The 70262-nt window shown below is 48.6% G+C and overlaps 1 protein-coding gene across 1 annotated transcript; it reads left to right on the top strand.

Annotated features, from left to right (window-relative positions):
* The first annotated feature begins 15116 nt into the window (after nucleotides 1-15116).
* Cdc14b (cell division cycle 14B) lies at nucleotides 15117-67602 on the top strand. The gene is made up of 14 exons (XM_076837277.2): nucleotides 15117-15278; nucleotides 16608-16698; nucleotides 17441-17516; nucleotides 19983-20075; nucleotides 31992-32068; nucleotides 36499-36565; nucleotides 39738-39800; nucleotides 42508-42595; nucleotides 42901-43131; nucleotides 48576-48714; nucleotides 48849-49014; nucleotides 49703-49800; nucleotides 54714-54857; nucleotides 64140-67602. The coding sequence occupies exons 1-13, from the start codon at nucleotides 15230-15232 to the stop codon at nucleotides 54826-54828; spliced, it is 1353 nt and encodes a 450-aa protein (XP_076693392.2). The 5' UTR covers nucleotides 15117-15229; the 3' UTR covers nucleotides 54829-54857; nucleotides 64140-67602.
* Nucleotides 67603-70262: the final 2660 nt, after the last annotated feature.

The raw sequence follows: 70262 nt of genomic DNA, 5'->3' as shown, positions 1-70262 counted from the left end.
GCACCCCCAGCCCTTCCTATTTTTTATTTGGAGGCAGGGTCTCTCTCAGTTGCTGAGGCTGGCCTCACATGCAGTCCTTCTGCCCGGGCCTCCTGCACCAGGGCCCCAACTGTGGCAGTCCCGTTCTGTGGGAATGTTCTGTTCTCTTTAGTCGCCAGCTCCTGCCTGGGGATTTAAGATTCTCAAGCGTGAATTACGTGTGGTGTAGTTATGTATGGGATCCCAGTTGTAGCAGGTGTGTGCACTGTGAAGCAGGGCTCAGAGTCCCTGCTGTGCCCCTTTCCAGGCCCCCCTCCCCCTCCGCAGCGGTGACTCATTTGCATCCCTAAAGACCAGCCTTTCCTGCCCTCGGCTCCTCTGTGTGGGCACCACCGCTCAGCAGTGTTGAGAGATGCCCCGTGTTGTCCTGCGCATCAGCCCCTTGTCCTCTTGGTACTGCTGGGTGGTGTCCCCTTCTCTTCCAGGTGGTCTTTGGAGTTGCGTCCAGTTTTGGGCTACAGATGTCTGTGTACCAGTCGTTTTACAGACATGTTTTACTTTCCCTTGGCTCCACCTGGGAGGCAGGGTGGCTGGTCACAGGAACGGGTGTGTAATGGGAAGAGACCTCCGAAGGCTCCTCTGTCTTTGATTTTTTGTTTGTTTATTCATTCACGGTGCTGGGGTTGACCCCCTGGGCAGCGAGGCCAGAGCTCTACCAGCTGAGCCCCAGCCCTCCTGCCTTTCTTTTGAAGTCGCATTTCTAGTTCCCGCACACACAGGGCTCTCCCTCTGCTCCCAGGCTGGTCTTGAAGCCTGGACCCAGCGATCCCCCCCAGGAGCTGGGGCTGCAGGCACATGCCACCCCCGTGACTCCACTTCTGTTTTTTAATAATATCTTTTTAATTGTAAGTGGATGGAACCCAGGGTCTCTCCAGGTGAACTGGCTGCTCGAAGTAACCACACAGAGACAGAGAATACCTTTTTCTTGGGGTCCTGAGACAGCTCCCCTGACCCAGCTCCCACAGGAGTCAAGGCAGGCAAGAAAGAGAGCCAGGGGCACCTCGAATAGGCAGGAGGTCTTGGTGTCAGGGGTTGAGTCCAGCTCCTGATGTCTGCTGTCAGCAGATTGATCGACACCTAGGGAGGCCACGCTGTGAGATGGTCAAAGGCCGAGCCAGCCACAGGGACACCTGTGCACAGCCCGACAACTGCTCAGTCCACTCTGTGCTCAAGGTGCTCACAGCTCCCTCGCGGCCCACGGCCCATGGCCCACGTCTCCACGGTCCCCTCGCTCACAGCTCAGGGCACTCAGCTCCTTCATGGCCACTCCCGACACACAATCTTTATTTATATATATATATTATTTTTACGTGGTGCTAAGGATGGAACCCAGGGCCTCACATGTACGAGGCGAGCGCTCTAGCAACTGAGCCACAACCCCAGGCTCCATTTCTGTCTTTAATCTACACCATGTGCATATTTGTGCGCACAGTGTGACATTCCAGTTCAGGTGGGTGTCGTGTAGTGAGTGGATGGGGTCACTGTGATAGCAGTTGTCACGGCAGACATCATTTTTGCGTGTTGGCTTCCACTAGCTCCTCTGCAGTTTCGATGGGTTGCTGTCCACCATGCCCACCCCTGCGCTGCTGGGCGGCCTAGCTGCTCTTTCTATGGAGCCGCACCTGTGCTTGCTAAGCCTCCTCTCCATGATCCCCTCTCCAGCACCGTTCCTTTCTGTGCCTGATCAGTTTCACTTCTCATGTTTTCACCAGTTCCATCTATGTTGCTGTAGGGGACAGAATCTCCCTCTTTTTTTTATGGCTGAGTAATACTCCGTGGTGTGCAGGTACCACCTTTTCTTCAGTGGACACCTAGGTTGCTTCTGTATCTTGGCTGCTGGGTCACACAGTAGTTCTGTTTCCCATTTTTTTTTTTGAGGCACTTCCCTGCTGTTTCTTGTCATGGCTTTGCTAGTTGACACCCCACAGTGGTACAGGAGGGCTCCCCTCCCATCTCAGTACCGTTTTAGGTCTCCCCTTAGCAGTGCAGGGAGATTCTCATGGCTCTGCGACCTCCCCAGCGCTTGGTGTGTGTTCTGATTCTAGCCATTCTGGTGGGTGGGGAGGGCCCCTTCATGACTTTTAGTTTGCCGTTTCCTGATGGGGAAGTTTTTTCATGAGCTCCTAGGCTGTTCTGCATCATCTTTCATGAAACACCTTCACATCCTTTTCCCTGGTTTCCAGTTAAGAATATTTAATATAAACATGTTGATCCACTCTTTGCCCATTAAAAAAAAGTCGTCATGATCACGCTTTTTAAGTATCCTTTAGTTTTTCTCAAGAAAAATCATTTGTTAATCGACTAGTGGCCTAGAATTGGGACGTGTCCTGAGTACCTTAGGAGAGGCTGCAGATCCCGCTGCAGGCGAGTTACCTGAAGGCCCGTCTCGCTGTCTTCGCTGCCGAGAAGGCTGAGGCTGCGGGCAACGCCACCCACCTTTGCAACGCTTTCATAGAAAAACTGGAATCTATCAAAGTTCTGGGCTGACGAGGTGGGAAGAGCATCTTGCTGAAGCGGCTGCTGCATTTCTCACGTGACTGCTGAGTCAGGAGCCTGTCTGCACACCGTGATGGTGGCCACCTGATGCTCCTGGTTGAGTGAGTGAAGCCGGGTCTGATCTCACTGTTCCCTGTATGTGAACGCACACCTCTTACTCGAGTCCCTCGGTCACGCTCTGCTCCTAAGGACTTTGTTTTTGGTACCAGGGATTGAACCCAGGGTGCCCTACCACTCAGCCCCATCCCCAGCCCTTTGTATTTTTATTTTGAGGCACAGTCTTGCTACGTTGCTGAGGCTGGCCTTGAGCTTGCATCCTCCCGCCTCAGTTTCCTGAGTGGATGGGATCACAGTGTGCCACCACACCCAGCGGATTTGTTTGATGGGTAACAGCAAAGCCAGTCTCGGGTCACATGGCTGTCACTTACTGTTCATCAGCAAGTAGGTACAAAATAGCTAATTGTCTAGCTTAGCTCGCCTCCTGTCCAGGCCTCGAGGCCACTCCTCTTGAGAAAGCTGACCCTGAAGTTCAGGTCCAGGTCCTGGGACTGCAGTGGGTGGAGCAGTCACAGAGCTCTCAACCAGTCGCTGGAGGGGGACAACTAGACTTGGGTCTTAGGTCTGCCCCCTGAGTGAGTCTCAGCAGATGTGTGTGCGCTCCTGTGCGCTGCTGGGGGCGGAGCACTGCTGGGGGCGGAGCACAGGACCCGGGCACACTGGGCCAGCGCCCTGCCATGAGCGCTCACTGCACTGCCCGGGCTGGACTCAGTCTTGCCTGAGACATGCTCCTGCCTCAGCCTCCCAAGCAGCTGGGACTCTGGGCTGCACCCAGCCTGAGCCCCTTTCTGACAGCCATTGTGTGCACTGTCAGGCTGCTGATTTTACCAAGGAAGCAATAAGGCTTGGCATTCAGGGTTTCAGCTATAAATTCTCTAGAGGTCTGAGTGACAGGAAAGCTGCTGTTCCGCCCCTGGTGGCTTCCTGCCTAAATAATGGCTGTGGTCCCTGGAGTGGGAGCTTCTCATGGGAGCAGCTGCCCCCAGATGCACAACTGGATCCAGGGTGTGGCTCAGACCAGCTGCGCACTTGGTCTCTGTCTCTGCAGTTGGAAGTAAGTCCCCGTAACCGGGACGTCACCTGAGATGGTGGAGGAGGCATCTGGAGAGGCCAGTCGGCCTCTGTCAGTGAGCAGATGCCTTAAGGGCTCCAGAGGAAAGCAGTGGTGTCCCCTCCCCCAGGCCTGGATGTGTCAGGGACCCGTGGTTTGCTTTTAAAGGAGGAGAGCAGAGAGCAGATAGAGTGTCCCTCAGTGGCTGGGCCTGAGGGCCACTGGAGTCACCGCTGAGCATCTCCAGCCCTGGCTGAAGGGAGGGTGAGCCCAGGAGAGACAAGGCGCCGCTGGAGTGCGAGCTTCCAAGCCGGACTTAACCCCAGGACTTAACCCCAGGCCTGTGCTGGGACAGTAGATCCTGTCCTGGCTGGAAATAGCTGCGGTGGCACCACCCGGAGGAGGAGGAGGAGGAGGAGGAGGAGGAGGAGGAGGAGCAGCAGCCGGCACACAGGCTGAGGGGGAGGCTGGGGGAGAGGCCCCTCCCTCTCCCTACAGAGTAGGCTCTGTTGGACTGCCCAGGCTGGCCTTGAACTCCTGGGCTCAAGTGGTCCTCCTGCCTCCGCCTGTCCCCAGAAGCCGGGATTATAGGTGTGCACCACTGTACCCCATTCACTGTGTTCATTGTAAACCCTGGTCACGTGGTTTGTGTCATTGTCCCTTGGTGATGACAGCTGTGCTTTGTAGTTGTGTTACAGACGTCCATCGTGTTACAGACGTCCATCGTAAACACCAGGTCAGAGGTCACAGGCATGACCCTGGGACTGCCCTCCAGAGCACCCAGCAACTTATGGTCTCACCTTCTTTATGGAAGAGAAGCGCGTTCCTTGTGGCATTTGCCTGTCGATATCAGCATGTAATTTATTCATTTTTAATGCTGAAGGTTGGATGCAGGACCTCCTGCATGCTGAGCCTACTTCTGCCCTTGAACTATACCTCCCACCCCTGCTACCAGTATTATAATTTTTTTCCAGTTTCTTACTATGAAATAAAATTTTATTGCTTTATGATTTTCTAATTATTTGGTCAAACATCTTGTTTGGGGGTCATTGTATTTTTCTTTCTTTCTTCTTTTTTTTTTTTTTACATATGACTTAGTTTTGTATTGGACTGTTTGTAATTTTGAGATATTTTATAGTATTTTTATTTATGCTTATGCTTTGTTATATAAGCTACAGATATGTTCTTCCAATTGTTTTTAAAACTTTTTATTCATTTTTAATGTTTTAGGTGCTGGGATAGAACCCAGGAATGCTTTACCACCGGGCTACATCCCCAGCTCATTTAATTTTTGTTTATTTTGAGACAGGGTCTTGCTAAGTTGTTGAGGGCCTCACTAAGTTGCTGAGGCTGACCTCAAACTTGTGATCCTCCTGCCTCAGCCTCCTGAGTCACTGGGATTACAGGTGTGTGCCAGCGTGCCAGGCTTGGTTGCTTAAAAAAAAAAAAAAAAAAAAAAAAGTCTGATTTCTAGAAAGTTGCAAAGACGGCATAGACTCCTGTGTGTTCCTCACCCTGTTTCAGTTTTCTCTAGTGACGTCCCCTTGGTCCACGTCATGACTCCATGATCGTGGACTGGATGGTTGGTTGTGGACACTGGACGTCCACGGTCAAGGGGCAGCAGGGCCAGCCACTCCTAGGCCGCTCGCCTTGGCTGGCAGACGCTGCCCTCTCACTGTCCCCAGGTGACCTTTCCCCTGGGCCTGCGAGGAGGAGCTCCCGGTGTCTTTCTCTTCTTTCAAGGCCAGCCGTCCCCTGGGGTCCGCGCCCAGCCCCGTGACCTCATTTAACCTTGGTCCCCTCCTAGAAGGCCCTGACACCCCACACAGAGCCTGCCGGGGTGTGCTCCGCCCTGTGTCACCGTGCTGGCCCATCACTCTTAAGTGACTCCGGACCCCATTCCTCCGACCTCTTTCTCCATTTCCAGATTCGGTCCAGGATGCCCCATGGTGTGTGGTCGTCATCGCCTTTGTCACTGTGGGCCTTTCCTTTCCCCCTCCTTGGACAGTTCTGAGAGCGTGGCCAGGTGTCCTGGAGAGGGTCCTTGGCACTGGGGTTGCCTGTCGTTTCCTCGTGGGGCGGGAGCACCGCGGGGTGAGTGCGGCCCACCACATGGCTGTGGGGTGCAGGACCCGGCGGCCTCTCTGGCCCGTGGCCACCCGCGGTCGGAGCTCCTTGTGAAGTTCTTTGGCAGCGGTCTCTGCCCATCTGCTCTGAGGCTGGAGGGTGTCCTGGGCAGCGCCCCTGGATTGCAGCACTTCGTTGTTCAAACTGTCCTAGTTGGAGCCATCTGGCAGTTTTTCCAGGCTGGTCCGTCTATCCTACCGCTCCCCTCTTCTTCTAAAAGAAGTTCTATGGTGGTTTTTGTAAATTTACCTTTTTTTTGAGATGTTCGCCAAGCTGGGCTCAAGTGATCCTCCCGCCTCAGCTGCCCACGTCATTGGGCTGCAGGTGCAGCCCTACCTGCTTCTTTAGTCCCTTCTCTTCCTGGGTTTGTGTGTCCATGTTGTTTTGTGTGTGTGTGTGTGTGTGTGTGTGTGTTGCCTGTGTGTGCGCATCTGTAAGCTCGCACACACTGGATATGAGTCCCGGGCCTCGGGCATGCTGAAGCACGCACATGCCCTAGCAACAGCTCCAGTCCTGCTGTCCAGGTCTTCAACTTGGCGTCTGTCAGGACAGGCAGATTATGCTCTGATGCCACCTCAGAAAAATCTTGGTGGAATGGAATAAGCAGAGGTTTATTTTTTGCTTCTGACACCTGACCATCACTGGCTAGGTAGAAACAGTTACTTTTGGAACTGGAGGTGGGGGAACACAGCATGCTTATGTTCTGCATGCCCACGCGCGCACACACACACACACACACACTGTTCTAGTTGAGTGTAACTAAAACAACTCACTAAGTACCTTGAGTACGTCTCGTGTGGCCAGCTGACATGGACAGAGAACCAGCACCCTGCTCGCCTGCTGTGGTTGGCCAGGGCTCGAGGGTGTCCCTGAAGGTTCAAAGTCTAGAGACTTGGTCCTGGTGCAGCAGTGCGCAGAAGCAGTGGAACCTTCAAACCGTGGGGCCCAGTGGAAGGTGATGGGGTCATTGCAGTGACACTCATGGAAGGGATTAGTGCACTTCTGCTGGCTGGTTCTTGTGGGACTCAGTTGTCGGGAAACAAGGCTTCCCCATGCATTTGGCCCCTTGTGCATGCAGCCAGTTTCCTTTGTTTTTCTATAATAACGTGATGCCGCCAGGGAGTCCCACACCAGAGGCAGAATAGATCCTCTCAACCTGCATCTTAGACTTAAGCCTCTGAAACTTTGAACTAGATAAACCTTTTTTTTTTTTGGTAAAGCATCCTGCCTCAAGCATTTTGTCATAGTAACAGAAAATGGACTAATATAACCCCCAGAAGTCATCCTTGGGTGCCTTTTCCTGATCACCACCCCCTCCAAGGATAAACATCACTCTGGTTTTTATTGCCATACACTTGTTTTGTCCAGTTTCAGAAACTGTGTGAATGGAGGCATCTAAGCACTCTCTTGTTTTGGGCTTCCTTTGTGAATTGACCCACCATGTGTGAGTCACAGTTCATCCATTCTCATTGTTGAATAATATCCCACTGTGGGAAAGCATGTTTTCACTCTGTTTGTGGAAATGTGGATTGTTTTTAGTTTTTGGCTGCTACAAATAATGATTCCGTGAACTTGTTTATACCTTTCTTGGTGAAAATGTGTATAATTTTCTGTTGTCTGTATTCTTTCTTTTAACAAATATTGTCTGTTTTCTAAAACGAGGTATCGGCTATAATCTTGGTTGCTACTGGCTGGGCAGGGGAAGAGTTTTGGGTTTTGCATCATCTATTAATGGTGGCCCTTCTCACTGCTGTATGCCCACATCTGTCCTTGGGCTGGAATGTGGAATGGGGCTGGTACTTGTGTTCAGCTTTTTAATCCAGGTGGAATTTACTCTTTTGTGAGTAGTGTGATAGAGATGGCAAATCATGATTTTTAGGCAAATCACTTTCTTCAGATTTTTTTTTTTTTTGGTACCAGAGATTGAACCCAGGAACACTTAACCACTGAGCCACATCCTTTTTGTATTTTATTCACAGACAGTGAGTTGCTTAGGGCTTTGTTAAGTTGTTGAGGCTGGCTCTGAATTTGGGATCCTCCTGCCTCAGCCTTGTGAGCTGCTGGGATTACGGCATGTGCCACCGCACCTGGCTTTTCTTTAGATTTTTGTTTAAGTGTATTCTACAGATTTAAAGAAGAATTCTTATTGATATTAATTTTTAAAGTAGTTTGTATTGAATTTTCTTTTAATATCCCTTTGTTAACATTTCAGGTTGTTGGATTTCATTATCTTTGCATCAAGTGGTACTCTCTCGTGGTCATTGAACGTGGTCGATTTCTGCTTCCTGGAATCTGTTCTGGTTTCGTCATCACTTGACCCATGATGGCCTCAGTGAACGTCCTGGTGTTGGAGAAGTTTGTGTGTTTTCTGTTGAAGGCAGTTTATATCCACCAGTTAGGCTTCTAATAGTTTTTCTTTTTCTTTTTTTTAATTGTTTGGGATGTTTTTGCCTTTCATGATGATAGACTTATTAATTTCTCCTATTTTCACTAAATTTTGTTTTGTAGATTTAAAATCTGTTGTTAAAAGATGTAGTCAGCCAGCGCAGTGCACACCTGTGATCTCAGCGGCTCCGGAGGCCGAGGCAGGAGGGCCAGCGAGACCCTGTCTCTAAATATACAGTAGGGCTGGGCTGGGGCTCCGCGGTGGAGCACTTGCTTAGATGTGTGAGACACTAGGTTCTATCCTCAGCACCACATAAAATAAATAAGCATATTGTGTTCAACTGTAACTAAAAAAAGAAAACATTTAATAAAAAAGATGTGATCATTATCTTTTGGTAGCTTGTATCTTTAATTGTGCATCGTCTTGGTCTTTTGTTGAATGTTACTTTCTGCTTGGAATTCTATTTGAGCTGAAGTTACTATCACACTTGCTTTCTCTTTTCTGGCAACTGATTAGCATACTGTTTTGTATTCGTGCATTTAAATTTTCCCAGTATGGTTTTGTTTCAGTGACTTTATTAAACAACATACAGCTTGAGTTTTTAAACCTCAGTTTGAAAATCTTGTCTTAGCAGTTGAGTTGACATGTTTTGCATTTTCTGTTATGAGTAACCTGTTTGAATTTATTCCTACTGTCTTACTCTGTTTGTCAGGATATTTCTTCTTGCTTTTAAGTGGCTCGGTCACATTTTTTTTAGTTCCATTTTTTTTTTTTTTTAATCTTGCTCTAACAATTTGGACAGTATGAGAACTTACAGTTCTTGTAGTTCAATCTCCTGTTTAAAAATCATTTCTAGAGTATTTCAGAAGTGTGGCTAAGTAGACCAACGTCTTGGGAGGATGTTTCGATTCCTCTTTTCCTTCCCTTAGTTCTAGGCCAGTGGATTGAGGAGCACAGGTAAACAGACAAACACGTGGATATGGTTTGTATCTGTGCATTCAGATCTGCAGGCACCTGGAATTACTTATGCAAACTGTCCCTGGCATATTGGAGGAGTGCAGGACACGTTCCAGATGATGCCCTCCTCGGATCCCTCTGCCTTCTTGTTCGTAGTGGACACGTGGCACCAGCTAGCAGCGGCCTGTATTGCCAGCCAAACCACCAAGATTGGAGGGTCGCTTCTTGCACTCTTTACGTACTTACTTACTTATTTATTTTTTAAAAAAAACATGTCTTTTTTTAAACCTTTATTTCATTGATTTATTTTTATGTGGTGCTGAGGATTGAACCCAGTGCCTCACACATACAAGACAAGCACTGTATCGCCGAGCCACAGTCCCAGCCCCTTATTTATTTTTCAATTAAAACAACAACAACAAAAATGTTTTGTAGCTGTAGATGGACAGCATGCTTTATTTTATTTGTTTAATGTTTTGTTGTGCTGAGGGCTGAACCCAGTGCCCCACACATGCCAGGCAAGCGCTCTGCCCGAGCCCCAGCCCAGCCCAGCCCAGCCCAGCCCTGCACTCTTTATTTTGACTCATAAGCTTATTTCATCCAGGGGCACAGAGCAGGCAGAACCACGCTCACCAGCGCAAGCAGCAGGTCCAGCGAGGAGCCAGGACGGTTGAACGAGGCTGCTTCTCCCGTGTGTTTCTTACCCCGTCCTCTGCCCGTTCCCGGGGTGCTGCCGGCCGTTTCTCTCTCCCTTCCTATTCTCTGTTATTTCTAAATACCGATCCTTGGTTGGTTTACACACAAATGTTGCTATCTTCTTTTTAGTCTGGGAGTTACCTTTTAAAACCGATTTTTTCTCCTAAAAACTTTAAAGCTGTCTTCTTGTATCCAGGTTTTTAACCTGAGATTTTTTTTTTTCTTCCTGGGGGGCATGAGGGTATGGCACGAGACCTGGATTGGACGTCCCCCCTCCCCCACCCTGCAGTATGGGCAGGGGACTGTCCATACCAGATGTCCAGTACTCTTACCTAGTGGTGGGGGGACGTGTCAGCCCCCTGGGCGATTCCAGGTGTGTGGCTCTGGTTCTGAGCTCCCGTACCACGGCGGCCAGAGCTGCCCAAGTTGTTCTACATTTCAATATTTCAGCAGGACAAGGTCCTGCTTCTGTTGTTTTTCTTCTAGAACAATTTTAGGATGTGTTTGACAGGTTGCATGGAGAGGCCTGTGGAAGACTGAACTTGCTCCCGGATCAGATCCTGATTTTGATCAGAATCGGTTTGAAGAAAGATCATCAGCTTTGAGCTATTGAATCTTCCCATTGATATACTTGCTTTATGTTTTTCTCCACTTAGCCATAAAGAATAGGCACATCTTTTATTTTTTTCTTGCATTTCATGATTGGTTAATACAGGGATGTTGAAAAGCTCCTGGTTTTCTGAGTTACTCTTTGTTATCTAGAAGCTTTGTAAAACTTTCAGTTTATTTGTCCTTAATAGTTTGCCTACAGAATCTCTTGCATTTTCTAGGTACATAATCACTGTCTGAAAACAAGGTTTGTTTCTTCCTTTCTAATTATCCCTTTTGCTTATGCTGGCATCAGAAAGCACTTCCAGAAATCATGTTATTAACTAGAAGTCAAGAGAGGGATTTTTGTCTTGTTGTTTCTTCTTGTGGCTTCTCCACTTATTTGGGAGGCGTGGTGCTTGCTGTGGTTGGAAGATGGTCTTCACCAGGTGAAGGAGTTGTCTTTTTGCCCCATTGGTGCTGAATTTCACCCTGACACACTGGATTGTGAGTGAGCATTGGTTTTCTCCTCTTGGCAGGTGTTCACCTGGCGGGTGAACAGCATCTCTCCTGTGCTAGACCAGCACTCTACCACTGAGCCTTGTCCCCGGTGCTGACTTTAGGCACTCCCTTTTTTGTGTGTATTCAGTGATAATCCTGTGACTTTCTCCTGGAATCTCTCCGTGTGAATAGACTTTTTGCTTTTTATGACAAGCCACTGGTGAGATCCATTTTCTTTCCAAATGCTGTTGGTCATTTGTCTATCTTTTCTGAGTTGACAGTTAATAGCTTTTGTGGAGTTTCTTCCCATTGGGTTGCTGTATTGTAGGCAATTTTATCTGTTGTGATAATTAGCCACTTGCCCCTTATGAGAGAAGACCGCCTTTGTCACAGCTGAAATACCAGCTTTCTCACATGCTGAGCACCCCTGTGCTCTGAGGACTGAACCCAGGGGTGCTGAGCCATGAGCCACGTGCCCAGCCCTATTTTGTATTTTATTTAGAGACAGGGTCTTGCTAAGTTGCTGAGGCTGGCTTTGAACTTGTGATCCTCCTGCCTCAGCCTCCCGAGCCACTGGGATTATAGGTGTGCACCTCCGTGCCCGGCAGGAGCCAGGTCTCATGAAGTTGTTTGGATTACTCTTCGAATGAGGGCATGTCTGAGACCTGAGCACCAGACACTGCGGACTCCAGTCAGCAGCCTGTATGCAGACCCGTCCAGCTGCTTCCCAGCAAGCTGCGTGGCCTGGTACGGGCTGGCGCTTGCCTCGGGAAAATGTCAGTGGTCTCTACAGCTCCTGGCTCCACACTCTGAGTAGTTGCCTGCTGTCATTGTTTTAATGGGTAACCTCTTTATTTAGTCAGTACCTTTGTGCCATTTCTTCCTTTCTGCCCCCTGGCCGCTTCTCAAGGACAGCCAAAGCCATGCCCAGTGCCTGCTCCTGAGTGTTCAGATGCCTCCTGCGGTGGGGCCTCTTTTTTTGGCACTGGGTATTGAGCCCAGGGGCACTTGACCACTGAGCCACATCCCCAGCCCTATTTTGTATTTTATTTGGAGACAGGGTCTCACTGAGTTGCTCTTGCTGAAGCTGGCTTTGAACTCGAGGTCCTCCTGCCTCAGCCTCCCAGGCTGCTGGGATTACAGGCGTGCAGTACTGCCCTGCACGCTGGGCCGTGGTTTTCTTTGCCTGCAGTGTGGAATCTCCTTTGTGCCTGCCTTGCCTGCCTACCAAGCCAGCTGTCCCACTGTCTAGGGAAGCTGGGCTCCCCCCAGGTGCTCCGCCAGGGCCTGAGCAGTCAGCCCAGATCCAGGGGACTATGGAGTGTGGCAAGCCAGCGTCTCTTGATCCAGGCAGAGTTCTTTCTGTTCACATGCAAATAAAGTAGTCCCCCCTGACCTGTGTGGTATGTTTTTGGACCACCCACCTGCCCCAGGGTCACCTGAAACAGCAGTGGTACTGAGTCCTATATCCACTATGCCCCACCATTTAAGGGGGACACAGGGTTTACACCAGGATAATAGTGTCAGCTGTGGATCTTTAAGCACAGCTTTGTACAGAGCCCTGTGTCTTAGCTCCAGGTTCCTAACAAATGCCCCTTCACCAGCACGCTAGTCGCTAGTCTCTGGGGTGGGTTAGTGCAGTGCTCGTAACCAGAGAACACTGGCATGAGGTAGAGAAGAAGGAACCAAACTTCAGTACTGGACTCTCAGGGAAAACCTCAACCTCACCAAGAATGTTTTCTGGGTTCCTTCATGCCATGCTTTGTATCTTTTTTTTTTTTTTTTTTAATTGGGTACTGGGGATTGAACTCAGGGGCACTCAACCACTGAGCCACATGCCCAGCCTATTTTGTATCTTATTTAGAGACAAGTTCTCTCTGAGTTGCTTAGGACTTCCCTTAAGTGGCTGAGGCTGGCTTTTGAATTTGCCACCACACCCGCCAATGTTTTTATCCTGATGAAGAGTCAGCTTCGGAAAAACGTTGTTGGCTTGCACGTTTAACTTTTCAGAATGTGGTCATTTTCATTAGGTAATAATATATGTCACAAAATTCAAAAGCTGTTAAAAGGATGCTATTTCAGACACCAGCTTCCTGCAAAAAGGCATCCTCAAGTACCAGTTTCTTGTGTTTCCTGGAAAGGTTTCACATACAGTTCTCTACATGCTGAAACGTGTGTAAATGGTAATTAACAGTCTATTTTGGCAATCTTTCCAGTTTTCATAAACATTTCTGCCAAACTGCCCTTTTGTGGTCCTTCAAGGAGGCTGGCCAGATTTCTATTCCTGCCCACAGGCAGTGTGTGTGGATGCCTGTTTACCCACAACCTTCCTAGCACAGAACACTGTTCAAGTTTTTTTGAGGGAAAATATAGTACTTCATAGTTTAAATGTGCACTTCCGTCATATTTGCAATCACATAAAATTGGGCATCTTTGAGGTGAATTTAAAAATTTTTTCCAGTTCTTCTCTTAAGGTTTACATATTGAATGCCGTGAATACCATTTAAGATTGTGTGTCAAAGTGTGCATTAATTTAGCAGTTGATCTCCTGTGGCTTTGTAGGTATTCTATTACTTAGAAAAGTCTTAGAACAGCCAGGATCACATGCATACTGTGTGGTTTTTTTCCTCCTTTTAAGATTAAAATGTGGACATAGGTTTAGAGAGTATCTTGAATGGCTGCTGGGAAGGATATCAGAGTTTTTGTTTTTAAATCTTGGTAACAGGTAATTCCTAAGGGCAGGCTTATCTTTAGATCTTGCACAATTTTGAGGCAGTGCCTCCATCCTGCTGGACGCGGGGGGGGGGGGGGGCTGTCGTGGCTGCCGTGGCTGCGCAGTGGGGCCTTGGCCTGAGCAGGGGGCGTTGCGCAGGGGCCGTCGTGGCAGTGGGGCCTTGGCCTGAGCAGGGGGCGTTGCGCAGGGGGCGTCGTGCCTGCGCAGTGGGGCCTTGGCTGCTGCAGGGGCATCTTCATGGCTGCGCAGCGGGTGTCGTCCTGGCTGCGCAGTGGGTCCTTGGCCACCCAGTGGGGGCTTGGCCGCACAGGGGGCATCGTCATAGCCGTGCAGTGGGGACTTGGCCAGCGAAGGGGGCGTCGTCGTGGCCGCACGGGGGGCGTCGTGGTCTTGCAGTGGGGCCTTGGCCGTCGCAGGGGGCGTGCTGGCCGCTCAGGGAGAGTCATCCTGGCTGCGCAGCGGGCGTTGTCCAGGCTTCGCAGTGGGGCCTTGGATGCACCATTTGGTCGCACAGGGGGTGCAGTCGCGACCGCTCAGTGTAGGCTTAGTCGCACTGGGGGCGCAGTCGCGACCGCTCAGTGTAGGCTTAGTCGCACTGGGGGCGCAGTCGCGACCGCTCAGTGTAGGCTTAGTCGCACTGGGGGTGCAGTCGCGACCGCTCAGTGTAGGCTTAGTCGCACTGGGGGTGCAGTCGCGACCGCTCAATGTAGGCTTAGTCGCGCAGGGGGCGCAGTCGCAACCATGCAGTGTGGACTTGGTGGCGCTGGGGGCGCAGTCGTGGCCGTGCAGGGGGACCTTGGTAGCACAGGGGGCGCAGTCGTGGCCGTGCAGGGGGACCTTGGCCGCACAGGGGGTGTCGTCCTGGCCGCGCAGGGGGACCTTGGCCCGCGCAGGGGGAGGCGTCGTGGCCGCGCAGGGGGACCTGGGGCGCGCAGGAGGCATCGTGGCCGTGCAGGAGGGCCTTGGCCACTCAGGGGGCATCGTGGCCCTGCAGGGGGACCTTGGTCCTGTCAGGGGGCCTCGTGGCCACGCAGTGGGGCCTTGCGGCTGCGCTTGGGGTCATAGGTGCGCAGGGGCGTCATGGCTGCGCAAGGGTGTTAAGCCTGCCCGGGGCAGCGGGGGGTGTCTTGGCTGCCCACGGGGGCTCTCCGCGTGCACGCCGGGACCCTCCCCGCCTGGGCGCCTGCGGCTGCAGCGCCCCCTGGCTGCAGGGCGGGCGGCCGAGGGTGGCGGACAGGCCCGGTCTGGAGCCCCGCAGTCCCCGCGCCGCGCCCTGGTGCCCTCCGAGTCCTCCTGGGCCTGCCCGCTCCGGCCCGCGGCCTCTGACGCCGCTGCGCGCCGCAGGTACCCGCTGTCTGTCCCGCGCCTCGCCGCCCGCCCTCGGGGACCTCGGGGACCTGGGGACCCAGTTCTGCACTTCCGGGTTGGCCCGCGCCTGTCTGTCATCCTGGGGCACAGCTCAGTGCTGTGCTGGGCGCGGCCCTTTAAACTTTCTGTTTTTAAACTTGGGGGTGTGGTCGCAGCTCCACCTCTCCTCTCTGCTGGCTGTCCTGACCCTCGGGTCCCTCTGTCCCCGCCCTCCAGATGCCCCAGCGTTATGAGTCGCCCGGGCGCGGGGTCTGCTCTGGTGGCCGAGGTGATCCAAGGTGAGGCGGGGGTGGGGGTCCCCCGCTCTGGGACTGAGGTGACACTAGGGTAGGCATCTGGGCGCAGGGCTCGCTGGTGGCCGAGGTGACAGTGGGCCGGCGGGAGGGTGCCCCTACTTCGGAGGTACGGGCCGTGCCCACGAGCCCTGCACTCCCTGGCACCCTTGAGCTTCGGGAGGTGGGCGTCCGGGGCAGACCCCAGGGTCCGGCTTGGCGAAGCCTCCCAGGTGGACAGGCCCGTGTCCTCCCTGCCCCGCAGCCACCTCCATGTCCTGAGCGTGGTTCTGGGTGCTGTGCGGGATCAGAGGTCGCTGGTGGTTGGAAAGCAGTGAGCCTGTCACCCGCTGCAGTGTCCGCGGCTGCCAGGAATGTGGAGTTGAGTTTATGAGGAAATAAATGTAGCAGTTGGCGTGAGTTGAATCGCAGACCAGGAAAAAAAAAAAAAGTTTACCACTGGGGAAAGGATGCCAGCTGGCGCCCTGTTTCTTGTCTGAAAGTAACACACGCTTTGAAGGCTGCCTTCATTTTTGCCACGTTTTGAGTGTAAGTATCCCCTAGCACGACTGGAGTTACTACCGTGTGCAGAGGACTTTGAGGACTTAGGCCACCTCTTTTTGGGTTGGGGGGAGAAGGGTGAAGCTTCTGAACATGAACATTGGTGCCCCATACCCGCTTATCTGCAGTTAGGAAGCACAAGTTCATCTGTCTCATTATGCAGAAACCTCTCATTTCTTGTGTTTTAATGAATATTAATTTGTCTTATTGTTTAAAAAACACAAAGTAGTGATTCCAAATTAAAACAAAACAAAACAAAACAAAAAAACAGCAATCCCTGCCAACAGTTGGGTAAACATATGGTTTGTTTGGTTGTTTTCTGCTAGCTGCGAACAGTAATTTTGAAAGCATTCTTACAAAATAGTTTCTTACCGAAATGACTTTCCAGATGGCTGGAAGCTTGAGCTGAAGCTAGTAGTAAAGCACCAAATGTATGCTGTGCAGTCTTTGTTGAAATGTCTTAGTCCAGGGGAACTAAAGTTTCAGTGTGAGAGGTTCCTTCAGAAGTCACACCTTATCACTAGATGTGATGTCACTACTGATGAAACTTAGGTTTAAAGGCAATTTTTCCTTTAAAAATTTTGCTTATTCTTATCCATCCACAGTCAGAATATTTTGAAATTATCTTTTGCCACCACTACCATCTGAAACATGCATGGAAAAAAATAAGACTCTGACTTCATCCGAGGAACAGTTGCACCATGCTATAGGAAACTTTTAAAATTTTATTTTAAATAACTTGAAGGAAGGAACATTGCAATTTTTCCATTTCAGATCGCCTTTGTTTTGCCATTCTCTACAGCAGACCAAAGAGTGCATCAAATGAACATTATTTCAGCATAGATAATGAACTTGAATATGAGAAGTAAGTATTGCTTTTAAAAAGATCGTAACTTTTTTTTTTTTTTTTAAACAATCTAAAGGTATGTTTATTAAGAGCAAAGCCCTGGAAACTCACAAAACTGTTGGTTGCTCATTGCAAGATGCTTTAAAAAAAAAAAACCAGTAATGAAATAGACCTTTAAGGAGGGAAATGAAAGGCCTTTCCTATATTTAAACCTGTAGATTCAGTATTTAATAGTTTGCACTGCAATGAAACATAGTGTATACTAAGTTAAACACGGGTTTCTCCAGTAGAAAATAGGAATAGAAGAACAACTTGCTTATTTTGGAAGGCATTTTCATGTTAATTGAGGTTTCAGGGAGGTTGTGACACCTGTTGCTTGTGTGTGTGTGTGTGTGTGTGTGTGTGTGTGTGTGTGTGTTTTTACTTTGTTGGGGATGGAGCACCAGGGCCTCAAGTGTGCCAGGCAGGTGCTCAATCCAGCACTGAGTCACCCCCCCCCCCCCACAGCCCCCTGGTTGCTTATTTTCAGTAGGCATCGCTTACCGGAACTTTCCTACCACTAGTAGGGGTGCTTTGAATTGTGTGACCTGATCAGTTGGTTTGGTGGATGTGCTCTGGTCCTTAATGTGATCTTATACACACACACACACACACAAAAAAAAAAAAAAAAAAAAAAGAAAAGAAAAAAAGAAAGAAAAAAGGCACTTGTATTCAGAGTATTTAGAATATACATACATGTTTTTATTTTTTATTTTTAAAGCTTCTACGCAGATTTCGGACCACTCAATCTGGCAATGGTTTACAGATATTGTTCCAAGATAAATAAGAAACTCAAGGTAAAGTCTTTTTTGTTTAAGATTGACCTGAGTAATCATTGTTAATTTAATCTTGGGAAAGAAAAGTAAGGACAGATTTTTTTTTTTTTTAAGGTTTTAAAAAAATTCGTAGAGGTTTGAAAGCATTCTTTCCCTTTAAGAATACCATTTCTTACTGAAATGACTTTTTTTTTAGGATGTCACTGTAGTGGTGTTTAGGACAAACATTTGTTTGTCTTGTAAAGTCATAGTCCTTATATTTATTTTCTAGAGTTTTGTTGCAACAGTTAAAATTTGGGCCAGCTGATTCTGACTTGGGTTGCTGATGCTCAAATACTTGAAAAGTCAAAGTGGAGGTTGGTTAATTCAGTAAGACTCTACTGTCTGACTTAATGGCATGAGAAATTCTTTCCGGGCTTTAAGGTCATTGTTCTTTCTTTATTGTGAAGAGGGATTGCTAGCAAACTAACAGGAAAAACGGGCTCTGCTATCTCTCCTGTCTTAGAATCCCCATTATATAGTACTAGTTATGACTCTTCTCTTTGACCTTGTATACTTTATGATTGAGGGGGGCAAAGACAAACAGCTTATCACTGAAGATTATTTCTCTTGGCTTAAACTTTGACCTCATTCATTTAGAAACTTTGAATTATTGGTCAGGCACAATTGGAAAGGTTTATGGTACCACTTGCAAGCAGTAACGCATTAGTTTACTGAATATTGTCAAATAGAAAATTCTGCATTTGGGAAGCAGGTCCTTTTTAAAGAGTTGTTCAGTGGATTGTCTACCAGGCAACTTTACAAATTTTTTCACTTTCAAATTTTAATTTGCCTTAATTAAAAATTTTTGAGTAAGGAACCCCCCCTCCCCCCAAGCATCACCTTGTATTCCTCCTGGGCTCCTGTAAATAGGAATGTGAACATGAATGGCTTTGTGTACACGTGTCCCCTCCCTTCTTTTCACTTGCCAGTGGCAGATATTTTGTTTCCCACAGGGCTGGGAAGCTAAAAATAATTCCTTTTATTTGCCCCTTCTTGTATTTCTTTGCTTTAATTTTGAAAGAGTCGCTACTATGCTTAGCTGTCTCTGGACTCTTATCCTTTGGTTTGGGTCAACCAAAACCAATCTCAATTTTTTTAAAAAGTAATTTAATTTAATGTGAAGATTGTCCTGTTGTGCTACTAGATGGCTGATGGTTGGTTGGGTTGGTTGGGGATTGAACCCTGGGCTGCTCTGCTACTGAGCTACCTCCCCAGCACTTATTTTAAATTTTGAGACAGAGTCTTGCTAAGTTGCTGAGGCTGGTCTTGAACTTTTGATCCTCTTGTCTTTGCCTCCCAAATGGTTGGGATTGCAGGCATGTGCCACAGCCAGGGCTTTGTTTTTTTAATTATTATATATATATAATTTTTTTAAATCAACTTGTGTGTCCTACTCTATGTAAACTGTAAAGGAAACTGTGTATGCATTCATCAAGAAAGCGCAGAATATGGAAACACTGGAAAATGGACGTAGAGAAGCTGGGCCAGACACACTCAGCTGAATGTGTCCCTTTCCCTGCTTCCCCCGTGTCTTTTCCTCGCAGCAGTGAGGTGCAGCTAGGAAGTGCTCCTTTCACCTCTGGCTTCCGTTTCTCTCTGTATTAGACTCTGTGTTAGAGTAGGATGTGCATGCTGGGGTGCAGTGCATGCAGACTGCGGGTGTGCAGCTCTGCACATTTGCAGACTGAATTCTTTGGGCAAGTATCTTGAGCAGCAGATCCAGGACAAAGTTAGCAGCCCCAGAAGAGCCCACCGGAGCCCCCTCCACGGCCCCTCCCAGGATTCCACTCTTTGGATTCTAGGCGGCGTGGAGTATTTTTGCATTGTTTTGTAAACTCTTGTATTTTTTTTGTGTGTGTGGTGCTGGGGATTGAACCCAGGGCCTTGTGCATGGGAGGCAAGCACTCTGCCAGCGGAGCTACAGCCCCAGCCTCTACCCTTGTGTTTTAACATAGTGGTGCTTGGATAACTTGAAATAGTGAACAGGAAAGAGAAGTTGTGTTGCAGAGGTGCCGTCTCCTTTGTTGTTGCTTTTTATTCTTTGAGATGTTTGCTTACACACTCACACACATGACCAGTTGTGGACAATGTGGAGACCAGTGGCTGAACATTACAGCTTGGGAACGCCCAGCACTGTGAGTGGCAGTGGCATTCAGCATTGAGCACAGTCCTGACGGCCCTGCAGGTCCTCTTAGAAATGAGCTAGCGGTGGTCTGTCAGCCTGTATCAGGACGGTCTCTGTCCCTTTAGCCTCATGTTCATCCATGCTTCAGAACATGCTCTTCGTGGGAAGGTACCTGGTATCTTTGGGTATCAGTGTTGGTCTTTCCCACGGCCTTGCTAAAGTGTGTGCTTCTCTGGTGAGATTGTGAATTTGTGTTATCATGAAGTGAAGTTTTAGAAAACTCAAAAAGGAAATGCTAACAACTATTTATTTTCACGCAGTCCATTACAATGATAAGGAAGAAAATTATTCATTTTACTGGCTCTGATCAGAGAAAACAAGCTAATGCTGCTTTCCTTGTTGGATGTTATATGGTAAGTACTTCACTAGTTTCCTGACCTATTCGTAAAAACGTATACTTTGGTGGTTCTTTAAATCTCGGGGTGGAATTTCGAAGTAAGTGTTCTGTCTTGGTTTGTTTCTAAAGGGAACATATTTTGCTTTTTATAAACCAACCAGCTGGGCCAGGGTTGTGGCTCAGTGGTAGAGCGCTTGCCTGTTCAATCACCAGCACCACATTAAAAACAAACAAAAAAAACCCAAAATAAACAAAACAGAGGTATTAAAAAAAAACAAAAAACAACTGACCAGCTGAAGGAGACGGTGCTTAGGTGGGGGTGGGGAGCCTATGGAGAGTTTTCTTAAAAATAAAACAGAATAATGGATAAATGTTGGAAACGAGTAACTGCTTTTCGAATCTTACTGCTCTTCTCCTTGCCTCCGGGGTGCTAGGAACTGAGCCCAGGCCCCAGGCATCCCAAGCAGGCACCCACCAATCCATCCACCACTCAGCAGCGCTTCCAGCCCTCTGCTGTAGCTTTTTTTAAACTACTAGTGGGGAGAAAAATAACCTCTTGGCATAGTTATGGACAATTTCTTGTCATGTTTGTTCCCAGCTTGGTGTGACTTTGACTGTTCATGGTTGTGTCTTGGCACACAAAAGCTTTTTTTTTTAATGATTAATGTGTTCGTATTTAGAAATCCTTCAGGATTTTGCACTTTCGGTTGGTTCTGGATGATGGTTAGGACAGCGCCAGGGTGAGCTGGTTAGGAATGCACTCCAGTTTGCTCACCCCAGCTCTGCTCAGAGCCCAGCCAGAGGATCACAAGCCTTTGAAGCCCTCCCCTGGAGAAAGGAGGAGGTTGGAGCAGCCATGATGGTCTCCTAGGAGCAGGAGAGAAGCTCCCGAGAAAAGGAGACTTCTTATGGTGGAGGAGGAGTGTCAGGTGTGAGGTGGCTGGCCTGGAAGGTAGAGCACCCGAGCCATCAGTGAAGCTTTGACTGGTCAAAGTCCATGAGTCCTCTATTGAAGCCTGGTAGAGTCAGTGATGATCCCTATGAATTCGCCTGCAGCTCCGCTGACCTTTGCTGCCGTCGTGGAGGAATTTTACAGATGGTAAAGATTTTTCACAGTCAGCTTGCCTGGTGTCATTGAGACCAAAAACCCAGAGGAAGAATCATTAGGAAGAAAATACTCCAAATGGACTGTCCACTTCATCCTTCTCTAAACTCCGGGCTTCTGTAGGGATCATGGTTTGTTCATCTTTTTATATGTAAAAAGACTTGACAGGGAGTGGGGAGAGGATGTCCTGTGTGTCCTTTTGGGCATAAAGCATTCATACTTTATTATTTATCTTAAAACAAAAGAGGTTGGGCTTCATGAAGCTTTAAATATGGACAGTCATGCCCGGCCTCCGTTAGCCCTTCTGTCGGTCGGAGGGTCGGGTGCGCTGTGTGTTAGATTCCTTTGTCTTAAGTGCCTTTCAAAGTTTTGCCCTTTTCGTGGCCTGGTAAGTGGCTTTCCTAGTTCACCCATCTGGCGGGGGAATCTTTGGTAATTGAAAGCAGAATGAAGCCAAAATTCTTCTGCACCTCTGTGAAAAGAGTAGGAACTCAAAGAGGTTTTTTTCCTCTACAAAAGAATAAGTGTGCCCTATTGTTTTGTGAAATGGGGAACTTGCCTCTATTCTATGGATATGCCACTGACTGCTTCCTAGCTAGATTTTGGGGTCCCAGTGCTTAGCCTTCTCATGCCAAACTAAAGGTGAGATTGTAAGTGGAAATGGAAATGCTTTGTAAAGCAAATTCATGATTAAAATACAGTTTGTAAATTTTGAAATTCTGTTTTTGTAAAAAGTAATATCATGCCCAAAAACCTATATTTGCACCCTTGAGAATTTTAGGAACAGCCTTTATATTTTATAGAAGCAGGACATATGTATGCAGTCATGTACATGCATGTTATAGGTTTTGTGTTTATAAGCAGTTTATTGCCTGCTTCTTTTTTTAGTCAGTGATCTGTTCTTTTGTATTAGTTCATATTTTATCATCTTTATGCCCAGATTGTATTGGTGTTTTCCATGTTGGCCTCAAACGTCCAAATGATCTAATCTGCAACCACAAGCATGAGGCTCAGTGCCTTTGCCGTCTCTTCTTGATAGGATCCTTTTATTTTTTTCTTTTTTAAATACCAGGGATTGAATCTAGGGGCATTTAAGCCACATGCCGAGCCCCTTTCATTTTAATTTTTAAAAGAATTTAAACTTTACTTTTTCTTCATTTGTTTTTATGTGGTGCTGAGGATGGAACCCAGGGCCTCACCCGTGCCAGTCAAGCACTCCACCACTGAGCTACAACCCAGCCCTGCCCCCTTTATTTTTTATGTTGAGACAGGGTCTTGCTAGGTTCCTTAGAGTCCTGCTAAGTTGCTGAGGCTCACCTTGATTTTGAGATCCTCCTGCCTCAGCCTCCTGAGCTGCTGCTGTTACAGACGTGTGCCACCACGCCTGGCACAATCACTTCTTGATGGCACTGACTTATCGACGGGGCCAGCCCTGGCATCTGGTAGAATGGTCTCTTTGCTTTTTGAGTTTCACTGTTTTTTTCCATGTGGTTTCTTTTAACTCCACAAAGCTACTCCGTTCTGTGTATTTCTTGTGTACTGGAAGTTAAAACAGAGGCTTATCCATTAATAGTAAAAGTTGCACAACATCAGAAAACATGAAATACTTGCATCACTATTCACAACGCTGAAAATGACCACTGCGTTGTGGGTAACCATCCAGCCCCTCAGTGAGTGCCTTTCTCCTGTGACTCACAGCCCCCTACAGGTGGGTTTGGGCATCGTCATATCAGCTCTCAGTCTAGTGTTTTAAACAGCAGTTTATAAAACAATGATGCTTTGGCCAGCGACGGGCCGTGGCCGCAGGTTGCAGGGCTCAGTGATGTCTTGGACGAGTGTGTCGGCACACCCTGTGATGTTTGCACAGTGGTGCAATCACCTGAAGGTGACCCTCAGACCTCATCCCGGGGGTGAGCTGTGCCCCCTGCGCAAGCTGTGCCCCCTGCGCTTGCCCACACCAGGCTCCCCCGGGGCTCGGTGTGTGTTCCTCTCGTCCTTTGTTGACTCCCTGGCTTTCTTTTAAGGGAGTCAAGCTTTCCTTCCTCCAGTTGGACTGTTGGTCCCCTACCAAGTGTCCAAATGAACAGGCCGAGTGAACGGTCATTCCCCTCTAATTGCCAGTTTTCAAAGGAAGGAGTTTTGATTGCTGCAGAACAAGAATTTTATGACCTGTTTTAAAATAATCTAAACAAAGGCTCGATGGGTTTTGAACACATCTGCTAAACATTTTTTAAAATGCACAAGAAGGGGCTGGGGCTGTGGCTCAGCGGTAGCGCACTTGCCTGGCATGCATGAGGCACTGGGTTTGATTCTCAGCACCGCATATAAACAAACAAACAAACAAATAAATAAATAAAGGTCGATCAACAACATATATATATATATATATATATATATATATATATATTTTTTTTTTTAAGATGTGCAAGGAAACATCTCATTAGCTTTTGGGGATTTGGGAATTTTCTAAATGAATGTGCATCTTTGCTGGGTGGGATTAAACAGTGAGTTTCATGTCCATGAGTTCAGCCAACTGCACATCAGAAAATACCTATTTTAAAATTGCATCTGAAAGGGCTAAGGATGTGGCTCAGTGGGAGAGTGCATGCCTGGCCAGAAGGAGTCCCTGGGTTCTAGCCCATTGAGACGTGTGCTCCGCACACAGAAGCTCTTCTTTTCACTATTCCCTGGATCATAGACTGCAGTAACTATTTAGGTAGCATTTGTGTTGTTTTAGGTGCTGAAAGAAGAGGATGTGCATGGGCTGTATGCAAATACCATGCCTTTTGATATAAGGTTATTTATTTATTTTTTTAATTGAGGGAAGTTCTGGGACCAGTCCTAAGGATCAAGGGAGAGTTGCATGATCTTTTGGTTGGCTAAGCTAATGATAGATATACTTAACCACATTTGTATTTAGGAATCAAAATTTTGTTGTTGTTGTTTCGGCAGCCATTCAAGAACTGAAGTGATTTAAAAATCACTTCAAGAATTTTTTAAAAAATGAAGCATATATCAGTTACATTAACTTTAAATTGGTACATCATAGATAATTGTCACTTTATCACAAAGTTTTAGATGTGTATTTTTTAATGGAGGTGGTGTGCTGGGTCTAGTAGTAGGTAGAAACAACGATTTCTAGTTGCAAAAAAACATTTGAGGGGCTGGTGGTGTCGCTCAGTGGTAGATCATGTGCTACCTGCCATGCCTAGGGCCCTGGGTTCAGTCCCCAGCACTGGGAAGAAAGAGTGTGTGTGTGTGTGTGTGTGTGTGTGTGTGTGTGTGTGTGAGAGGGGGGGGGGAGGGGTTGGTTGATTTGAAAAGACTGAGTATTGGTAGATGGCATTTAGTGATTTAGGTTCAGACTGAACTGACTTCAGAGAATTCATGTTTTCCTGCTGTGCATCATTACTGAGCTCTTCTACAGATTAATTGTGCATTTGAGGGCTAGTCTGAAAAATTAACCACCATTTCTAACATTTTTCTGTGTGTAAAGTAAATGCAGAGCATTCTGAGTAAAAAATATATGACATAAGCAAACTATTGGCATATAGCTTGCCAATTTGTTGTTGTCTAGTATTTGAGAGATAACTTTGGCAGAGGAATTATGGTAGTAACATGTACGTTTCCCTGGTCAAGTTTTATCACTATATATATTTTTTTAAAGTTTTCAGTAGTTTTTATAGCTTTGGAATGACTTGCCGTGTAAACATTTATAGGGATAATGATGATACTAATTAAATTGTAAGAGGATGTTAACTCCGCAGTCTGCAAGTGGAATCCCAGATGGCATTGACTTTGAGATCACCTCAGCAGACAGGCGCTCAGGGACCTCATCATTATTCATTGATCATTGTTTGAACCTATGGTCCAATTTTTAAGCGATTTAATTACTTTGGACTTAAAATTGTGGGTGCTGGGGTTAAGGTGGCTGCAGGGGGCGTGGGGAGCCCAGGGGAAGGAGGGGAGCTCAGGAAGCCTGAGGTCAAAATTCAGTTCAGCAGATAGGTCCCCCACACCCATCGGGGGCAGCTGAGACCAGAGGGTTAACCGGGTGGGGCACCCAGGGCTTGGCAGATGTCATCTCTGCAGACCTCCTTCCTGGTGACGGTGAAAGGCAGGCAGGGAAGGTCGCCACCGGGCCACTGGACCCAGCTGCCACTGAGAAGCAGAGGCTGCCCCGGAAGAGGCCCGGGTGTAGGCAGCGGCAGCCGCACTGTTACCTTACTGTCCCTTCTCACCTCCAGCTGCCCTGTGCGTGCTGGGCGCTCGGAGAGGTGGCTCTAGGCATTTTGATCCTTGGCTGCAGGTGTGACAAGGCTCAGGACTTCAGGATTCCTGCTTGTTTCAGTGGGATTTCTTGTCTGTAATAAGGCAGCGGCAAAATGCCCGTGAGGAACAGCCCTGAGCAGCCCTTGACGGGAAGGCCACAGCCTGCCCTCTGCGCCTGACTCATGGGGATTCCCACCCGCCCAAGTTTCAAAATCCGGAGAGCTCATAAAAAAGAAAATCAAGATCTTTACTTTGTTTCAAAAAAATGTCCCCATTCCTCAAAACAGTGTATCCCATGTGCTCTTGTACCCGGGGCAGTGCACACACTTTATTAGCTGTGTCCTGCCTCTGTGGACCTGCGCCTGCCACTTCAGACTCGCAGTTTCCTTTTTCGTACTTTGAGGATCATTCCACCAACCCACCAACCCATAGTATGCCTGTATAAATAAAAGTAGTTTGAGGGCTGGGGTTGGGGCTTGGTGGTAGAGCGCTTGCCCAGCATGTGGGAGGCACTAGGTTTGATTCTCAGCACCACATATAAATAAACAAGTAAAATAAAGATCCAGCAACAACTAATAAAAAATTTTTAAAAAGTAATTTGAAAAGTTAAAAAAATTTGAAAGGTAAGGTCATCTGATTAACTTTGGGGGGGGTGGTGGCTAGAAATTCTTGAACCTAGGGGCGCTTAACCACTGAGTCACATCCCCAGCCCTTTTTATTTTGGGACAAGGTCTTACTAAGTTCAAGGCTAGCCTTGAACTTTCTAGCCTCCTGCCTCCTTAGGATTACAGATGTGCCTCACCACGCCCAGCTCCATCTGATTTTTTTAAATGTAGATGGACACAATTCCTTCCTTCCTTCCTTCATGGTGCTGAGGATTGAAACCAGTGCCTCAGTGTGTGAGGCAAACGCCCTCCACTGAGCTGCAACCCCAGCCCCTCCATCTGAGTACTTTAAACTGTGGTTTAGGGTGTTTCCCTTGCCCCTATTTGTGCAGGAGCTGTGGGAGTGTTTTACTTTTATCGTGTGGTTTCTCAAGTGCTCTTCCCCCCCCCCCTCACTTTTTTTCTTCCAGCCGTTCAGTGTAGACTTCCACTGACTCACCAACCTTCTGTGATGACGTGGAAAGTGGTTTTTTTTTTGGGGTTTTTTTTTTTTTGTTTTTTTAAGATCAATCAAATTCTTGGCATGGGAAAGACTGTGTCATTTGGCTGATGTGAAAATAGTTTTAAGGATTTTAAATGCTGCAAACATTGTGACATTTATCCACAGAGATATTTGGAAGTAGCCCACTGGCTTCTCAGGCTGTGTTTGGTGTTGGGGTTTCATATCTTTTGTCTTTAACTCTGGGTGTGACGAGCTGTGTGATGTTTTGGTTTTAAGCTGTACCAGAGGAACTCTGGGAATGTAGATAGAGCTTTAAATGTCATCTACAGGAATAGAGATAAGAAGCCCAGGCCCAACTGGGTTTTTATTACTCGGGGCCTTGCTCTTCCAGGGTGAACTGATGAAGGGTGGAGTTGTGGTCCTTGTCCTCAACCAGTGATTGCATCTGTCCAATGTCAAGTGAGCAGAGCTTTGAAACACGGGCCAGAGGTTCTCTCAGGAGCTCTGGGGCTTGCAAACCATGGTTTTAAAAAGGGAGGTGATGGAAAGTTCTAGAAATGCTTCCCCCACTTTTTGGGTGAAGAGTTGGAGTCTCATTCTGTGGCCCAGGCTGGCCTTGAACTCCTGGACTCAACCTCTGAGCAGCTGGGGCTCTAGGCGTGTGCCACCACAACCAGCTAGCTGTGGTTTTATTCAGCAAAAAAGAACCTTGTTCCATGACTTGGAAGAACACTGCTGGCTTCTATCTTAAGTACTTTCTGCACAGCATTTGGTTCTTCCTGTAGGACTGCTGTTTGCACCTCATTGTAGGCCCATGTAGCCGCGTCTCTGTGCCTGTCACTTCTGCAGGCTGACAGGGGCGCTTCTCGCTCCTCGTGGGGTGAGCTGCTCTGTCACCTGCCGCCAGCAGACTCCCCACACACAGGGCACACAGCAGGGTCAGACAGCAGTACAGTTCCCTTGTGCTTCCTCTGGTCAAGCTTCCCAGGAATGGCTTCGCCTGCCTGGGTCTGATTCTGGATCTCTCCCCGGCTGCAGTTACCTAAAGGGTCCACTTCTAAGGTGGCTCATTCACAAGCCTGGCAAGGTAGTGCCAAGTGTTGGGCACAGGAGTGTCCTCCCAGAGTGACATTCCTGCCCAGTGAGGGATCCAAGTGAGCGAAAGGCATACGTCAGACTGTGGTTCTGCAGGAGGCTGCGTCTTGCCCCCGTCCACCCAGGGCCCACTGGGGGAGGGGACTGCACGAGGTAGAAGCACTGGGGTCTTCCTGGCTGTCCTGGAAGCCGCTGCCACAGCTGTCACTCTCTTGGTCACCCTTTGTTGCTCTGTGGTGCCCAGCAGTGCTGTGGGATTGGGGTGTGCACTCTGCATACTTAACTTCTGATGAGACGCCAAAAGAATTTGAAAAAGGCCTGGTGTCCAAACTGCTAGGACAGTTTCCTAATCTGAGATTTTGTGTTACCCTAGGAAGCATTTAGTAGGGTTCTTTTAACATATGCATTTAGAATAATTTCACTTGGGAAAGCCTTTTGAATCAGGAAGATGAGTAGGCAAGCAGAAAAGCAGAAATTTTGTTAACAGATACTCCTTTGCTAGTTCTGTAAGTGGATTTAGTCTAAATCTGCAGGTTTCGTTTAGTTTATCTCATTGTACCTTATGGGTGTCATTCCCCAACACGGGTTTTATTTTGGGGGGAGGTGTTTACTGGTGTTTGACTCAGGTGTGCTCTGCCTACCTGCTGAGCTACATCCCTGACCCTTTTTCTTCTTTTATTTTGAGATGGGATCTTGCTAAGTTGCTTAAGAGTGGCCTTGAAGACTTATGATTCTCTTGCCTCTGCCTCCCACGTGGTTGGGATTACAGACATGCACCACCATGCCCAACCCCAAGTGGATTTGAAAATTATAGTTTTTCAAAGTTCATCAGTAAGAATTTAGGTTCCCATCATGGGAAAAAATATTACATTGTCCTTGTGTTCTTTGAATTTGTGTTCTAAGACTAGCTCACAGTTAGTTAATATATGAGAGATGATTTTTGTTTTGAAAGTTACAAGGAGATTGTATCCCATTGCAGTTTTGGTAATTAAAGCCAAGAACCACAGTTTTGAGTAGGAAGGATTATGTTAAATTGGTGCTTAATGTAAACTTACATAATTTGAGAGAAGGTCTTAGAAACATAGGAAAATTCTGAAGGGTTTCTCTGGATCCCATTGGGTATATTTAGGTATGTATACATCATGTACCTAACCCTGTTTTCACCGTGATTGGCTTTAAGGTGTGTGTGTGTTTTCTAGAGTTTTATATATTTGTTTGGGTAATTCCACTGTAGAATGAAAAGCGTTTTTAGCACGATAGAACCCAGTGTTTTGATTTCTTTCCTGTGATTGTTTATCACCAGTTTTATGACCCTCCATTCAGGCGTTTGCATGTTGGTGTGATCGCGGTGATGAGTAGCTGTGAACAGCACTCTCCTGTATCCAGAAACAGGGGGAGGGTTTCTTTTCTGTCCAGGCAGCTGTGAAGTTATCAGAGAATAACTCTCCATCGTTGATTAATTGTCCAGCTAAGGACCTGGGTGGGGCTTCCCAAGATGCTGCTGGCGTCAGAAGCCTCCCCGACACTCACATCTGCTCCCACATATCCAGTGAGGGTCATTTTGCACCAAGGACAAGAATACTGGGTCGCTACTATAGTTTGGACCTGGAGTGTCCCCCAGAGGCCATGTGTTGAAGTCTTGGTCCCAGCCTGTGCTGTTAGGAGGCAGGGTAGACTAGGAGAAAGTTAAGTCTCAGGGGGCACATCCTTGAAATCCCTGTGGTGCCTGATGGGACCAGTCCTTCCTTTCCTCTCATTTTGCTTCCTGGCCACCATGAGGTGAACAGGCTTCTTGTACTAGTTGCTTCCCCGTGACATCTGCCTGCTACAGGCTAGAGCAACAGGGACAAGCAGCCATGGACTGAAACCTCTCAGACTCTGAGCCAAAGAAAACCTTCCTGATTTATAAGTTGATTAGCTCCTGCGTTTTCTCACAGTGATAGAAAGCTGACTAACACAGTTAACACAGTTGGAACAAACGCTGACAGGTTTATTTTCCAGGAACAAGTGAGAGCTCCATGGCCTCTCCTGCGATGGCCCAAAATAGACATCCCTGGGGGTCCACAGGAAGTTGGCATTTGTGAAGAGCCCCTCCATCACATGAGAGCACATTCTGTAGTTTCCTAAGGATCACCGGTGACATTCACGTAAAACCCAGCACTATTATTGAAGTGCCAGCTCTCATCTCCTTCAGTATCGCCACCTCGAGGGCAGGTACTGGGGCAGTGACAACTGCTGTGTTTGGCGGCAGCTTGATGATAACCAGACTTTAATGTAAAGTCCTTTTTGTGCAAGTTCACTGAGGAGGGCATGTCCCGGGTTCTGTCCTTTGGTGTTGAGTGGACAGTGCAGTTTGGCACTGTGTGTTTAGAACCCTCTGCCATTAGCCAAAGCTCTCTGTCTCTGGAGACCTGCTTTAGTGACTTTCCTCTGTCCAGCTGCCACTGCCTTTTTTTGGGTGTGTTTTTGGAGGAGATTTAATTTAGATCGTTTTCAAGAAATAATTGTAGGCCATTTTTCTGAATGAATAATGATAAAATAGTCAGTCCATGGATTGCTGAAAAGTGGAGAGTAAGTAACGGATGTACAGATAGGTTCATAGGATCATGGGTGATGTCCTTGAGGTTGGTTCATGATAAATGACACTCTGCTGAGTCAGTGTTGTAACTTGGAAATTTGTTTGATATTACATAAGATTGAACAAAGCACTCCTTTATTCTTGGAATTGATCTCCTGTTAGTCATTTTGTGGGTTCGTATGCTGCTCTAGATAGATATTAGACTATCCTGTCCATTTGCTAATGATTGGGAGAACGTTTCTTTTATGAGTGTGTGAGTATGGGTATGTGTGTGAGTGTGTGAGTGTGTGGCAGGCATTGGGGCGGCAAACCCAGGGCCTCGTGCATGTGGGCCAGTGCTCCACCGAGTCTGTAGCCACAGCCCCACTGATAAAATGCCGTCTGTAATCTGTCAACTCTTGTGAGTAGTTTTAAGATATCCCTAGATCTTGCCAGCTCTTAGATTTCTAAAATAATAATTCTTCTAATCAAACAGTATTTTCGTATTTTATTTCAACATTTTATGAAGTAGTTTAGACTTTCTACCTATTATAAGTGAATTTCAGTTTACCTATGTGAACAGTACATCAGAGTTTGTATATAATGCCTAAATTGGAAGCTAAAAAGAAACCAGCAGATACGGAATGCTTATAATTTGTAGAAACAGTTGACATGTGTAGGGTAAGCAGGAGATATAAAAAAGGTTTAAATTGGCTTTTTTAGTGGTTTCTTTTTCACTTTTTTTTTTTTGGTGCTGGTGATGAACACCAGGGCCTGGGAATGCCAAGCACAAACTCTGTGAGTCACAGCCCCAACCTGGTGACCTTTTTTTGTTTTGATGAGTGAAATGTAAACTGCATCTTCCAAGTCATCTGGAATTTAATCTAATTTTGATAATGATATAGTGCCAAATCTAATGCATATGTGTCTTTGTCCCCCACATGTGACTTGAAATGCCTTCAGTAAGGGTGTGATGTCCCAGGAAGGCTCAGTGGGGTCCTGGAGATGACATTCAGATGGCGGGGTTTCTAGAACAAACCTATAACTTGTAAGAAGGAGCAGTAGGAGAGAATTAGAATAGTAAAATCCTTTAGCAACACTGGAAACAAAAAGACATTGGAACAATGTAAAATACTGAGAGAAAAGCACTACAGACCAGAAATCCTGTACGTTGTCCAGCAATAAATGTCAAAGCCGAAAAATTGGAGTTATAGGAAATGCAAGGAACGCCACAAAGGTCAAATGCTAAGGCATACACTGGAGTGCTCTGTCACATGAAAACCGACCCGTGACATAGTTCCAAAGACAAAAGAGGCAAATGGGAGTTTGTATAATACTGGATCAGCATCTAAATGGAAAGGGCCCATCAAAAATCTTTGTCCTGGGCCGAGGTTCAGTGGTAGAGCCTTGCCTGCTCAGTCCCCAGCTTAAGTCCCCAGCCCTGCAAAACTAAGTAAAGGCGTGGTCTGCTTTGGTGGCTCCTCCTTTGACACCTGCCCCTCCCCTCTCTCCATGGGTCCCTTCTGTGGATGGGGGTGCAGTGAAACCCTCATTCTGTCATTAAAATGGCGCACTCACTGGCACCCAAGGTCCATATGAAGAGTTCTCAAAGTCCCAAGCCCTCTAGGGCGCAGATTGAAACAGATGAGGAATTCCCAGACGGGCACCGGTGGCTCAGGTTCCCCAGGAAGTCTGAGAACGCAGCTCAGCCTGTGGCCAGGATTTGTGCACAGCTTTGCCGCTGTGTGTCTTCGCTGAGAAGTAAATTGCCTTTTTCTTCTCTTTTTCAAATGTAGGTTATATATTTGGGGAGAACTCCGGAAGATGCCTATAGAATATTAATCTTTGGCGATACATCCTATATCCCTTTCAGGTAAATATAAGAATGATGGGTGGATTTGGTCACTCAGACCCTTTAGGAATCTCTGGGTGGTGGTTTCTGAAAGCAGAAGACCTGGTGGGTAGCATCATAGGGTGGGTGCAGGAGACACAGCCGACCCAGGGTCTCTGCAGTGACACTGTTGATATTTTGTACATTATCTCAGTGACATCCCCACCCAGTGATCAAAACCCAAAGAGTTCAAGGTTCCCGTCACTGCAGGGTGTGCCTGGAAGTGCTTGGGTGGAGGAGGAGCCAGGTCTCCTCTTGCCTTGATGGAAAGAGGCTTTGTGATCAGCTGAGGCCCTGAGGTGACAGTGCTCAGCCTTAACCCTGGCAGGTGGCTCCTGAGGAGTTGAGCAAGGCGATGAGACTCCCCGTGACCAGGAGTCGACTCTGTGGGGCTCAGGCGGACGATGGCAGGGTCTTTTCATAAACCACTGACATCCTCACCTCAAACTTACCATGAGCTTGTCCTAAAGGTATTTTAAAGAAAAGTTGTTCTTTTTCTTTAATAAAATTGAATTGTATAAATTTCTCTACTCATTTATCAAGTTGCTTGATTTAGCTAGAAAATCTAGAGCCCTGTATGTGCTTAACGAGTAGTCAGTGTGTGAAATAACTTTGCTTGTTGCACACTTGATTGAGCCCATGGTTGCCTTGTTCTTCCATCCACAGATTAGTCGGTTGTTGTGGAGTATTATGCAACCTTGAAGGCCTTTAAACAAAAATCTAAAGTTATGAATCTGATGTTCTTGGGGCTGAGCCTTGGATTGGGTCTCTCTAGCGACAGGCAGTTTCCTCCAGGAACTCTGTGGATGGCCCATGGACTTGACTCCGTGAGGGAGACTTTAGGGACAGTCTTCAGAATCCAGTAGTGCATTGGATGGAAGACTGTATTAGTAATTGAGCAAATTAGAAGACATGGTTTGAACCCTCTGTCCCCAGAGTGTGCCATTCATCTTCTCAGCCCATAATAAATCAGCAGCCATGTGTTTCAAAAAAAAAAAAAAAAAAGAAAAGAAAGAAAGAAATGCTGTATTTGTGGTTCCCGAGTCACAGGGCTTGGGTCACCCTGTTGATAGTTTTCCCCAGTTTACAGCATGAGGACATTTGAATAAACACAGGTTTACATAATCTTAAGCAAGGAATTGTGACACACTGTTGATGTGAGGAGGGGTCTGTGTTCATACACCCCTGAGAACAATAAATGTTGTCCACTGCTATTTCTGTGTGTAAAATCATTGAAATTTGGCACTGAGAAATGAAACCAGTCGTTTCTGGTGTAGGATCACCAGCCAGAAATTCTCAAAACAACCAGACTTAGCTGGAAGCCATTCAGCTTTGTGAAATTGGAATCTCTTTAGACAAAGATAGCCAGAAAACTTGATTCACTTTCTCAAAGTGTGGTCTGTGTAGTGACCCCAATCTGTGAGCTTTCTGTCACCACCCTGTGCTGAGATAAATAAATTGAGAGTTAGATTTTAGAGACATTTATAGTAATTTAGTAATTTTAGATCTGTGAAAATAAGTAATGGAAGTTTATACATATATATAAATTAGTTTTTTTAAACCCTTCCATTTTTCTAATAATTCATGTTTATACATATATATGTATATATATTTAGTTGTTGATGGACCTTTATTTTATTTTCTATGTCGTGCTGGGAATCGAACCCAGTGCCTCACACATGCTAGGCAAGTGCTCTACCACTGAGCCACAACCCTAGTAATTCATTTTGATAAACTAAGATCACTACATCATTGTGGGTATGTAATAGGTTATTTATATTTTACATTTATTATACTTTGCAAAAGGAGCAGCCTATAATGGACTTAAAATATTAAAATGTGGTGCTTCACCCCATTTTACTGTTCTGTAGGCCAGTTTGGATTAAGCCTGATAATACTTTGAAAGAGATTAGATCATTTTTATCTTTGCCACTTGAAGGGTAAAGGCTCAGTGTAACAAAGTATGGATAACAACAGCTTTTGCAAGAGTAGCATTCTTTTACATCAAATAAATTTAATGTTCAGAAGCAATATTTAAATTTAATTGAACCTGTCTCTTTAACCACTGAGTTTAAAGTGTGCTTCCTTATGTGATTTCTATTGCAATAAAATTCATCTAAGTAAGAAAATAGTGGGCACTGTTTGTGTTTTCTGGTTTCCTCAGGTGCTCCTGTTCCTTGGTGTCCTTGGTACCCCTCTGGGCTCCTGAGCTGGTGTGTGTGGTAGGGCTGGCACCCAGGGCCTGTACCCCCTTGGCAAGTGCTCTACCACTGAGCCACGGGCCAGGGTTTCCTTTCTCTTCTTGGGCTCTGCCTTCTTTTCTGGAGAGATGTGTAGGAGGCTGTCTGTCCGGAGCTCTCCTGGGGACATCAGGCAGATGGGCTTGGGCTCTGCTCTGCTGCTACCTGGTCCATATACAGCTTTTAAAAACATTCATCCTAAGTGCTCAGCACAGCCCAGTTCTGTGTGGTCTTGAACTACTGCAGGATACAGAAGGCCGCCCCCGCCCCAGGTGCCCTCCTGCTGCCCCTGTCACCTCCCAAGTAGCCTTGGCTGTTCCTTCTGTCACCACCAGCTTTGCTTCCCTTGAACTTCAGTATCTGGAATCCTTGGTCTGTCTCCTGGGAAGCTGGAGGCTGGCCTTTCAAAGGCATCCTGTCGGAGGTGTCACAGGTCTGTCCCCGTGCCATGGTTTGTCTTTTGTTCCTTCTTGTGTGTGTGGTTGTGGGGATCGACCCAGGACCGAGGCAAGTGCTCTACCACAGCCCTGCACCCCCAGCCCTGTCTCCTGTTATTCTTGGATGGTTTGGGGGTCATTTGCAGTTTTTAGTCCTGATTTGAAAGCTGGTATTTTTTTTTTTTTTTTTGAGAGAGGGGGAGAGAGAGAGAGAATTTTCATATTTATTTTTTAGTTATCAGCGGACACAACATCTTTGTTTGTATGTGGTGCTGAGGATTGAACCCGGGCTGCACGCATGCCAGGCGAGCGCGCTACCGCTTGAGCCACATCCCCAGCCCTAGAAAGCTGGCATTTTTTAAGCTAGTATTTGGTGTTGCTTTGCCGTTTCTGAACAGTCCCCTCCTTTGTGGATCGCATCTGTTTTCCCGAGTTTGATAGATGATGTTGACAAGAGCTGCCTGCCAGGCTCAAGTCCAGGTTCAGAGCTACTCTTCTGCCTGTTTGAAGAAGGCCTCTTGCTTGGGTGGGAGGAGACGAGGGAGGCGCCAGTTCAGTAATAACCAGTTCAATAATAGAATATTTTAACTGAAAAAGATGTGCTTTCTTTCCCTTACTGTTAGTTTAATATTGCTTCAATCAATAGTCCCTTAAGGTTTGGAGAAGAACTAAGAGTTAATGTGTAGGTTGGGTGAATTACACCCTCTGTAATTCCAGCTACTCTAGAGGCTGAGACAGGAGATCACAAGTTTGAGGCCAGCTTTAGCAACTTAGCAAGATCCTGTCTCAATATAAAAAGGGCTTGGAAGGTAGCTCTGTGCTATAGAGAGCCTGGGTTCAGTCCCCAATATTGTGGGGGTGGGAGGGATTCAGTTTAATTTTTCAGGTATTTGTGTGAAAACCCAGCCAAGGTGAGCAATGAATGATGCCCTGTGGGCAGCCTGGTTCCACCTGGGGCCCAGGTGAGAGCTATTCCAGTAGGCCTGGTGTTCGGCATACCTAGAATGATCACAATTAAATTCTCACCTTGCCTAATTTCAAAAGATTTTATCCTTTAACAGCTCAGGGTAACTAAAAAGCAAGCAAGTAGGAGGGTAGCTTATTTTCTTGGGTAAAATCTTAGCTGATGTGAAGAGATTTGTGGTCAGATCACAGCCGTGTGTCTGTGTGGTGGTCGGACGGAGTTGTCTTGTCAGCTGTTGTGAGCACTTTTCCAAGGGTGGAGTGTTTCCACCCAAGGGAGTGGGTGCCTTTGTCCCTGTGGTCTTATTGTCCCTTCAGAGTCAGAAGAAGCTTTCCAGTTAAATTGTTAAAAGTCTGAACATAATGATGGCAACAAAGTGCTTGCAAGTTTTCACTGATTTTTTCAGATACTACCTTGACTTCTCAGTGTGTCTTTCTACTTGGAGACACATGCACAGACACAAGTGCGTATTTGGATACACATACACATATGATCTGGCATGCAAACGCAATCTTTTCTGATAATAATTTGATAAGGTATTTTCCAGTTCTAAGAAAAAATACTCAGATGCCCCGCTCTTTTGTGAGGAGGAGGAGATGTTTCTTGTCTAAATTCAAGAATGAACTCAGGTCTTAAACCAAAAACCACCCAGAGAGGTCACTAGAACAGTCAAACGTATTTGATTTTAAATCCTGGACAGCTTTGTTTTGAGGTAGGTTTGCTGTGGAAAGTCCACTGAGTCAATGTATTTCCATTCTTTCGGAATTCCAGAGATGCTGCCTATGGAAGCTGCAATTTCTACATTACTCTTCTCGACTGTTTTCATGCGGTGAAGAAGGTAAGTGACTCGGAAGTGCTCCCAGGGCTGTGCTAGAAGTGAGGACAGCTCAAGGGTCACCCAGCTTTCTTCCCCAAAGATCCACCTGCTGGAATTTTTTGCAGGATGTGTCCCATGTCAGAGGCATTCCATTTTCCAGCTCACATCAGAATGGCACCAACCGGGAGAGTTTGTGCTGAGTGCTGCTATGCATGAGGGCAGGGGTGCAGCTCAGCATTAGAGCATTTGCCAGGCAGGTACAAGCAAGGCCCTGGGTTTGATCCCCAGCAGCCCCAGAACAACAGAGCAGGGGGCGGGGCAGGGGATGGAAAGGATATAAAGAGATAGTTTAAGAACTAGGTCCTAGATCCAGAATTCGTTTTGAGCAAGTTGTAATTTGAAAGAAACATTAAGTAAATAGATGACCAGTTCCAAATTCTCTTTTATTTGTGTGTTTTATGTGTCTGATTCTCACAAATACTACTTTACAAACGTACGTCTATAATACAGTAACTGAAACACAGATTTTGCTTTTCCAGGTGTTCAGTTTTCGGTTCAGCATAGGAATTTGGTTACTCAACTAGTTAAAGACTATGTAAAACTAAGTGGGTCACTGTTACTTCATCAAAATGGTTTTCAGGGCGGATATGGGGAGTTCAGTGGAAGAGCATTCACTCAGCCTGTGGGAGGCCCTGGGTTCAGTCCTCAGCACCCCAAAGCCCAAACAAAAGACAACCGCTCTCCCAAACTGTTTCAGATAACTTGTGTATTAGGCCCTGTGTGTCTGTGTCCAGGGGACAAGGTCAGATCACACCTCAGGCCTGCTTATTGGCTGGGGGCAGCACAGGCACTGGATCAGTAGCTGCAGACAGAAGAAGCTTCCACCAGAAGTTCAAGTTCTGTGGCGGCTTTTCCGAGGCCAGAGGAGCCAGGGTTTGCTTCCTGGTGTAATGAAACAGACTTTCTGGGAATCTGGGCAGAAATTGTGTCTTTAAAGGAGACTAACTGGCCTAAAACCCAGAGTCTGACCTGGGACTCCTTTTCCTGGACTGGGCAGTGACACGTGGGTGTGATCCTGGATTTTAGTCCAGTGACTGGGCAGGTGGAGTTCTTTGTGTAGGCGCCACCAGCCCTGAGACAGCTCCCGGGACCCGGGGCCTCAGCCTAGGCGGGTGTTGGCCCAGGGGAAGGGGACATATGGAGGTTGAGGGACGACAGCTGCAGATGACAACTTCTCGCTCTGGTTGTGGTCCCTGCCAGCTGGGCCCAGAAATGGCTAACGTAGCAGCCACATCACCTTCAAGAGGAAGGAAGGGAACGGTCGAGGGCCTGGGACCCATCCACTCTGACACCGACACCGGCGCAGTTCATTGTTGTTTACTGACTTGGGGGTTGTGTTCCTTGTTTGATCTGTGTTACACCTGAGCCCAGTTAGCTCTGTGCTAGGTCGAAGATTCCCTTTTTACACAATATTTGGTTTTATTCGAGGGCTCACAGGTCTGAGTTTCAATTTAAACATTTTTCGTGTGTGACTGGTTTTGAGGGCTACTGTATATATGAAATATCATTGTGATTGTGCTTTGATTTTAGTGCTGCTTCTTGTAGGATGACCTTATAAAATTTAAAGGAAGGGACTGGGGAAGGACCTCGTGGTAGAGTGCCTGCCTGGCCCATGTGGAACCCTGGGTTTGATCCCTAGCAGCACCAAAAAAGAAAAATTCAAAGACAAATAAGAATTGCAAGTAAACTACATTAGGAGAGGGCGGTGCTGGGGGTCGAACCAGGGCCTTGTGTGTACCAACCACTGAGCTTCCCCCCCAGCCCGTAAACCACATTTGACTGTGTCATTCTGTAGGAAAATCTCCAAATATCATGAAGTACATTAAATATATAAATGTCTTAAATTCAAGGAGGGAAAAGTCATCATGGATTTGGTCTTGTACCACTTGCCCTTGATTCCATTTTCCATGATCAGTAGCAATTGAAAATATTAAATGGAAAATTCCAGAATTAAATAATGCCTAAATTTCAAATAACTTTTAGTACAGTATATTATAATTGCTCTATTTTATTCTGGGTTATTGCTAAACTTTTATTGTGCCTGATTTATAAATGAAGCTTCATCATAGGTACGTTTGTATAAGAAAAAGCACAGCATACTTAGGGCTCATTGATTTTGCACCCACTGGGAGTCTTGGGGGACATAGTTCCTGCAGATTACGAGGAGGGAGTGCTGTAACTCTGTTTTATAAAACAAGGACTTTTTGGTGGTTGTTCTAGCCTCCTTATTTTACATTGATATTTCTGAAGACAGGGTTTCCAGGAGTCATCCCTTTTGCGCCGGTTGCCGTGGTGTTCAAGAATTCTAGCTCCTGTCCTGTGTGGCTCAGCCATCAATGAGCTGGGCGAACATGCTCTGCGTATCTTGCTTAATGTCCTCTCCTGCTGTGACTCAGCAAGGTCACAGGATAGGACAGAAAAGTTTCTTATGAAAAGAATACTTTTTTTTTTCCTTAAAACTTTGAATTTTTGTGTTACATCTGGGCTGTTTTAAGTATAGGGAACATTGGTCTCTAATAAGACTTTTTTTTTTTTTTTTTTTTTAGAGAGAGAATTTTAATATTTATTTTTTAGTTTTCAGTGGACACAACATCTTTGTTTGTATGTGGTGCTGAGGATCGAACCCGGGCCGCACGCATGCCAGGCGAGCACGCTACCGCTTGAGCCACATCCCCAGCCCTCTAATAAGACTTTAAGAATTTTCAAGTGAAGGTGTTGATGGAATGTGTGGGCTCTGTTTGGGGTGGAGCGGCCCATGGTTTCTTTCCTCTTTAGTAGCTACTTAGACCTTTGGGTCGAGCATTGTGTTTTTGCTCTCAACGTCCTAATCTTCCACCATGGTGGGGTTGAGCTAATAAGTTGGTTAGGATTACTTTACAGGTAGGATTATTTCACTGTGTAGGGATAGGATCTTTGGTGAATGGAAATATAGACACAAAATTTCCTTAAACGTTGTCATGAGTCATTTCCAGATAGTGGAAGCATTGGAAAGGCATGTCCCCACTTTGTTTGAAAACTGTTCAGTGGACAGTAATCCAAATGTAATAATGCTTTTCTGGGATACCTCTTTGTTATTAGGAAATTGTTTCCTTATTTGCATCTTTGTTCTTAAAAGCTTTATTTTGGATTTTAGGCAATGCAGTATGGCTTCTTAAATTTCAACACATTTGACCTTGAGGAGTACGAACACTACGAAGTAAGTTTTCAAGAATAATGTTTTCAGCCCCCTTCGCTCTAGGGTGCTATAAATGACAAACAGAGATATTTAAGGTGCATAATGTTTGCACAGTAGATGATTACCACAAGGTAATCAGCACAGCCATCACTCCCAGTTGGCTTCTTGTGTGTTGGTGAGAACACTCGGGGCTGTGCTCGGCACATTCTCCCATCATATAGTACCTGCTTCGCCAGATCTGCAGAACTTACTCATCTCACTACCTGAAGCCCATGCTCTGACGAGAAACCCCATTTCCCCCACTGTTTTCAACTCTGTTCACCTGTGGTATTTGTAGAAGTAAGCAAAAATCTTATGTTTTGAAAAAAATTCAGAATGGTTTGTATGTGTAGGCTAGCCCTTCATGCCTTCCCCCTTACCGTCTCTCTAGCCCTAGTTCACAGGGCTATGGCGGGCTGGAGTTAGTGGTTGCAGCGTGGAGGAGAGTGCGCCTGTGCATTTTTTGTAATATTAAGTTAAAAAAATGTTGACATTGTCTACTCCCATAGACTGATAGAGCGAGACAAAGTTCATGAAGCCCTTGGCATAGGGTGTGAGGAGGTGAGTGGTCACTTCCCATCTAGTGACCTCTGAGAAATGTCATTTTTGTTTGTATTAAGTCAGGACACTTGTCTCGAAATCATAGGAAGCAAACACTAGTGGCTTAAGAGAGCAGAGATATTTTACTGGATCCCATCAATTAAAAACACAGGAGTAAGGTCGGGCGCTGTGGTAATTTCCTGTAATTCCAGCAGCTCAAGAGGCTGAGGCAAGAGGACTTCAAGTTCAAAGCCAGCCTCAGCAACTTAGTGAGATGCTAAGCAACTCAGTGAGACCCTGTCTCTAAATAAAATACAAAATAGGGCTGGGGGTGTGGCTCAGTGGTTGAGCGCTTCTGAGTTCAATCACTGGTACATAACCCTCCCCCGCAAAAAAAATCCAGGAGCAGATATTCCTGATGCTCAAGCATGAACGTGTCTAGTGCTCAGACACTTAGAGAAGCTGGACTAAAGCGGCGCTGTTCCCAGACCAGCCCTTGAGAGCCGTCAGGGTGACTGCAGCAGCCTCCACCCACCAGGCAGCACACTCAGGAGAGAAGAGTGCTGAGCTCCAGCACAGATCCGGGAATGCCCCCGTCGGCCTGGCCCAGCACCAGCCTGTGCTCCGCGGAGGGGTGTGGAATCTTCTGGCCAGACTTAATTCTCTGGCCTGCCCAGAAGCGGGGGTACTGGGGTCAGCCTTATCAGACAGTCCAAACAAAAATGAAGAAAGTTGGGGATGTGTGTGTCAGGTAGGCAGAAACCCCACAGGTACCATCTACATTTTTAAAAATAGTATCTTTATTTCTAAAACATTTAAAATTGTTGGGCCTGGTGTATTGGCACACGCCTACAATTCTAGTGTCTCAGGAGACTGAGGCAGGAGGACCACAAGTTTGAGGCCAGCCTCAGCAACTTAGTGAGACCCTGTCTCAAAACATAAGGGCTAGGGACATTGTTGAGAGCCACGCCAAAGGGGCTCCAGCAAACTTCCAGCTGATTGGCTCACGGTGGCCCCAGCAAAATGCCGCAGTCTGGCTGGGCGCAATTCACGAGCCTCTTATCAAGCAGAAACGAACTTTATTTTTAGAACACATGTTGCACCACAGGATCTCTTCAGGAATTCCCTCAGAGCCCAACTGCCACCCCTGGCTTCGGGTGAGCCTCTCAACCTCCCCCACTCCTCCCGCTCTTGAGGCCTATTGGCTGGGTCGTGTGGGCGGAGCCAAAAGAGTCCCCCAATGAGCAGCTCCGTGGTCTGAAAGGGCGGGGAAACAGCCCAATGAGCATCACCTAGAGGAGCCAATCAGCTGAAAGTTTGCAGGGGCAGCTGTGAGCCAATCAGCTGGAAGTTTGCTGGGGCCCCTTGGCTGTGGCTCTAAACAGGACATGGCTCACTGGTAAGCATCCCTGGGTTCAATCCCTAGTACTGTGGTGGGGAGGGAATAAATAAGTATTTGGTTTTTAAGGCTCCTTTCTCCTTGTGGGTAATGGGAAAGGTGCGTGCTGAGGCACCTTAAGTGAGATTCTGGTTCATGTTTTTGGTACCGGTGGAACCCAGGGGTGTCTAACCCCGACCCACACCCCAGCCCTTTTCATACCTTATATTTTAGAGATGCGGTCTCACAGAGTTGCGTAGGGCCTCGCTAGGTTGCTGAGGCTGGCTTTGGACTCTCGCTCCTCCTGTCTCAGCCTCCCCGGCTGCTGGAATTACTCCTACCATGGTTATTTTGAGCCTCAAACCCTCAGATAATGGAGAGGTGGTTCCTTGGGCAGCATTTCATGCGGTCATATGGAATCCTTAAGAATAAGAGATTTGCAATTGATGAATTAGGTTAATAATGATAGTTCTCGCAGGGGTGTACCAAAGATGTAAAAAGCACATTTTAGGACTCACCGAGTTTAACTTATCTTTACGTCTCTATAACAATAACTCACTCAAGACTCTGTAGAGTGTATTGGAGTCATGCACTTCCTTTCTGTGCCTGTTCCTATAAAATCGAACATTTACAATAAAACATGTTTTCTCTATCTAGGTAAGCCAAACGCTGGAACACCAGCTTGTGTCCTCCCTGGATGTCGCCCTAGTGAGAAGGGAGGTGGGAGGAGAGAGAGCCCACAAGTGAACTGTGCTGCTCTTCCCTTTGCAGAGAGCAGAAAATGGAGATTTAAACTGGATAATACCAGACCGCTTCGTTGCCTTCTGTGGACCTCACGCAAGATCCAGACTTGAAAGTGGTATGCCGTCCTGTGGGGCCAGTGGATATAAATGTCCCTTCTGTGTTTTCCTTTGAAGAAGACCAGAGAGTTAAAATCAGCTTGACTGAGTTTTTATTATCTGAACACACTTGGTCATTTGAATTCATCATTCCACCTGGATTTTAACTCGTTTTATTCTGTTTTTTTACAGTTAGAATCCAATTGGTATTCACTTCCCAGTTCAGATACTGTTCCCAGTGTGCATGTGTGAATGTTACAGGTGAAACTACTGTTCATGGTTTTCTTCCTGCCTTTCACAAGATCTGGTGAATTTCTTTATGTAGGTTACCATCAACATTCTCCTGAGACTTACATTCCATATTTTAAGACTCACAATGTCACTACCATTATTCGTCTGAATAAAAGGATGTATGATGCCAAGCGCTTCACGGATGCTGGGTTTGATCATCACGATCTTTTCTTTGCGGACGGCAGCACCCCAACCGATGCCATTGTCAAAGAGTTTCTGGATATTTGTGAGAATGCCGAGGGTGCCATTGCTGTGCACTGTAAAGGTAGGCTCCTGGGGGTGGTTGAGGGTGGCGTGCACGTGAATGCTCGGTTCCATGCCAGGACACATAGAGAGGCCTATATTTTTAACAAGGCTTTCATAAACCTTGGATCTATGTGAAAAGTCTAGTAAAGTATTTTTATAAGTGAGTTTACAATGAAAGGCATTCATCTATTTGCCAGATACCCATTGTGTGCCTGTGATATGGCCAGTTCTGGGAACGCCGGTGAGTACGGCAGATTCTCAGGAGAGGTGGTCTTCATGGAGACTACGCAGGCCTCTGTGTTTTCCGCACTTACAACAGTGCCTGGTACATAATGTTTTCCAAATGAATGGTTGTGGGATAATGCATCATATAAATATGCTAGGATGTACTGAAGTCTTCTCATATTAGTTATTAATGAGACAAGGGATATATTATTGTTAATAAAAATCCAACATTAGGGAAAAACCCAGCAAACTCTGAACTCCAGAGTTAACCACTGTATTTGTAGTTACAACTATAGCCATAATGTGATAATATCCAGATGTTCAATTTCCAGTGAAGAATTCTCATGCATTCAAAGAAAGCAGAAAAGTGTAACAATTCAAAAGGAAAAATGAGTGAACAGAAACTGTCCCTGAGAAAGACAAGCTGTGGGCCTGCTAGACAGATATTTTAAAACCACTTTTTTAGACGATGCCAAAGAGTAAAAAGAGAATGTGGAACATGTCAAGAAAATGATGCATGAACAAAATGGACATATCAACTTAAAAAAATATAGAAAGCAAGAGGAAACCAGGAAGAAATTCTGGAAATGAAATGTATGAAAACAAAATGAAAATTTTATTGAAAGGATTCCAGAGCAGATTTGGGGAAGCAGGTAAAGAGTTAGTGATCATAAAAACAGAAGCATGATGGACGGGCTCAGGAGGTCAAGGGTAGTGTGTTTTCTGTCGTGCGGAAGCTAAAGAGGAAAAGGAAAAGAATGGTGGGGGGTATCTCACCAGAATCGATAGAGGAAAGGGACCAAGGGGAGGGAAGGGACTGCCAGGAGTGATCAGTTGTGTCTGTGTTGTGTGTGCGCGTGTGTGAACGTGGAGCAGCAAGTCCCAGCAGCACATACAGCTGTGACACAGGAATTAAAAAATGTGGGAAGAAAGTAGAACTGTGAAGAGACAGTCAATTCCGAGGAAGAGAAAGGAAACAGGGAAGAGCCCTGAGCAGAGTCTGCAGACCTTGGGACACAGTCTGGCCGCCCCGCTATATGAATGTGGACATCTAAGGAGCTCAGCCACTCCCAGAGGACAGACTCAGCTGCTTGCGTGAAGACACACTGTAATCAATTTGCCTAAAGCTGGAGACACAAAGTATCTTGAAAGCAGCCAGAGAGACAGCAGGTTATTCACCATCTCAACAGAAACCGTGGAAGCCAGAGGCAGGGGGTTGATAGATCTAGTCAGCCCAGGACCCTAGAGCTTCCCTGTAGTCTGCAAAAGTCCCTAAAAAATGAGGGAGACGCTGAGACATCCCCAGGTAATCAAATGCTGGGGGGAGTCGTTCCTGCTAGACTTGTACTGTAAGAAGTGCCCCAGAGCATCCTTCAGAAAGCAGAAATGAAAGGACACTAGGCAACAACCTGAAGGCACGGGAAAAATAAATGTCTTTGGTTAAGGTAAATGACGAACAGTTATAAAGCCTAGTCTCACTGCAACTTATGATAACTTGTAAAATTGCTTTTACTGCATCTGTTTTTTTTGGGGGGGCGGGTTGAACCCAGAAGTGCTCTACCGTATCCCCAGCCCTTTTTATTTTTTTACGTTGATACAGGGTTTTGCTAGGTTGCACAGGCTGCCCTTGAACTTGAAATCCTCCTGCCTTAGCCTCTTGAGTCACTGGGATTACAGGTGTGTGCCACCGTGCCCGGCTTATTACTATAATTATTGTAATATATACATTAGAGTTTGCAAAATAAGCAGTGGAAAAACAAAATAAAATGCAACCAAACTCAGTTTTAAACTGGTTCTTTAAAACCTAGCTACGTTGCTAAGCTGCTTGATGGACAGAGATCATGAACGTCAGGAATGGAAGTGGAGACACTACTGCAGTTTCTACAGGAATAACAGGACAATAAGAGAGTCCCCTGAACAATTCTAGGACAAGCTGGGTAATCCAAATGAAATGGACCCATTCCTAGAAACAGAACCTACCAACCTTGAATCATAATGAGAAAGAAAATCTGAACAGGCCACTAGATCATGAGATGGAGTTAGCGAGCCAATTGGCCCACAGGGCAGCGCTTGCTAAGTCTTCGTGTGAGGCCAGAGTTGCCCTAAGACCAGAGCAGACAAAGCCGATGTGAAAAAAGTTGACTAGACCAGTAGCCCTTGCAAAAATTGATGGAGAAATTCAGAATGAAGTGCCAGCAAACAGAGTCAGCAGTGTACTGAGGGGATCATCCACCGTGAAGTGGTGTTTATCCCAGGGTTACAAAGGTGGGCCAGCGTACAAAGACCAGTACAATACTCCACATTAACACAAGGAAAGACAGGCCCACATGAATGTCCATCAGTGCGGAAAAGACATCTTGGGCTGGGCATGGGTGGTGCATGCCTGTCATCCCAGCAGCTCACGAGGCTGAGGCAGGAGGATCATGAGTTCAAAGCCAGCTACAGCAACTTAGCAAGGCCCTAAGCAATTGAGTGAGACCTTGTTTCTAAATAAAATACAAAAAGAGCTGGGGTGTGGCTCAGTAGGTAAGTGCTCCTCAGTCCAATCCCTGGTATCAAAAAGAAAAAAAAAAATTCTAAGGAAATATTGGTGTCTTGTCAGACTCAAGCAATTGTCGTAAAAATGGTCAATAAGTTCAAGGAGAATATAGATAATTAAATGAAATCAGGAAAATGATACATGGAAGAAAAGATTGGTAAATTTTATGGTAAGTGTTTTAGCTGTACCTTAAAAAGCCACTCAAGCAGACACAATCCAACACTGGTCGTTCATTTTTAAATCATACTGTGCAGTCAAGCTTATTCTCAGCCAGGGCACTTTTGCCTCCCCCAGGGGACATTTGGCAGTGGTGCAGAGACATCTGTTTCTTAGTGTTCACAAGTTGGCAAGAGGTGCTTGTTCTGTCTCGCGGGTGGACATCAGGGGGTTGCTAGACTTCCCACAAGGCACAGGATCAGCCACCCTGCAGGGCCATTCCTGACGCGTGGAGGGCCCTGGCTGAGGTCTAGTTAGAACCCGAAGAGGATTTGACGCAGGAGCGCTGGATGAAGACCCTATGAGGCGGGAAGCAGAGATGCCTTCAGAAGCATGTCTGTCTTGTGGGCCGCTGGGACGGGGCGCCACACCCTGGGTGTCTTACGTAACAGACCTTATTTTCCCCACAGTGTTGGAGGCGGGTGACCCCAGGCAGCCTGAGGTGGTGGTGCCCGCAGGATTGGGCTCTGGCACAGTTTCTGTCCTTGACTTGCTGAATACTGTCTTCCCTGAGCTTTCTCAGGGCTTCTTGGGTCTCCTCCCTTTTTTGCAAGGAAAGGCCCCTCCCTTTTAATCTTGCTCAACCTTATTTCTCTCCGAATATAATCACTTGAGCAGTTAAGGCCACGGACACTGAGGTAGTGGTGAGTTCAGGTCCTGTGATTCTGCTTTCTGGCCTCTCAAAATCCATGTCTTTGTGGCCTTCACTCACCGAGTCACAGCAGCCCGATGTCTTCGTCCATTTGAACACCTACTCCAAGTCCACAATGTCATCTGGGGCTGGGAGGTAGCTTGGTCGTAGAGCGACTGTTTAGCCCATCATCTAAATCAGGTTCGAGAGACCCTGGAGGTGAGATCCTCCCTGCGGCAGGTCTCCTCTCCAGCTGTGAGCCTGTGAAATCAGGCAAGCCGTGTGCTTCCACGACACAGTGGCCGAGGAAGTGTAGGGTGGACGTTCCTCTTGCAGAAGGGAGAGGTCAGGAGAGGCCCCCAAGCAAGTCCAAAACTAGCAAAGCAAACACCATTGGATTTTTTTTTTATTAATATTTTTTAGATGTTGATGAACCTTTATTTCATTCATTTATTTACATGTGGTGTTGAGAATCCAACCTAGTGCCTCACACTGCTAGGCAAGTGCTCTACCACTCAGCCCCAGCCCCACCATGCTCTCTCTAGAACTTATTAGGGTGGTTTTTCTCTTTTTCTCCTCTCCCCTCAATATGGCTAGCCTGAGAATTTCTGAACCTTTAGTTTCTGGTTCCTTGTTGCTTACCAAGTCCTCTTCACCCATCTTTTTGCATTTAACTAGCCATCAAGGAAAAGCCAGGCTGTACCTTCTCACTTCTTTCACAGATTTCTACTAAATCTCCAGGGTTCTCATTCAACAAACACTGCCTTCTGCAAAACACAGGGTTGTGTGCTGCTGATTTGCCACTTAATTACAACTTCCCTCCAGTTTCCAGTAGTGCATCCCGCATTCCACCTGAGGTAACCCTGCATCACCCTCGGCATCCGTATTCCTAGCAACAGTCCTTTCAGGGCCACCTGGGCTGCTTTTGTTTCCCCCTCCTCTTAGCAGTACTGGCAAATGAGCTAAAGGCCTTGCCCGTGCTAGGGAAGCATCCTCCGCACAGCCACACCCCAGTCCACAGCTTTTTCTAACATGCTTCAAAACTCTAAAGGCCCCTGTAATTCTGACCTTAAAGCCACTTCTGCATGCTGGTGTATTTGGTACAGCAGCATACCTTTTCTGATCCACATAAGTATTAGGATCTTCTAGGGAACAGAAGCAATAGGGGTGTGTCTATGTGTGTGAGAAGGAATAGGCTCACGTGAACATGGAGTCTGGTGAATCCCAAATCTGCAGTGTGCACTGGCAGCCACTGTGATCGGGCCCTTGAGTGAAGTGCAGATGCAGCTGGCAGGAGACTTCTCTGGGACGAGGGTCTTTTTGTTCCATTCATTCCTTCAGCTGATTGGATGAAGCCCACCCACGTTACGCAGGTGCTCCCTGAAAATTCTGCATTTAGATGTTAAATTCACCCAAGCACTCCTTCCCAGCAGACATGGCACCGACATTAGCCATCTCAGGGTGTAATGTCAGTCATCTGGACACAGAGAAAGAGGGCAGTTGCAGTAGATCTGGGGCTGGGGCTGTAGCCAGGGCTGTAGCCCATCGGCAGAGTGCTTGCAGGTCCTAATTGGATGCGATTGTAAGGGCAAGGCTCGGGCAAGATTCAGGGCCCTGCTTGAGAATCCAGCGACTCGCAGTCTCAGCTACCCCTCAAGTTATGGGGGGGATTTTAGAAACTCTGTGTCCAGCACCAGTCTTTAAAGTCTCCCGAGGTTCCCGTGTATAACCAGCCCTGAGACCCAGTGTTGAGATAAGCAGGATCATGGGAAGTCTTAAAATTATTTTTCACCTGCCCAGAAAATTTTAGAGTTTGCAAGACGAGGTTTCATCCGCTGGTTTGTTTTCCTAGCCGGCCTCGGTCGCACAGGCACTCTGATAGCCTGCTACATCATGAAGCACTACAGGATGACAGCCGCCGAGACCATTGCGTGGGTCCGCATCTGTAGACCCGGCTCTGTGATCGGGCCCCAGCAGCAGTTCTTGGTCATGTAAGTAGACGGGAAGCTCTTGTCATTGCTCGGGGACACACGTCTGGAGACTCGGGAGTTAGTTTTCTGGTCGGAAAGTGTCGCTCATGGATCCTTCTGGAAAGCTGTGTTTTGTTGTTGCTTGCATGCTCTAGGAAACAAGCCAGCCTCTGGATAGAAGGGGACTACTTTCGGCAAAAGTTAAGGGGGCAGGAGAACGGAGCACATCGGACAGCGGCTGCCTTCTCCAGACTCCTCTCGGGCGTTGATGACATTTCAATAAATGGTGTGGAGAATCAGGACAAGCAGGAACCTGAACCGGTAATTGAGCGGTCCCCAGCACTGTCCCCAGCACCATCCTCAGCGTGCTATTGTTGGTGCTTTATGTGCTGTTGAGCACCTTGTAGGGCGATGGAGAAAACTAGTCAGAAATAAGAAAGCACATATTATTATTAATAACAAAGCACATATTCTCAATCGAGGGGCCATGGTCACGTAGTTCTTCATACGTATAACCTTCCCTAGGAACATTGTCCACACAAGAGCTAAAACAAATTTGTGTGTCATCCCCAGAATTAAAAATTGGTTTTAGCTCTCTAGATGATCTGGTTGTTCCCTGCCCTGGCCCACCCGCTCCCTCCTCTCCCGACTGCTGACTCGGGAACTGGGAGAGGACTCATAGAGAACGGCGTCTCTGGGCCGCAGTACCACCTGTCGTAAGTGGCATGGTGACATTCTATAAAGAATGATTCCCAAACTGAAAACCCATGTGCTTCTCCACTGTCCGTAAGCTCTGTTACCAAAGGGCCATCGGGGTTGGTGCCTGTGAACTTGATATGTGACTCGTTTGATTTTGGAAAGCGAAAAAATGTTTTAAAGTTGAGCAGAAACTCACGTGTGTGTGTGTGTGTGTGTGTGTGTGTATGTGAGAGAGAGAGAGGCCGCTATGCTTTTCTGCATTAATAGATGCGACCTGCATCGTTAGCTTGGTGTCTTTGTACTTACACAGTACAGCGATGACGAGGAAATCAGTGGAGTGACACAAGGTGACAGACTCCGGGCCCTGAAAAGCAGAAGACAATCAAAAACTAACACTGTCCCGCTCACGTGAGTCTGGTTTCCTTTGCTGTGGTTGGTCCTGCTTAGTGTGGGTGGGTCGTCGCGGCAGAGTCCCCTGCACTCTCCTCCAGCCGTGTGCCCCTTGCTGCCCTCTGCGGTGGGTGCTGATGGTGGTCAACATCCAGGGCTACTCGCCTGGGAAGCCCTCGGCCACCTGCCTGCCCACGTCTTTGTCATAACCCTGGGAGCTGTGCTTGGCCAGGCCAGTCTGTGCTTGGTGGACCACGGTGCTGCCCTCAGGGGACGCCAGCAGAGTTGTGATGTCCACTACCCACCACAGGTTCCCTGTTCTGCTGCAGTGGAACCGTAGAGTCGTCATGTGGTGTGGGGACCGCAGTGAACTGGTCTGGATGATACTTGGGTGGATTTCCTGTTGGGGAGTTATTTTCAGATTGCTGCAGATACAGCACATGAGACTAGGAAGTGTCACCGTGGAGGGTGTGTCCCCGGGTGTCTTCTCTGCACGCTGCTGGCTTGAAGTCAAGCTCACGGCCATCCTGGGCTGTTGGATGGTGTGGAGGGTCAGATTCCATGGCCATCGTACTTTTCCCAGGTTTTCTCCGAGAGTGTCCCCTTGACTTGGGTCCCTTCCTCCTAGTGACCTCCCTTCACTGTGGGCCAACAGGTTTCTGGCCTTTATCATGAGGAGCGAGTCATTTATTTAGGAAACATCCTGTAACGTGGTGAGGAGCTGACAGCTTAACAAATCATTGACATGAGCCGGGACAGGCTTTCTTTTTAATTAAAAGTAGTTCTCAGGGGTGCCACCCCGTAGTTTCAGGTTCTGAGGTCACATTACACACCAGGCTCCCCAGGAAGGTCTTACACAACCCAAAGCGGAGAATCAGGTCTTCCATCCAAAGTGCCTTGTGAGTGATGCTGACGTCAGGCGTTGATTAACGGCCCTCCCCGCAGAGTGGTCTGCACAGCCGGCCTTTCATGGGGTGCGTGTCGTGTGAGTAGATACGTGGAGTACACTGTGTGAAACACTTCAGATTCAAGGCCTTTGTTTTGATTTTATTTATTCTTTTTCTTTATTTTTTTGGAACGGGTTTTGCTGTGTGGTGAGGTGGGCCTTGAACTCCTGGACTCGAGCGGTCCTCCTACATGCCTCCACATGCCCAACTCATTGAACTTTTTTTTGGGGGAGGGGTACTGGGGATTGAACTCAGGGGCACTCGACCACTGAGCCACGTCCTCAGCCTTTTTTCTATTTTATTTAGAGACAGGGTCTCACTGAGTTGCTTAGCACCTTGCCATTGCTGAGGCTGGCTTTGACTCATGATCCTCCTGCCTCAACCTCCCAAGCTGCTGGGATTCATAAACTTTTTTTATCTGAGGCCTTAGTACTTGTTTTTATTTAGAAAATCATCGTCCTGGAATTAGACGTGATGAGGGAGGGTGGGGAGGAGGCCCGAGCAGCCTCTGAGACTCTCCAGTGCCCTTGAGTTCCTGGGGAGCTTCTCATAATGCGACTGTATTTAGAGGGGGCTGTATGTAGCTTTAGAGAATCTGCCCACCCCGCAGGCTCCCCTGTGGCAGATGTGCTTAGGCTGCTGACCATTCTGTGAATTGCCGGCTCTAGAAAACTGATGCTTTTGGCTGTGTCCAAAGTTTCTGTTTTGTTCTTTGAGAATCTGCATCATGCCAGGTGTGGTGGCACATGCCTGTAATCTCAGTGTCGAGCCTTGACTCTGGAGGCTGAGGCAATAGGATCACAGGCTCAGCAACATAGTGAGGCCCTGAGCAGCTTGTGGCTCAGTGGTTAAGCACCCCTGGGTTTAATCCTTGGTAACAAAACAAAAAAGAATTCGCACTAGCCCTTTATTTCTTAATAGGTCACTGCCCTCTATTCAGGGTTAAGATTGGAATTTAGATTCTTCTTCTTTTTCTTAAACATGGTTTAATTTTTATTGATTAGTTTGATTGGATACCGGGGATTGAACTCAGGGGCAGTGGACCACTGAGCCACATCCTCAGCCCTATTTTGTATTTTATTTAAAGTCAGGGTCTCCCTGAGTTGCTTAGGGCCTAGTTTTTGCTGAGGCTGGCTTTGAACTCATGATCCTCCTGTCTCAACCTCCCGAGCCGCTGGGATTACAAGTGTACACCACTGCACCTGGCTTAGATTCTTCTTGGTAAAGTTTCCATTAAGTAGGGCCCTGTAGGAGGTGTCCTTTAGTCGCCCTCTCCACGACCTTCGGGTATGTTTTCTAGAGTTCCAGTCACTTGGTGCTCAGTTCTAGGAAAGTTGAGATTGTAAAATTTGTAAATGGTAGTTTTTTTTTCCCCCCCTTCAGTACTGGAGATGGAACCCAGGGTGCGTTACCACTGAGCCACGTCCCCAGCCCTTTTTATTCTTTAATTTTGAGACAGGGCCCGCTAAATTGCAGAGGCTGGTTGTGGACTTGAGGTCCTCCTGCCTCAGCCTCCTGAGCTGCTGGGATTGCAGGCGTGGGCCACTGTGCCCAGCTGAAACTGGTGTTCAGATTTTAACTACCCGGGGAACCTGCAGGTGACCCTGGATGTCTTTCTTTTCACCCGACCTTCGAGGAACGGGATGGAAAGTCAGCTGGAATGTTTTGGCGAATGATCGTAGGTTACCTGGACTCCCAGCTTGCTGGCTGCGGATATCCAGAGTGAAGGTGGTAGGAAAATAGGTTCTATTCAAAGCCCACTTGAAGGAAGAAACTTCCTGCATGTCTGGAGGCTCTGAGAGCCAGGGAATCTCTCACGGGAGAGGCTGCAGGGTCGGGCCAGGGCAGCAGAACCACGTTAGCCACTGAGAGCAGACCTGGATGGCTGTCTGCCTTCTCCCCTGCTCAGCACCCTCAGGGTGTGTGGCCCGGCCAGCCTTCACTGGTGCAATGGTAAGAGCAAACCAACCCGAGCAGAGCTGGTGCTGCTGGGGTCCGCCTGGTAACTGGGACCTGCAGACCAGACCCACTCCTCCCCTCCCAGCTTAGGAGCTCACAGATTTGTAGTCCACACTTTAGAAAAATTCGAGCATTTTGCTTTTTCCTTTTAATCTCTTAATTAGTCTAAAGTCCCTGGGGGCTTTTAAATGACACAGCGAATCACCTTCCTGGCCCTTTACTGCCTTTTGGTTTGCCTTCCTCCATTTCTCAGACCCTTTTGCATTTCTCATCAACATCTTTTGCTCTATGTGTGGCCCTTCCGGCCCTGGGAGAGGTTACCTTTCTACCTTTTTTCCCTGCCAGGTCTTTTTTGGTATTTTAGAAATGCCCCACCCTACGCAGTGTTGAGCTGAAGCCTGGGTAGAGAAATCTAAATTCAAACGCTGTCCCCTGGTTTGGCCTTGACTCAGCTGTTCCTGCCAGTGAGTCACTTTGCCTGGGTACTGGTCCTTAGTCATGTGGAAATACTTGCAGGAAGGAATGCTTGGTGAGAAATAGACGAGTCCTGGGGACTCTAGGAGAAAGCATGTCAAATACTATTCCTCTGATGTTCCCTTTAGAGTGATCCATTTCTGGGGAGCAGCAAGGTTACTAGGAATGGTAAACGGGCCCCTGCCTCAGAGCCTGTCTCAGACATGACTTTGGTGGAGATAGAAATCACGCAGCAGGACATTGATCTGCTGGCGAGTAGGTTCTCTGTGGTGATTGAGGGGTGGCTTTTAAAACTCAGCCAGGCTGCTTGGCTTTCCGTATGCCGCGAGGTTTGCCAGGGTTTCAGGGTAGCAGGTGCAGGTGGGAATGGGTGGGGTCTCCAGTGTTCCCAGGTGTTCTGTCTGTATGCTAATGTGGTCTTATGTCATCTTAACCCTTCATTATTAGATTCACTGTTTTGCAGGAAGAGCCAACAAGATGACGTAAGTATGACTTGGGACAAATTAGGTTTTATTTTAGGTTCTTCATTTACTATGGTCCCCTTCCTTGGCACAGAGCTTTTAATGACCACGATGACAAGGTCAAGAGAAGAGGTGGCCAGTGAGGCCAGCCAGGCACTTCTTACTCGCTCAGCCCAGTTCTCTGCACACAGCACATGCTCCATAGAACCCTTTGTGTCTGGTCACAGGTGTGTCCAGGGGACCCTTTGCAAGTGCTGTATTGGAGGGAGCTACTGCCCTTCCAGGGCTGAGGAGGTTCCCAGGACCTGTGGGCGAGAAAGCAGCCAGCGCAAGCCAGCCTGGCCTGCGTGGGGAGACAGACCAGAGCATGCAGTGTGCTGTCTGCTGCCCTGGGTGGGGTGTGGCTCGGAGCCCAGCTGCCCCTGTGCAGCTTGCCTGAACTCCCGGACGAGTGGGCATCAGAGCTGTGTCCATCGGCAGCTGTGCCTCCTGTGAGCTGGTCAAGTAGTCTAGGCCCCGCTCCCACCGCTGTGGTCCGCTTTATTGTGCATTTAACTGTGAGCGGTCTAGGATCATGTGTGGGCGGTTACTTAACTAGAGACTGAGTCTGACCTTTGTTCTGTGAGAGGTAGAAAGTCTGGTGGTCCATTTTCAAAGTGCAATATTCAGCCTTCACTGGATCCAGTTGCAGTAGCCTGTCCCTTTTGCCCGCCCTGATTCTAAAATGAGCGTAGATTTGCCCTAGTCCTCTGGTCAGGGCCAAGGGCAGCTCTGCAACAGGTGGCAGCGGGCAGGGTGCCCTCCCTGAGCTCGCCAGCCGGTTGGGGAGCATGCCCTGCCCGCAGAGCTGGGTTCCCTGCAGCTCCTCCTTTTCTCCAACAGTTTCCAGGTGTTGAACCTGTTTTGCTGAAGATGGTGTCTCTTCCTCCATGCAGAAGGTTGAAAGGCCCTTTTCATTCCATTTGCTGCTCCTGCCCGGTCAGGGTGTCTGCGGTTCCCACGAGGCTCCATGGATTAATTTGTTTATTTACTACGTGACAACTGTGGCATCCCCAAGTGAACACCTGTCTTTCCCTTCGCCCCTTTCCAGATGCCCCCTAGCTGTGCTGACCTCGGCACTGTGTGGCGTGGCCGTCTGGTGGATTGTGTGTGACTACATTCTTCCCGTCCTCCTCTTCTGTTTCGAGGGTCTCAGAGCCCAGTAGCCAGCGGGACCCTTTGACAGGTGGCTGCTGTAAGTCCCGCTCCTTCTCTCTGGCTCTCTGCTGGCCTGCGGCGTGGTTCTGCCATGCATGCTGTCCTCCATGCCGGCTCTGCTGCTTGGTGGGTCTGCCCATTCACAGGTTCTTCCACAGGTTCTTTCCAGTCCGGGGCTGCTGGCAAGGAGGGAGGGCTTCGCTGCTCCTTTCACGCAGGATCTGAAAAATAACACGCCCTGTTTCTAAGTTGCACTCAACTCTCACCTGATATTCTGAAATGGCCACTTGTTAACGCAGGCATTTTCACCTGTTCCTGCTTCCTGTCAGGAGCGTCTCGCTGGGGATAACGGGGGTTCCAGTCGGTCGCCTCTGCTGCCCCCCTCTCGTTCTCTGTACCTTGAGCAATATGTCCTCACTGATGTGGCAAAAAAAGAATTCTCTCCCTCTGGTCTGCTTCCAGCAGCAGGGTGGTTTTGTGGGCTTGTGGAGCCTGTGACCTGGCCCCTGCCATCACACAGCGGCTCTCCAGAGTCTTCCATCTCCTTCCTTCTCCTCTGTAGGGAGCGCAGTGGGCAGAGCTGTTGACCTTGACTTAAAGGACATAGAAGGCAAGAGGCTGGGTGCTTGTGTCTGCATCCCCTCCTGCGTCTCTAGGCTATATTCTTCTCCTTTCTCAAAAATAACCAGAATGTCTTCATTCTCCTGAGACCTTTCATCCTTGAAATGAGTGGAGACACTTGCTCTCTGCAGGAGAATGTGGCGAGAAGTGTCAGTGGGAAGCCACAGTGAAGACCCCCCACTGAATCAAGTCCTGTGACTCTGAGGCTGGTCACCCTACGTTCTTTATTTCCTAAAATTTTTTCGTTCACTCATATTTCAGAAATGTCTTTCTGGTCCCAACTTGGAGTTGGAAATTACAAAGAGTTCCTTCTAGGATCTCTTCCAAAGTCAAATTCCATGACCGCCAACTCGGGTGCTTTGTGGTTTCAGTGAGTGCTTTCACATGGACAAGAAAGATTTGAAAATGAAGCAGATTATGCTCTTTGCATCATGAGAAGGAAACCCCTCTGCGTGTCCTTTCTTAGGCACTTTCTTGAGTGTCCTTAGCTCCTGGCGTCTCTTCACCCTGGCAGTTTCTGACATCCGTGGTCTTTTAGGTGCGTCTCCTTCCTTCTTTCAGTGAGCTCTGAGTTCCACGTATTCCGGAGCCTGGGCGCTTCCTTGACTTACTGACTTCAGACTGTCCAGGTGGCCACGGTGTTCCAATGGGGGAGTTGGTGCTTGGGCACTTCACTCCCAGGGTCCATTGCTGTCGGCTATTCCCAGCTGGCTCTGAGACACCTGACCCGTGGTCGTCGTTGACGTCTGCCCGTTGCGCCCCACACCCAAGCTCAGTGTCCAGGTTGGCCTTTTAACTGGGAGTGCACAGAAGCCAGGAGCTGTCCATAGTGCCGGTGACTGAGCAGGTCTTACCCCCGTGGTCACTGCCTCCCCCTGTTTCAGAGGATCTTTGCTCTGGAAGGCGACCACTCCAGGCCCATTCTGGTCATCATCTGTGGACAGGTGAAGGAGCCTGGCCTGGTGGGTTGGCTGTGCTGAGAAGCACTGTCCGGAGCAGCATGTCCCGTTCCTGTGGCAGCCTCGGGTCCTGGGAAAGGTCCTCCTTCCAGACCCCACCTCAGGGCTGCCCAGGGACGGGTGCGTGGCACCCTCAATGGGCTTTCCTGGCCATGAAGGTCCAGGCCCTTGCTGGCCTGACAGGTAAGATGCGCAGGTTTTCAGCATTTTGCTTTGCTCTGTGCCTTGTGGTGCGGGTGTCCCTGTGTCCACATCTGAGGGTCCTGCGGGCCCAGAAATGCTGCCAAGTGAAGAGTGGACGTGGCCTGAGGCAGAGGGGAGTGGGGCTGAGGAACTCCTCAGGCAGGACGGGAAGGTGGAAGATCTGTGCTGAATGTTGCTCCAAAGCCTTCGGCTGGCCTGGGTGTCACCTCTGGGCCACCTCTGGAAGACTTCAGCGCGCGGTGGGGGCTTTCCCTCTTTGGTGCCTGCCTGCAGGTGCGCGGAGCACACGGTACAAGCACAGATGGTGGGTCTCCCCGGTGCAGTGACTGCACCCTGAATGTCTGCCCTGCTCTTCTTAGTTTCAGTACTCCACAGAAATCATTATCTACTAGTATAATATTTCACATCAATTTATGCACATTTTACAGGGAAATAAGTACTTTTTAAAGGCATTTTCTAATCCTAAGAAATACTTTCCAGTGGAGCCCGAGCTTTGTTTTCAGTAGTATTCTAACATTTCAGTAAAGATGAAGGAGTCAGAGCTCAGGTTTCCTCAGCAGGCAATGTCCAGGCTCTTGGGTGGTTTTTTCCTATTAATGATTTTGCAGTATGAAAATTGTCTAGGCCTCTGATTATCAGTATCCCTGAGATTTGGGAACAATGAGGTGTGGTATTTCAGAGAAGCCAGCAGGACCCCCATTTTCTCCACCTGACAAGTGGCTTGGGGGACTGGTGAGAGCGGCCACCCCGCTGGACCTGGACCTCAGAAGGAGTTAGGAGGTGGCAGTTGAATTTCGTTTTTTCTTTTTCAGTTTTAGCCTCAAACTTGCAATCCTCCTGCCTCAGCTGCCCAAGTAGCTGGGATCACAGGTGTGCAGAAACTGCATCTGGCTTGTACTGTTTTTCTTTATGCAGAATCCCAAGTCAGATCCTTCACAGAGACGAGTAAGTGTCTCTTCCTCACTTTATATCACCAGAAAAAAATTTTTAGCAGTTGGCCAGGAGGAGTAGCGTTCGTAGCCCAGTGTGTGGTAACAGTGGTTGGTAATTATTTCAGAATAGCTTGGAGCAAGGGTTTTGACACGTGTGCGAGGCAAGGGTGAGGCCATGGCCCTGATCCGATTGCAACGTGTCACAAACGTGTGTCGAAGTGTCACGGTGTACCCCATAAATGTCATGAGCTTGTCCCTGTCCTCGGGAGTGGAGCTCAGAATCCAGGCAGTCCGTGCCTCATGAACTTGACCACATGTGATCCTGCGTACGGCGTTTCTGTCTTGTTAGATCATTCTGTATTCCCAGTGACGAGACCATAGGAGAAGCTGGACCAAGCATTGGCTGATTTATCCAGGGTTTGATTTCTCTGTGAGGTGGAGGGCTTGCTTCAGGGGACTGAGACATCTTGCGTGGACGAGGGCAGCCGCCGCCACAGGAGGACCACCTCCTCTTCCCTGGGGGCTTGAGGTCACTGGCAGAGACCAGTCCCAGACTGTGCCCGTGTTCAGGAAGGCTTGCTGTTCTGAGCGACGAGGTGTTCCCATCTTACTGAACGTCACTTGTGCTTTGGTTTGGCTGATCCTGCCACAGTCAGGCCCTGTCTGTGGGTGTTAGCTACTGAGGTGGTGGCAGAGGCCCAGGAGGCTCCGGTGGGTCCTAGTCCTAGTGGCTGTTTCACTTTGCAAGCTGGGTCCTGACCAGTTCTCACCCTGAGGCTCAAACGTGAGAGGAGAAAGCTTTCCCAAGTCAGTGTTTTCTCTTTCAGATGATTAAACATTGATACGTGTCAGTGAGTGTGTGCTGTTTAGTTTTCCAGTGGTTAACTCAGAAGTGAGGACGTGCCTATGCAGTCCTGGGTATCTTCACAGCGACAGTTCAGGCAGAGGGAAACAAACCCTGTGAGCAGGGCTCTGGGGGCCATCACCTCGGCTCTTCTTTCCGATTCTTGCCTTTGCCTCCTGGGCAGTCTGCTATGGCAGGAAGGTTTTGTCTTTTAGAGTTAAGGCAAGTTTCACGACATTTAAATGATCTCACTCTCATTTTAATGGTACTTAGAAATTTAGTAAGCAGTTACAATCCAGACAAAACTCAAATTTTGCTTGAAAGTATCTTAAAACTTTGAAATGTAACAAGAAATATATTGATTTGTGTTCATCACATATACTTAGAGCTGTTATCAGTGAGTATTGTGTAGCTATTCCTAAATTCATATTCAAATATTTCAGAATTTGGGTTTATGACTTGTTTCCACGACTAGAAATCTGAGTCTGTCTTCACAGATTCGTTTGATGGGTTCTTTGGTGTGGGAATCGGTTATCATGCCCGGCATTTGTTCTCCAAAAGCAGAGCACCCTGGTTATCTTTGTTTAACCTTCAAAGGGAAATGAGATGCTTCATCTCAAAAAGGCTTGGTGTTAAAATGTGTTTTGGGGTATTTTTTTGGCAAGCATATTGATAGGCAATCTCATCATTCTCTAGAAAATAATTTGCATTAAAGGCACGAATGCCTTCCTCTGTCAAAGTGTCTGAAAGTCGTTTCGGTGAATATAATCTCATTTTTTTCCAACTGTTTTCAGAGTAATTCTCCAGTCCAGTGTTCAGAGCTGTAGAACACCTGAACCTGACATTTCTGGCAGTGCAGGCATTACTAAAAGAACCACCCGATCTGCTGCGAGGAAAGGCAGTTTTAAAAGGTGAGAAAAGAATCTTGTTCTTGGGAACAGCTCCCAGCACGCGTTTCCAGATTGCTCTTTTAGGCCCTAGCTCTCGAGATGGGCAAAAGACTGCAGAGGGCAGGGTCCCTGCAGTGGGAGAGGACTCACCCGGGGTGTGTGAGATTCTGGGGGGTTGAATGCAGGCTTTTGTTTCCTTTTGTGGCTCAGGAAATTCTTACCCCTGGAATGTGGGCTGTGGAGAGCTGAGAATGTGGTTGTTCTGAAGAGTTTTTAAATGGAGTTTCCAAAGTGCTGTCACAGCTCCGAGGCGTCTTGCTGTCCGTCTGCTAGAACACTGACCATCTTTCTGTCTTCTAGCATGTCTGTTGGAGCACTGGCTGCAGTTCAGCTGGTGGCCAGTGTCTGCCCGTGCAGAGGCCCTTCCTGACCCGAGGCCCGCCGGTCCTCGTGGCCACGGTCCACATCCAGTGCTGCTCCTGCGTCCTCCATTTGTGATCCAGTTTGCATCACCTCTTCCTTTAAATATAGGCCCTGACTGGGACATGGACCTGTCCTAGGACCACACCAGCCACTTGCCACTGTCCCTGTTTACTTATCATGGACCAAAGGCGGACGTTGAATTCTGAAAGGATTCTGAAAACACGTTCTCTTTGAGGGACGCGTTAGTAATGTGGTCACAGCTGTCTCGGGCACGCGAGGTGGGGCCCCTTTGCCATTGCCTGGAGGGTTTTGTGCTGTGGTCACACAGGTCTCTTATCGGAGACCATTGGCGGCTTGTGGAGAAGCAGAACCAGGCACTCATGTGTCCAGGTCACGGGTCTGCACCGTCTCCCTGCTTCTCTTCGCTGCTCCCTGGTGGTGCTGGTCGGTCCCTGGTGTGTGCTAGGAGCAGCAGACCTGGTCTGGGACTTGTGTGCGCTAGTGACCTAAGAAGTGGCTCAGTTCTGACGCCTTTCCTCATGGCCGACTCCTTTATAAATGTCCACTCGTTACTCGATGTACATGGGAAGGTGACAGTGCCCCTGCTTGAGTGTTTGAGAATTGTTGGGCACTGACTCATGATTTTGGGGGCTTTTAATTTTTCATGAGAAATGTATCAAATATTCACACTGTTTTCACTGACCAATTCCACTTGACAGGAGGCTTAGAGAATTGCTGACAGAAGGTCAGATTTGGGTACTCCATCCTTAGCATGATGTCAGAGTGTCATTTATAACAGCAGGGAAGAGGAGATGACCCAAGCTGTCCCATCAGGTCAAAGGAGTTGAGAGTAGTGTTTTTACTTGTTTTTGGTTTTGGTGATGCTGGGGATCAACCCTAGGGCCTGATCCATGCTGGGCAAAGCTTCGGACATGTTTTTGAAGAAAATCCAGTGACCTGAGTAAATGATCCAGAAGCAAAAGAAAAGGGCCACACACAAAAACCTGAGATATTGCCCTGATTTTGTGTATGCACGTTATACTGTAGGAAGAGAGGTACACAGCTACAGCCACACTGGCAGATGTACGGATTTCTGTGTCTAGAGAAATAAGACCAGAGGAAAGATCTGTCATGACACTAACGTTCTTACGTATGATTGACACAACAGCTAGGGACTGTGTTTTTCTTCTTTATCTTTTTTTTGGTACCAGAGATTGAACCAGGTGCACTCAGCCACTGAACCACATCTCCAGCCCTTTTTAATATCTTGTTTAGAAACAGGGGCCTGCTGAGGCTGGCTTTGAACTCATGATCCTCCTGCCTCAGCCTCCAGAGCCACCAGGATCACGGGCATGCGCCACCAGGCCGGCTCATTTTCTTTTTTTTTTAAAGAGAGAGTGAGAGAGGTGAGAGAGAGAGAGAATTTTTTTTAATATTTATTTTTTAGTTCTCGGCGGACACAACATCTTTGTTGGTATGTGGTGCTGAGAATCGAACCCGGGCCGCACGCATGCCAGGCGAGCACGCTACCACTTGAGCCACATCCCCAGCCCGGCTCATTTTCTTATTTTCCAACTTTTCTATGCTAAATGGTAGGAAATGGGAGTGTTTTGATTCTGACACTTTTTAGGTGAGGCAAACCGTCAGAAGTTAAAATGGTAAATCTCAACATGCTCCGGATGGACACCATCCTCCTTAGGTGTAAGCACCAGGCTTCCATCACAGCGTCGCGTTTCTTGGGTACTTAATTCTGCTTTTTCTGGGTTGTGCCTTTTTAGGTTGTGGAGGAACAGAGTCCAGTCACAGAGCTGCAGGTGCCCAAGCGCTGCCGTGTTCCTTTAAGGAGAGTGGGCCGTGCACCAGTGTCAAGATTTTTTGATGTCACTTGGGTGGCCTGTGCTCGTGTTGCTCAGGAGAGAGGGCTTCTGAGGCAGGGAGCCTCCGCAGAGGGTGCTTGGGGGTCCTCGTGGGGAGTTCAGACCCAGTCATCCAGGCTCAGCAGTGACCTGGCCCAGAGCAGGCTCCGGGAATTTGGGGCAGTGCCAAAAACCAAGAAAGACTTCTTTTAAATTTTGAGATGCACTTTCAGAGGGGGCGGTTGAGAGAAGCAAAGGAGTAAGGCAGCGAGAGAGTTGGGTTTTCAGGTTCTGTTCAGCCACCTCCTCTCTGGGGGGGTGGGTTTCACCTCTGTTCACCTCACCTGTTTTCAGAAGAAAGTCAAAGAGACCATGTGCAGCGTCCACACTGCTTCTGGGAGCACTGGGAGCCAGGGCCACCGGCCGGGGTCATCCTGAGTACTTGTTTTTGGTTGGAGGGTGGCACAGGAACAGAGCGGGAACGATGGCCTGCTGTGTGACCTGACTCGGGGAGGAGAAGTGTGGGCGAGACCGGCAAGTCGTCTTGGGACAGGGCTGAAGTCTTTTCTTTCAGCAGAGTATCTTAAAATCAGGACCCTTTCCACATGCGTCCCTTGTCCCCTCCGGGCACAGGCAGACTGCCGTGCTGTCCCTCCTGTGTGCAGGTCCTCTGTCTTGCAGGTCCCGCCTCCTCCTTCGACCCTATCTTGGGGCGCAGGAGCTCCACGGATCCTTTACACATCTGTTCCTCCAGGCTCCAGGACGGGGGGCCTGTCAGATGTCACTTTACGCTGAACTGGCTCTCCTCATTTGGGCGGTTGGCTGAGGGGGTCTTCAGCCTTGGAGAATTTTTTCCCAAACCTGTTCAGCGAGCTTACTGGGTAGTGGGTGGGGACGGGAATGTTGTGCTAAGTGTTATTGGGAAAGAGACCACCATGGCGTGCTGTGTCGGCCACCATGTTTGTCCTGACAGGTGATCATTCTGTCACGTGTCCCTTTGGACACATCATGCTAAACCTGAGCCACGTGCAGTGCAGTGGCCCAGGCATAGCAGACACAGAGGGCGTGTGGCCTGGTGACTGAGAGCAGTGGTCCTCAGTGCTGATGAGACTCTGTGACGCCTCGTTCCCTTTCTCAAGTCCAGAAGCAGAATCCGGGGGCTGCTCCTCCCACTTCCGGCTGAGCCAGGGGACCACCGGACATTTCTCTCTTAAGAACTAGAAAGTGCAGTGGAAAATCGGCCTGTTCCTCCCGTTCTTGGGTTCCCCACGAGCTGTGTGGAGACGCGTCGTGTACCGTGTCCCTCTGGGGGCCTGCTGGCCTGTGCTCCGGTCCTGTCTTCACCCAGCTCTCCCACTGGGCACCCATTTCTGGAAGCCCCTGCCGGTTCTTTTGGGCAGTCTTATTTCTTAACTCTCCATCCCAAGTTCTAAAGAATCTCTTGTACAAGTGACTCTTTCATTGCGAGTGGCGTCTTTGGGAACCACCGTTTTGCTGCCCATGGCCTTGGGCTGCTTTATTCCCCAGTGGTTCCTGTGGTGGGGGGAGGGATACTGGGGATCCTTCTCCAGCCCCCGGCTGGGGGCTGTGATCTTGGCTTCTTCGACTTCCTCAGTCCTTTTGCAAAGTCCCCTCTGTCCTGCCTGTGGCTGATCTGGATTCAGAAGTCGCAGATGGGATGCCTGTCTGGTTGCCTGTGGCCACTGGGGTTGACCCATCCCTGCAGGGTCCCAGGAAGTTCCCTCTTTGCTTGTTTTAAATGCTGCTTCTCTCCCATCTTTCCAAACGTGAATTCATGACCCTTTAAAATCCCAGCTCTTTCCCACTTGCTTCCACCAGGTGACCAGGACCTTTTTACTCTGGGCTATCGGAAGGGGACACAGCAGGGGCATCCGAGTGAGACCTCCTCCAGACAGGGAGCCTTCTTGGGACTCTCGCTTTTGCTTTTCTCTGCAAGTTGTGACCGAGTTGGAAGAGAGACGAGCGCACGTGGGTGGGGCTGGGAGAGGGGGTGAGGATCCAGGAGGGTCATCATCAAGCAGGACGGGGTCCTTGGGGGTGCTCTGCTGCCCTGCTGGGCCGTCCCCTCACAGATGTGCCCAGTGGGCCCTGCGGAGCTGGGAACGGCGTGTGGTGCCTGGGACCAGCTGATGGCCTCTGCAGTAACCTCCTCGTCTTTCCTTCTTTCCGTCTTTCTCGCAGCCGGGTTCCCCAGAGGGAAGGAAGGACAAGGAGAGCCCTGCAGCCAGTGCCCTTGGTGGCAGTATGGTACTCACCTCGCTCTGCCACCCCTGCCCTCCCATCTCCGTTCATTTTTATTTATTGTTTTTATTTTTTAAATTTTTTTTTTTTTTTTTTTCAGAATTGAGCCCTTTTCCGCTCGGCCCTCCTCCTCTCTGTCTGTACTTTGTCATTGTGGGGTGCTGTCCCTTCCAAAGCATCTGCCATTCAAACGCACCTGAAGCCTGCTCTCCTCCGCATGTCGATCCTTTCATTGCGTTGCCTCCCTCGTCCTTGGTGACTGCCTCTGGGACATTTAAAACCTCGCGGTAAAAGCCTTTTCTTCTTCTTCTTTCTTCTTTCTCCCCAGTCCCTCTCTGACAAGGACTAAAACAGTCTTGCGTTAAGTTAAAAACCTGTGACCAGAAGTGCCGGAGACTCTGGGAACACAAAACTCCGACAAGACGTAGCACAATTTCTTTGAGCACAAAACAAACTGCAGACGCCTTAGCCGCTTTCCACCTAAGAAGCTCATTCGGAGAAGGAAGGACCCACCGGCGTCTGGCGCCACTGAGCCCAGGGTGCGGGCGGCGGCCCGAAGGGCTCGGCTCTCCTTTCTCTGGCATTGTCTCGAGTTAAGCCACAGAACACTGTTGTAACCCCAGCTCAGGTGTTAGTCGCTGCCTCTGCCGTCCAGAGAGCTGCCCGGTGTGTGTGGCCTGTGTCCCCGTGACCGCAGTCCCCTGGGCTGCTGGCCTTCAGGAGAGCGGAGCATCTCTTGGTCTTCTCCTGCCCCGCGGCCCTGCAGACGCCTTCGTGGTCCTTTCCACACGGGATACTGTTCGGTTCCCCGTCCTCCCTTTTCTCTTTGACATACTGTTGTGACGTTCCCTCTGTGAAGTACCCAAGCTGCTTGTCTTCCACCAAAGAGTGCTTTATTACCAGAACCTGTGAAAGCCACACCTGCACGCTGTTGCACGCTGTCCCACCCCGTGGCACCTGGGCCACCTCAGGCTTGCCAGAGAATTTGAATGGAAGCTTTAGACGACTCAGGAGGAGAAGCTGGTGTCCAAGTTGGAAGGCGATGGCGGGTCCTTCCTGTCCGATGTCATTTAGGGACTGAGGAAGCAGAAGGCTCTGCGCTCCTGCGTGGCCCAGCCAGGCAGAGTAAAGTAGTGTTTTCCTCTAGACATGAAGAAACAAGCCCGCGTGCACGCACACGCACACGAGCGCACACGCACACTTGCATGCACACACACGCACACCCACACATGCACACACACACGCACACGCACACACACGCACACGCACACACACGCACATCCACGCACACACACATAGTGGGGTTTTGCCCCAGGAAACAGCCATCTCACATCGTGGTGGCTTTAAAAACAAAACTGTCAACAGGTTTTCAGAGTTTCTGAACCGCCGTGGGTTTTCCTCCTGAGCCATCGGGCCAAGGCCACCCCGCGGCTGACAGGCGTTGCTTGGGGCTTCAGTAGTTGCCAGTGAGCCCCTACCGCTGCCTTTGGTCAGGGAGTCCAACAGTAACTGTGCCTTGTCCCCTCACCTCCTGGAGCACAACCGTGGGGGCTGTGACCGCAGCAGTCACACAGTTTATCTCCTGCTTAAAAAGCAGGGCCCATGATTCAAGAACATTTTGCAAGCACCTTTCCTGAGGAGCGAGCGCTTTTACTCCGTGGTGACCACGCTTTCCTGGCTAGTCTGGAGAGGGCGCTATTGGAAGGTGGCTCCGGGCACCACCTTCCTCCAAAGACCAGATGAATGTATGGGGGCAGGATCCCACGCACAGAGCGGCCTTGCCCATGAGTGGGGAGTGGGATGTGGGACGTGGGACAGGATGAAGTCATCGAGAGATTGCTGCGCCTGTTGCAGGGTTTCTGCCTTGGAGAGAAGCGTGGCATGGACAGGCACTGAGGGCAAAGGTAAGGTGCCAGTATTTCCACACCCAGTCCTGTCAGGCCAGCTTCTAAACCTTAGGGACTAGGTCACAGGAAAGCAGTGGCTTTCTGTGCCTGGAGGTAGACAGGCCCAGGAGCTGGCTGGGAGGAGGAGCATCCGTGGGCTGAGGCCAGGCTGAGCACGCCAGGAGTGGGCTGCAGTGTCTCAGGGACACCTTGCCAGGGCCACCTCCTCCCCAACTAGCCACATGCCCATCTGAATCAGGCTCTCTCCTGCACCAGAAAGAGCATGCATCTACCCACATGCTCCTACCAAGCTGGCCTCTCGTGTGGGCAAGCCATCTGGGTTTGGGCCAAAGCCTTTGGTGATCACAGTGCTTTCCTCTAAGTCGCCTTTTTGTGTCGGCCTCTCAGCTCTCCAGCTAAAATCGCTATCACTGTGGCTCCTGCCAAACATCCCTGTGTCACTAGCTCACTGAAATGAGTCTGAGGCTGCTTTGGAAGACACATTCCTTGGGGTGCCCAGATAAGCAGGGCCAGGGCCCAAGAAGGAGCTCATAGCAACATTACTAAGCTTACAGGGACACGTGTAGGATCCAGAAGTCTCTGGGTCTGACACTCGAAGTTTTTCCTGCTGTGAATAAGAGCAAACCCCGTCCCACCTGAAACCACAAAACACCTGCATCTTCTGGGCCTCCAACTTGGGGGTCCTGCTGAAGACCCTGTAGCTGTGGAAGATGAGGCAGTGCTCATCAGGCTGAGCAACGAGCGAGCCTTAAATAGCTTTGAAAGCACACCAAGCCCGCTTCCAGGGAAAGTAATATTAGAAACAAATATTTATAGGTGCCCTTGACTCAGATTATCAGGAGTCAGGGAGAGACCCTGGGAGGAGTGTCTACAAAACTGGGCTCCTGAAGTGTGGACAGACCCATGGAATACCAAGACAGACTCGAACCCTGCTCCCTACAGGGGACAGAGTCATGGTGAGCCGTGCCTCGTTCAAAGGTGGCCTTACTTGCCCAGCGTGGCAGCTTTACTTGTCTCTAGACTTTTCTGGTTACGAGCTTGAGCCTTTCACCTCCCCCCATCTGCCCCACCCACCCGCTGCCCCTGTCCCGGGGTGTTTTCTACCTCTTGGCTCAGGCCCAGACTTGTCTCCGAGGTCTTCCCAGTGTCCCCCTGAGGCCCTCGTGCCTGCTCTGGGGCACAGTGTGGGCCTGCAGGCCACAGGGCCTGCGGGTGCTCCGGGTGCCGTGTGCTGTGTGCCAGGAGTTCTGGAGCCTTCTCCCCTCTGTAGTGTGGCCGTCCGTGACAGGTGAGCAGTGTGCTTACCTGATGTGTTCTAGAAGGACCCAGCTGCGCTCTCTCCCTGTTATCTTCCCTTAGTGCATTTAAAAAGCAATGCTCATCAAACCTCCACCTTAAAAACATGGAGTTTTCCGAATAGTTCTTAGCAACTGAGATGTCCTGGTGAGGCCCCTGCTGCTCCTCCATTTCCCTCGCCTCTAAGTGGAAAGACTAGGGACGTGTCTAGAAGACTGGACAGTTCGCCCGTACTGTGTAGGACATTACCTCCTCGTCACCCGTGGAGAGGACTGCAGTTTTATATTAATTATTTGCAGACTTTTATCTAATGTGCACTCATGTACAGATTATTAAAAGTTTTAAAATGTAACTGATTAATCAGTATTTGAGCAATCATTGTTTTGATTTTTTTTTATTAAAATGTATATTTCTAATCATATTTTTTAAAGCTGAGAGAACTGGTTGAATGTTTATTTTCCTGACGGTATTTTTAAGATACAGCTTCATAATGGCCTGTAAACTTTGCATATATATGTGGTTTGATACATACTGTTGCATTTGAAAATCTTGTGTATTGGAACTGGTTTTATACGAAACACTGAATAGTGGAAATTGTACAGTTACAATCGTGTAATTAAAAGTATTAACCAAAGAGGCTTCCAGTTTCTTCACTTGCTGAGCATTCTTTCAGAGTAGCCGGTGTTGGAATATAAAGCAGGTGTACCCTTCTTTGTTGGTTTGTCAGGGCCACCAAAACAGCTCCACAGCCGAGATAGAATCCAGAATGTCCTCTCTCCCAAAATCAGGGTGTAACAGGCTGGGTCTGTCCCGAGGCCACCACCTAGCTGGGCCCTCCTCTGCCTCCCTGTCCCTGGTGTGTCTCTGTCCTCATCTGTAAAAGCCCTCGCCAGGCTAGACTCCGTCCCACCCGGTGGCCTCCGTTTCCTTAGCCCCATCTTTCCGCAGCGTCCCCAGACACAATCAGACCTTAAGGTGCCGAGGGGTGGGCTTGGGGGGACTTGGACTTCTGGGGACACAGGAGTAAGACAGGTGGGGGCTCCCGTACAGTCACCACACACACCCTCCCCTTCCAGGAGACCAGGACATCAGGGGTGTGGGTCACAGGCGGAGGCCCTCATAGGAGCTTCTAGGGCTGGGCAGGAGTGGTCCCGAGCCCCCCACGCCTGACCTGTCACCCGAGATGCCAGCCTCCATGCCATTTCCCCACTTCCTTCCTCATGGTCCCTCGCTGGGCAGGATCCTAAGACCCAAAGCCCCCGTCTCCTAGAGGTTGTGCCAGAACTTGGGACACTCCTGAGTCCTGTCCTGCTCCCCAAGGACCTGGGCTTTGCTTCACACTGGGACACAAATTTTCAAAGTGAAAATAACGCAAACCTGTGTCCCTGCCCCTCCAGACTCCTGCACTTTGCTCCCCAGGGTGGGGCAGCAAGTGGCTCTGTCCTCTGTGGAGAGCTCCTCATCTGCTTGTCCCCCTACAGTGTCCCCTGAGGCGTGTCAGGTGACAGGCTGTCCTACTGACTGTGTGGCAGGTAGCTTCAAATAAATTTGCCGTGAATTTTAGGGAATTGTTTCTAGACGTCAGGTAAAGATGGGTTTTGTAGCAGGTTGTGGCGGCTCCGGATCTGTTTTTCCCTTGTATGTCCATAATGCTGTTATTTTAAAAGAAACAAAATATTTTGACTGGAAGGGGGACGTCCATCCAGCAGAGGTAAGTCTCTTGTGAATGGTTTGTGCACAGACCAGGCCGGGGGTTGTCAGCAGGTGGACGCGCCCCTTGGTGAGGCTCTGTTATTGAGATGGCAAGTCCTGGGTGTGCCACTATTCTGCCACCTTGGGGACCCCTAGTCTGCCTCTGAGCCTCACCTTACTCACCTGTGGACCTGGGCCAGTGAGTGCCCGGTTTGGATTACAGGAAGGGCCTGCCCAGGGCGACTGGCCTCGGCTCTGTCTTCTTCCCCTCCCCAGGCGCCTGTGGGCACTTGTGGGTCAGTGGAAGGAGTTCTCACCCTTTTCCGTGGTGTCCTACGACAGCATTGCCTGTTTTTTGGCCACGTGGTGGCTGCCCGCCTTCCTGGGGATAGCCCTGTGTGGATCTGTCCTGTGTCTGTCTTTCCTGGGCCAGGCTGGTTCTTTCCTGGGGTGAATTGTGACAGGAGAGGTTTGTGGGTCACAGGCTGGGCAGCAGAGGGCAGTTTGACACGGTGGTGAACATGGGGCGTGGCCCAGACTGAGCGCCAAGCCCCACTCGGCCCACTTGGTAGCCTTGTGGCTGGGCCCTGTCACTCCCCTCCTTGACCTTGCTTCCTCCTGTCTGAAGTGGGGTGACATTGTCACTCTGCCAGGCTGTATGTGGAGAGAGCAGGACATGGGCCCCAGAGCCGAGGGTGGTGGGCCGCTGTCCTGACCCTCAGCTGTCTCATGATCTGGTTTAGGACACCTTGTGTCCTAGGAGGCGGGCATGGTAGGGCCCTGGCGTCCTCTCAGTGTCTCCACCAGCTTGTTGGAGGAAGTGGGTCCTCTCGGGTGAACCCTTCCCAGCTCCTCCCCCAGCGCCCTCCCTGGGGACACTGGCCCGGGTGGACACCTCGCCCCCGCCCCCCTAACTGTGCCTCATCTCTTTGCCAGCAAGTCTGCATGACTGTGACGAGTTCCTGGGTGACGAGCACTCTGACCACGGCGGAAACCCCAGGTGAGGAGGCCCCGTAGGGACAGGCTGCCTGCCACCAAGGTGCTGGCTGTGGCCCTCGGAGTCTCAGAATGGCCACATGCCGTCTTTCTAAATAGAGGTTTGGGGTGGGAAAGAGGGAGGTGGCATGGTGTGGAAAGCACCATCCCACCCTGGACGAGTGGCTCTGAAACAGGCCACTTCCCACGTAGGACGGTTCCCTGCGTGGGACTCTGGAAAATGTGGCAGTCGAGGACCCCTGCCTACCCGGCGCCGCACATCCCCAGCCAGTGGAGAGCGACACCCCCACCCCTTCCCAGCCAACTTCACGGGCTGCGCTGTCCCCACCTGGGACCTGCCAGTTGGCTTCAAGTGGAGAATTCACGGTGCAGAGCCTTGATGGCCACAGCAGACGTGCTTGGGCCCTGCCGGAGGGACCGTGGCTTTCCCGCCCCGTTCTGGTCCAGCCCAAGCCCGGTGGGCAGAGGAAGGGCAGAGGAGACCCTTCACTTACAGAGGGCACAGGACACTGGGGGTCCCCGGGCCCCTGGGGCACCTGCCTTCCTGTCCTGCCACAGCC

This window comes from Callospermophilus lateralis, chromosome 17 (genome assembly GCF_048772815.1).
Source record: "Callospermophilus lateralis isolate mCalLat2 chromosome 17, mCalLat2.hap1, whole genome shotgun sequence".
Classification (NCBI taxonomy): Eukaryota; Metazoa; Chordata; class Mammalia; order Rodentia; family Sciuridae; genus Callospermophilus; species Callospermophilus lateralis.
Note: the sequence above shows the minus strand (reverse complement) of the source record. Positions and strands in the feature narration are given on the sequence as shown.

Coding starts and splice junctions, on each gene's coding strand:
- Cdc14b (XM_076837277.2), top strand. CDS start 15,230: ATGAGTCGCCCGGGCGCGGGGTCTGCTCTGGTGGCCGAGGTGATCCAA. Junction 36,566..39,737: donor GTTTTCATGCGGTGAAGAAG/GTAAGTGACTCG, acceptor TTTGGATTTTAG/GCAATGCAGTATGGCTTCTT. Junction 48,715..48,848: donor CAGCAGCAGTTCTTGGTCAT/GTAAGTAGACGG, acceptor TGCATGCTCTAG/GAAACAAGCCAGCCTCTGGA.